Source organism: Jaculus jaculus, chromosome 5 (assembly GCF_020740685.1).
Source record: "Jaculus jaculus isolate mJacJac1 chromosome 5, mJacJac1.mat.Y.cur, whole genome shotgun sequence".
Lineage (NCBI taxonomy): Eukaryota > Metazoa > Chordata > Mammalia > Rodentia > Dipodidae > Jaculus > Jaculus jaculus.
In genome coordinates this window covers 72,141,381-72,212,548 of record NC_059106.1, presented here as the reverse complement: position 1 = coordinate 72,212,548, position 71,168 = coordinate 72,141,381, and the positions used below count along the sequence as shown (strand labels likewise).

At 46.9% G+C, this 71,168-nt stretch overlaps 1 protein-coding gene and 1 long non-coding RNA gene across 7 annotated transcripts; one reads left to right on the top strand and one right to left on the bottom strand.

Moving 5' to 3' along the window:
• Positions 1–10,586: 10,586 nt before the first annotated feature.
• On the top strand, positions 10,587–62,426 carry Azin2 (antizyme inhibitor 2). Of its 6 annotated transcripts, NM_001294178.1 has the most exon segments (11): positions 22,423–22,580; positions 22,718–22,839; positions 23,425–23,623; positions 24,982–25,155; positions 42,426–42,598; positions 43,431–43,565; positions 44,325–44,490; positions 46,015–46,177; positions 48,198–48,310; positions 59,030–59,244; positions 61,948–62,424. In NM_001294178.1, coding segments are annotated over 9 exon segments (1,383 nt in total). In that variant the 5' UTR covers positions 22,423–22,580; positions 22,718–22,839; positions 23,425–23,518; the 3' UTR covers positions 62,087–62,424.
• On the bottom strand, positions 60,748–65,669 carry LOC123460837. Its single transcript, XR_006637236.1, has 2 exons — positions 65,544–65,669; positions 60,748–62,387 (listed from the first exon to the last, which is right to left on the bottom strand). It is a non-coding gene; the product is annotated as an uncharacterized LOC123460837 (long non-coding RNA).
• Positions 65,670–71,168: the final 5,499 nt, after the last annotated feature.

Below are 71,168 nucleotides of genomic sequence, written 5' to 3'. Positions count from 1 at the left end.
AAGCCTGCTGATCTGAGTTTGATTTTCCAACACCCACCTAAGACCAGAGGCAAAGTGCCTCATGTGTCTGTGGTCCTAATGCACCTACATCAATGAGACTCAGAACCAGGAGAGTCCAAAGCTCTCCAGGCCAGCTAGGTTGGTATTCGTTTGCAGCAGCAAGAGACCCTGTCTGAAGGAAGGTGAAGGAACACAGGTGCCTGCAGGGTGTCCTCTGACCCACACATGTGCTGCGGCCACCCCCACCCAACACGCAAGTACAACCAATGATTGGTACTTGCAAAAAAGATAGATGCATCTCAGGTCATTATGCAGAACATGGAAGAGCAGTGTGTGATTCCAGATTCATCACATTCCAGACCAGACAAAATCGTGGATTCTACATAGATACATTATTGGTTAGAACAAGGGAGGAGCAACTGAAAAGGGCATGAGAGAATGTTCCAGGTGATCAAAGTGTTTTGAACCTTGGTAAAAGTATGGGTTATGTTAGAATTAAAGCTTACAGGCTAGAGGCGGCTTAGCGGTTACAGCACTTGCCTGCAAAGCCTAAGGGCCCAGGCTTGATTCCCCAGTACCCATGTAAGCCAGATGCATAAGATGGCACGTGAGTCTGGAGTTCATTTACAGTGGCTGGAGGCCCTGGCCTGCCCTTTCTCTCTCTAATAAATAAATATAATGGGCTGGAGAGATGGCATAGCAGTTAAGCGCTTGCCTGTGAAGCCTATGGACCCTGGTTTGAGGCTCGGTTCCCCAGGTCCCACGTTAGCCAGATGCACAAGGGGGAGCTCGCGTCTGGAGTTCGTTTGCAGTGGCTGGAAGCCCTGGCATGCCCATTCTCTCTCTCACTCTCTATCTGCCTCTTTCTCTCTCTGTCACTCTCAAATAATCAAATAAATAAATAAAAATCTTTAAAAACTCATCAAACCATATACCTGAGATCTGTGGATTTCATCATATGTAAATTATACTAGTGGCAGACAGCATTCACAATAGCTCCCAATGACTCTGCTTCCTGGTATGCATAGCCCTGTGTAATCCACACTCACCTTGTAGCATGTTGGCCCAGAGAATATTGCTATGGGAAAAGTGTTTCTGTGTAAAACACACTACAGTTCTGTCAGTTTGCCTGCCTGCCTGCCTGTCTGTCTCTCTCATACACACAGTCTTGGAGGAGGCCATGTCTTGAACATGCACATGTGCCATGGAACCGAAGCCTCTTATCAACAGGCATGGAAGTGAATCAGCCAATGGACCCTTCAGCCCCAGTCAAGGTCTGCTGCTGTCCTACCTGAGTCCTTGATCACAGACTCACGTGGCTCCTGGCCCTCAGAAACTATGAGATAATAAACGTCAGGCTGAGAGATGGCTCAGCAGTTGAGGTGCTTGCCTGCAAAGCTTAGTGACCAGGGTTCGATTCCTCAGTACCCACATAAAGACAGATGCACAAGGTAGCCCATGCATCTGGAGTTCATTTGCAGTGGCTGAAGGCCCTGCCATGCCCTTTCTGTCTATCTCTTTCCTCTCTCTCTCTCTCTATCCCTATCTGCTTGCAAATAAATAAATAAAAATAGAAAAAAAGAAAGAAAAATAAATGTCCCTTGGACTGGGAAGATGGCTCAGTAGTTAAAGACATTTTCATGCAAAGCCTGATGGCCTGGGTTTGAGTCTCCAGTACCCACATAAAGCCAGATACACAAAGTGATGCTTACATGTGGAGTTCATTTGCAGTGGCAAGAGGCCCTAGCATTCCCATTCTCTTGCTGAAAACAAACAAACAAACAAACATCCTTTGTTTCCAGCCACTAAGTTTTAGAGTTGTTTGTTATGCAGCCATTAATGACAACGTAATAATTTTATTTATTTATTTTTGAGGTAGGGTCTCATTCTAGCTCAGGCTGACCTGGAATTCACTGTGTAGTCTCAGGGTGGCTTCAAACTCACGGCGATCCTCCTACCTCTGCCTCCTGAGTGCTGGGATTAAAGGTGTGCACCACCACACCCGGCTCAATGTAATAATTTTCATAGATCCAGTGTGTGGGGAAAGGTGGTTGAAGGACTCCTGGCCCAGATGGTTTCTCCAGGGACACTTAAGGGCTTTCTGTAACTCAGCTGTCTGGACTTAGATGGGGAGAAAAGGGCCTGAGAGTTCTGTTTAGATCATCAGGAACTGGAGTCTCCAAAAATAGCCACAGGCCATGCCTGCCAACCACCTCCCCCCCCCCCCCCAGTAACTATGTATAAACCCTAGATGTACACCTGCTGGCCAGCGAGAACTCCAGAGGTGCACCCTAGCCCCGCCTATGTGACCTCAGCTACAGTGGCGTCCGTCCAGAGCTCAGAAGCTGGTGAGATCTGCTCTCTTTGGGACATTTTTTGTGTACCAGTGTCGTAGAGCGCCATCTGCCGAGCGCAACAGCCATTGCCCTGTTCATCAGAAGCTGCTGTCACCAGCCTGTGACCCTCAAGACTGAGCCTGTCATCAGCTCCTTCATAGAAGGAGGGGTTGGGGACACTTACCAGACCCTCAGCTGAGGTCTCCGAGCCGCCCTGCCGGCTGTGTGGGGTTCTGCTCGAGCTGCCTGTGGTCCGCCCGACCCCGGGAGGCGCTGGAGCGCACAGGGTACGCGGAAGGTGAGCGGACGGGGCGGCGCCCGCCCTCTATGCAGCTGTGCGGAGATGCCACCCAGTGATGCGGCCGCGGGCGGGGGACGGGGCACCTGGGCTCCTGTGAGTGACCCTTTGCCCACGCTCTGTAGGGAAGCCCGTTAAGCTTATGGGTTCATCAAATTGGACTTTGGTTTGTGGTTGGTGCCCTGTCTAGGGGAGCAGGTGTTAGCTTATGTCTCCTCAGAGAAAAGTTCAGGCAACAACCAGATAATCAGGAAAGTTTTTTGGTTTTTTTTTTTAATTTTGTTTTTGTTTTTGGTTTTTTGAGGTAGGGTCTCACTCTAGCTCAGGCTGACCTGGAATTCACTATGTAGTGTCAGGGTTATGCAAAGTGTTTTGTAGGTATCTTTTATTTTGTTTATTATTATTTTTACTTTAATTAATTAATTAAAAAATTTTTTTGGACTTTCGAGGTAGGGCTTCACTCTAGCTCAGACTGTCCTGGAATTTACTCTGCAGTCTCAGGGTGGCCTTGAACTCAAGGCGATCCTCCTACCTCTGCCTTCCAAGTGCTGGGATTAGAGGTGCTCACCCAACACCAAGCCCGACTATTATATTATTATTATTATTATTATTATTTTGTAGGCATCTTTTAACTTACTCTATGTGTGGATTCAACCTGACTGGACTACAGCTCTATCTATCTTGAGTCATGACTACCATGATGGCCCCCGAATCACCCCTGTTTCCTTCTTTATTTATTTTTTGTTTATTTTTATTTATTTGAGAGTGACAGACAAAGAGAGAGAGAGAGAGAGAGAGAGAGAGACTGGGCGCACCAGGGCCTCCAGCTACTGCAAATGAACTCCAGATGCATGTGTCCCTTTGTGCATCTGGCTTACATGGATCCTGGGGAATTGGGCCTTGAACTGGGGTCCTTAGGCTTCACAGGCAAGCACTTAACCATCAAACCATCTCTCCAGCCCCTGAATCACCCCTGTATTTCAGCAATCTTCATGTAGATAAAACCATTCGAGTGGTGTGTGGAGCTTTATAGCTGGACCTTGGCTCCAGGGAAGTGCCTGACTCATTGATATTTTAGCTTAAGGTCAACCCAGTACATTCCAGGTGGGATGATGTCACTTCTATCCTAACACATAAGTATGTCCCCTTTCTGACCCAAATTATGGTTGGCCAACAGGGCTTGTTGCTGCCCAGGACCATGCTTCTGTAAATCTGGCCCCCTGCCCACCACACTAAATTTACATTCTGTGTACTCCTAGATCTAGCTGCCTCTCTTTGGTCTCATGGCACCTTGGTCCTTGCATGGTGGGACTGGTTTGTTCTAGATCCTTCTGAAGAAGATATGAGTGAGTAAACCCATTTTACACCAGAGAATACTGAGACTAGAAACCTGAAGCAAACTGCCAGATCATAGAGCTTCTAGGATGTGCCATTTGTCTATAGTTCTCAAATTGAAAGGTAGGAAAGCAGCAAGCCCTGTCTTGCTTTTCTCATCTATGTCCTCTCTCTTTCTTTCTCTCTCGCCTTTCTTTTTAGATAGGGACTCATGTAACCCAGGCTAGCCTCGAACTTCAGATCCTTCATTGTGCAGGGGTTACAGGCATGTACTACCATGCCTGGTTTATGTGGTATGAGAGGTTGAACCCAGGGCCTCATTCACACAAAGCAAGCACTCTACCAACTGAGCTACATCCCTAGCCCCCATGGTTCTTTTCTTCTTCTTTTTATTTATTTATTTGAGAGCAACAGACAGACAGAGGAAGAGAGAGAGAGAGAAAGAGAATGGGCACACCAGGACCTCTAGCCACTGCAAACAAACTCTAGACACACATGCCCCCTTGTGCATCTGGCTTATGTGGGTCCTGGGGAATCGAGCCTCGAGCCAGGGTTCTTAGGCTTCACAGGCAAGTGCTTAACCATTAAGCCATCTCTCGACCCACCCCCTATGATTCTTTTCATAGGGTAACAAACTAGACATTCTCCTATCAGAGAAAAGCTACAAATCTCACCTCAGGTGTCCCAGAGCAATATGTAGAAAGACTCGCAGAAAATGCCAGAGTTATGAGAGTCTCAGAAGTTGCTGGGGTTGGAGAGAAGTGAATTGAGAGCAGGAGAGGGGCTCAAGGACTCCCTGAGCAAGGATAGATCATTAGGAATAAAAGCCCATCTAAGTCAATGCATATACATGATACTAGTACTAATACTGGGGGTTAAGCATGTCCACCTGTTTGTATTATTTTATGTGGAGTCTTAGTCAATTTGGACTGCTATAATGAATACCTTAGACTAGGTAATTTATAAATGACAAAAATTTGTTGCTCATAGTTCTGGAGGCTGGGAAGTCCAAGGTCAAGGCACTATAGGTTTGAAGTCCAGCAAGGGCTGCTCTGGGCTTTGAAGTGATGTTTCTGACCATCCCTGTAATAGTTGCCTCATAGAAGGTGCCATGTGGAACCTCTTATCCCTCAAGTCAGATACCATTTCTCGCAACCTTTATCTCTCACATCTCCATATCATGGTCTCAGTTCCAAGACCATTACTGGGGAGTCTTGTGGGTTCATGGCTTTTGGTGCTGTCTGTTGTTGAAATAGAAGAAGCTGGAGATGTGGTCACTCTCTCGTGACATGGGGTTCTCAGCCTTACAAGCACTGGTACTTATCTGCTATAATGGTGCAGTCCTGTATGCCTAGCACATGGGAGGCAAAGGCAGGAGAAATCACTGCAATTTCAAGGCAAGCCTGGCCTATAACAGTGTTCCAGACCAGTTAGAGCTACATAGTGAGACCCTATCTTAGAATAAAAGGGGGGGGGGGCTGGAGAGATGGCTTAGCAGTTAGGCGCTTGCTTGTGAAGCCTAAGGACCCTGGTTTGAGGCTCGATTCCCCAGGATCCACGTAAGCCAAATGCACAAGGTGGGCATACATCTGGAGCTCATTTGCAGTGGCTGGAGGCCCTGACACATCCATTCTCTCTCTATCTGCCCCTTTTTGTCTGTCTGTCTGTCTGTCACTCTTAAATAAATAAATAAATAAATAAATAAGGTGGGCATGGTGGCTCATGTCTTTAATCCCAGCACTTGGAGGCAGAAGTAGGAGGATCGCTGTGAGTTCAAAGGCTACCCTGAGACTACATAGTGAATTCCAGGTCAGCCTAAGCTAGAGGGAGATCCTGCCTCAATAAATAAATAAATAAAGTAACAAATAAAGGGGGACTGGAGAGATGGCTTAGCAGTTAAGGCGCTTGCTTGCAAAGCCTAAGGACCCATGTTCAACTCTCCAGACCCCATGTAAGCCAGACACACAATGTGATGCAAGCATGCCAGATCACACATATGCACAAGATGGCACTCACGTTTGATTATAGTGGCTGGAGACCCTGGTGTGTCAATTTTCTCTCTTTCTAAAAAGAACAGGGCTGGAGAGGTGGGTCAGCTGTTAAGATGCTTGTCTGCAAAGCCTAACAACCTGATTTGATTTGATTCCCCAGTATCCACATAGAGCCAGATGCACAAAGTGGCACATGTATCTGGAGTTCATTTGCAAAGACTAGAGGCTTTGGTCTGCCCATTTTTTTTCTCTCTCTCTTTTTTTTGTTTAGTTTTTTAAGGTAGGGTCTCACTCTAGCCTAAGTTAACCTGAAATTTATTATATAGTCTCAGGGTGGCCACAAACTCATGGTGATCTTCCTACCTCTGCCTCCCAAGTGTTGAGATTAAAGGTATGAGCCACCACACCTGTTTTTTTTTTTTAAATGTTTTATTTATTTGTATGTGAGAGAAAGAAGCAGATAGAAAGAGAAAGCACACGTGCAAATGAGCACGTCAGGGCCTCTAGTCACTGCAAACTAACTCCAGACACATGTGCCACCTTGTACATCTGGCTGTATGTGGGTACTGGGGAATTGAACTCTGGTCATTAGGCTTTGCAGGGAAGTGCCTTAACCACTGAGATATCTCTCCATTCCCCCTCCTTTTCTCTCTCCCTCTCTCTCTCTCTTTACAAATAAGTAAAGACATTTTTAAAAAAACAGTCAACCAACCAACTGACCAACCAACCAATAACAACAACAGCAAATGAGTATTGATGCTTGCTTGGAGATATGTACACCAATGAGTTGTGACTTTCGAGGGTCTCTTTAAGCAGACCTCCTTGTGTAAACCTGTTCTATAGGTCTCCAAAGGTCCCAGAAGACAGTAAAATATGGTGATTTTGAGGCAGGAAAATCAGGAAAGGAAGGGGACATGAGAAAGGATAGTCCCTCTCCAGTTCTAATTTGTGTCCCTTGTTGACTGACACACAGAATTTTGATCTAATTTAGACTACCTGCAAAAAGAACTGTATAAGGAAGGATCCCTTTGATCAGTGTTTTATCTCTGCTAGCACTCTGTTTTCCACTGTGAGCCTACACAGGGTATTTAATAGGTCTCTTCAAGGACTGAATTCCTTGGGGAAGGAAAATCAGTATGGCAGCACATTCTTCCCCTAATAGCTAAACTTATTTGCAGATTAAGTAGCTTCAAACCCCTAAATCACATAGCTGCCGCTGCTGTTGAGATACTTCACTGAGTTCCTTTCCTGATGCCCATGATGATTCTCTTCAAATATATCTTGTTTTCTTTTGTAAAAAATATTTTTATTTGAGAGAGAGAGAGACAGAGGCCGAGAGTGTGAGTATGAGCCACTGCAAACAAACGTGCTACTCTCTGTATTTGGCTTCATGTGGGAACTGGGAAGTCTAACCTGGGCTGTCAGCTTTATAAGCAAGCTTCTTTTTTAAAAATTATTTTATTTTATTTATTTATTTGAGAGCGACAGACACAGAGAGGAAGACAGGTAGAGGGAGAGAGAGAGAATGGGCGCGCCAGGGCTTCCAGCCTCTGCAAACGAACTCCAGATGCATGCGCCCCCTTGTGCATCTGGCTAACGTGGGACCTGGGGAACCGAGCCTCGAACCGGGGTCCTTAGGCTCCACAGGCAAGCGCTTAACCGCTATGCCATCTCTCTAGCCCATAAGCAAGCTTCTTTAACCACTAAGCCATCTCTCCAGCTCCATCTTGTCTCCTTTTAAATTTTTTTTTGCACGTGTATGTGAGTATAGGAGCACCAGGGCCTCTTGCTACTGTAAACAAAGTGCCAGACACTTGCACCACTTTTTACATCCAGTTTATATGGGTGCCTTGGGAATTGAATTTGGGCCAACAGGTTTGTCAAGCAAGCACCTTTAACTGCTGAGCTATCTTCCAAGCAAGACTCTACCTCAAAAAACAAAACAAAACAAAGCACAACAACACACACACACACACACACACACACGTATGTATGTATCTGATATCTAAAGAACAAAGGATCTGGAAAGGTTTATACTAAGTGAGATAACCCAGACCCAGAAAGCCAAGCGTTGCATGTTCTTTCTCATATGTGGATCCTAGCTACAAATGACTGGACTTCTGTGTAAGTAGGAAGAAAACTCAGTAGCAAAGGCCAGTAAGCTAGAAAATAGATATAAAGGGAAGAGAAAGGAAAGGAGGGGATACTTAATAGGATGGTATTGTACATATGTAAGTAGAATAGACTAATGGGTGAAAAGGCCCAATTGAAGTCAGGGGAAGAGACTGAGTAAAGGAAAGGTGGAGGGAAGGCTAATCAAAATCTAAGAGGATATAAATAAATCATATGGAATCCTACTTTTTTGGACAATGGAACACTCAGGAGCCATGATTGTTGCTAGAAAATTTTCAGTGCCAGGGATGGGATACATTCCAGTGAATTGTTGGCCAGGGAGGTCCCTGATGCCCCCAAAACATAGGCCATTGCCGAGGCCAGGCGTGGTGGTACATGCCTTTAATCCCACCACTTGGCAAAGGTAGGAAGATTGCCATGAGTTCAAAGCCACCCTGAGACTACATAGTGAATTCCAGGTCAGCCTGGGCTAGAGCGGGACACTATTTCAAAAGACAAAACAAAACAAACAACAACAAAATAAAAACTTGGGCTGGGGGCTGGAGAGATGGCTTAGCGGTGAAGCGCTTGCCTGTGAAGCCTAAGGACCCCGGTTCGAGGCTCGGTTCCCCAGGTCCCACGTTAGCCAGATGCACAAGGGGGCGCACGCGTCTGGAGTTCGTTTGCAGAGGCTGGAAGCCCTGGCGCGCCCATTCTCTCTCTCTCCCTCTATCTGTCTTTCTCTCTGTGTCTGTCACTCTCAAATAAATAAAATTAAAAAAAAAAAAAAACTTGGGCTGGGAAAATGCTCAGTGGTTAAAGGCACTTGCTTGCAAAGCCTAATGGCCTGGGTTCAATTCCCAAGTAGCAAGGTAAAGCCATGTAAAGTGACACATGTGTCTGTACTTTGCAGCAGCAAGAGACCTTGGCAGGCCTATAGTTTCTCTCTCTGTGTGTCTGTTTTTGTCAGTCTGTCTTTCTCTCACACACAAATAAATATTAAACAAAAAGCTTTGTAATAATTAACAGTAAGATTTCCATGGTGAGATGTACTATATGATGTAACAACCTATTATGCTATAAAGAGAAAAAAAAAAGAGCTAGGATGTAGCTGAATAGTAGAGTACTTGCCTAATGTTCACTAATTCCTGGGTTCCAGCCCTAGGTTCTCAGCCACATTAAAAAAATAATAATAATAATAAAGCTGAGCGTGGTGGTGCACGCCTTTAATCTCAGCACTTGGGAGGCAGAGGTAGGAGGAGCGCCATGAGTTCGAGGCCACCCTGAGATTACATAGTGAATCCCAGGTCAGCCAGGGCTAGAGTGAAACCCTACCTTGGGGTGGGGGAGGGGGGAAAAGAAAGAAAAGGAAAAAAAAAAAGTAAAGCACAGTGTGGTGGTGCATGCCTTTAATCCTAGCACTGAGGAGGCAGAAGTAGGAGGATTGCTGTGAGTTCAAGGCCACCCTGAGACTACATAGTGTATTCTAGGTCAGCCTGGGCTGGAGTGAGACCCTACTTGCCTACGAAGCCTAATGACCCATGTTTGACTCTCCAGATGCCCCACAAAACAGCTGCACAAGGTGACGCAAACACGCAAGGTTGCACATTTGCACAAGATGGAGCAGATGTCAGGAGTTTGATTGCAGTGGCTGGAGGCCATGGCCATTCTCATTCTCTCTCATTAAAAGAAAAAAGACCTGGAAAGGATTATACTAAGTGAGGTAACTCAGGCCCAGAAAGCCAAGCGCCACATGTTCTCTCTCATATGTGGATCCTAGCTACAGATGACTGGGCTTCTGCGTGAGAATGAAAATACTTAGTAGCAGAGGCCAGTAAGTTAAAAAGGAGACATAAAGGGAAGAGAAAGGAAGGGAGGAGGGTACTGAATAGGTTGATATTGTATATATGTAAGTACAATGATTGAGATGGGGAGGTAATATGATGGAGAATGGAATTTCAAAGGGGAAAGTAGGGGGGGAAAGGGAGGGAATTACCATGGGATTTTTTTTTATAATCATGGAAAATGCTAATAAAAATTAAAAAATAAATAACTAAATAACTAACTAACTAAATAAATAAAATAAAAATAAAGAAAAAAAGCAAACAAAACAAAACCAAAAAAGTAAAAACTTACAAAACCTCCAGGTGCTTCTTGCTGTGCTCCTCTGCGATGGAAGGGGTATGGAGCTTCCTCAAGTGAAGATACTTGTCTGTCATCGCACTCATGAGAAATCACTTCTCCATGGCCCCACTTAAGGCTGTCACAGCAGGTACTTTGTTCTAACGTGTGAATCTGGGGGGGGGGGGGGGTTGGCAAAATCACTCCATCCATAGCACGAGGTCACCTCTTTCCTGACCTAATCAACCCCGTGAGCATGTGGTCTCATAACCCTCATTTTACAGATGAGGAAAAGGAGGCCCAGGCTAAAGGCGGAGCTACAATTCAAAAGATCTGACTCTGTCCGTGTGCCATGCTGCCTCTGTGACCGAAAGGACCCAGCAGCGTCACTGGCAGGGCTCCGAGCTTCAGAGACAGAAGCTTCCTCCTGCGGGCATGCCACTGCCCCAGGCCTGAGTCTGTCTCCTAACTACCATGGGTGAGTTGCTCAGTGCCCTGGAGGCCCGTGGACGAGGGGCCCGTGTGTGGGCCAGCCAACATGCGGGGTGGGGGGAGCAGAGAACCTTGAGGTGCAGACCTGGCTGCCTGGGCCCACTCTAACTTGGGATGCGTGAACAGCAATTTGGAAACGGGCCCTGCTTGGGTCAGGCTTCTGCGACTCTGCTCAGCGCAAGAAACTGTGTCCCTGTGACGTCCCACAGAAGGAATGCTACTTCCGAGACCCCCTTGCACGGGACTGACCCACCTTCTGCGCCTCTGGGTGGCTGGGGGTTGCTCGGCTCAGGTCCCCAAACCTGTAGCTTCTCCCATCCTGCCCTGGTGTTCCTGTCTCTGACATGACGCAGGACTTTATTGGATCTGTGCACCCTGGCTCAGGGACAAATACTAATAGGTATGTCTTGGAATGCATTTTCTTTTTTATTATTTACTTACTTATTTATGAAGGAGGGGGGAATGGGCATGCCAGGACCTTCAGCCACTGCAAAACAGACTCCAGACACATGTGCCACCATGTGTATTTTTCTATCGTGGGTCCTGGGGAATTGAACCTGGGTCCTTAGGCTTCACAGGCAAGCACCTTAGCTGCTAAGCCATCCCTCCAGCCTTTGGGATGCATTTTCTAATCGTGTGCCTTGTACTGGACCGGCGGTTTTACATGCTTATGAGCTACTTTCACCAATTCTAGGAAGCATTTACTTAAAAATTCTTTATGAAAGAGAGTGAGATTGAATGGGCATGCCAGAGCCTGTTGCCACCACAAGATGCATGCACCTTTTTTTGCATGCACTTTGTGCATCTGGCTACATGTGGGTACTGGGGTATGGAACCCAGGTGGTCAGGCTTTGAAAACAAGCACCTTTAACTACTGAGTTATTTCTCCAGCCTGGAAGTAGGCACTTCTATGAGACCCATTTTACAGATGACCGAAGTGAGGCTGTCATAGGATAAGTCATTTTACCGAGGTCACACAGCCAGAAATGGGTGTTCCTTGGGTCTACAGTCAGTGCAGCCATCCTAATGGGCTGGCTCCGCCCCCACACCTCACTGCCAGAGAGGGGCCAAGAACCTCCAGGCTATGCCTCAGTTTCTTTTTTAAAAATATTTTATTTATTTGAGAAAGCGAAAGAGGCGGGGGTGGGGGAGGTGGCGCACCAGGGCCTCCAGCCACTCCAGACGTATGCGCCCCCTTGTGCATCTGGCTTATGTGGGTCCTGGAGAATCGAACTGGGATCCTTTGGCTTTGCAGGCAATGCCTTAACTGCTAAGCCATCTCTCCAGCCCCTCATTTTCTTTGTTTTAGCATGTGTCCATTTGCATGTGTTATATGTGCATGTTTGTGTATTGTAGAGTGTGGGCTCATGTGTGTGCAGATGCATGTACCTGCATGTGCATGTGTAGGCTATTAGTTGGTGTTGAGAATCCTCCTCGATTTCTCTCCCCTTTATTTATTTTCTTTAGGTAGGGTCTCACTCTAGCCCAGACTGACCTGGAACTCACTCTGTATTCTCAGACTGGCCTTGAACTTATCCTTGGCCTCTTGAGTACTGGGATTTAAGGCGTGCACAATCATGTCCAGCAAGCATTTAAAAATATTTTATTTCTTTATTTATTTGAGACACAGAGAGTCAGAAAGAGGCAGACAGGGAGTATGGGTATACCTGGACCTTCTGCTACGCAAATGAACTCCAGGTGCATGTGCCACTTTGTGCATCTGCTTTTTATGTGGGTGCTGGGGAACTGAGCCCAGGCCATCAGGCTTTGCAAGCAAGTGCCTCTAACCACGGAACCATCGCTCCACCCCTCCACTTTATTTTTTATTTTTATTTTTTGGGTTTTTTTTTTGAGGTAGGGGCTCACTCTAGCTCAGGCTGATCTGGAATTTACTATGTAGTCTCAGGGTGGCCTCAAACTCACAGCGATCCTTCTACTTCTGCCTCCTGAGTGCTGGGATTAAAAGCGTGCACCAACATGCCTGGTCACTTTATCCTTTTTTAAAAAATTTTTTGTCTATTTTTATTTATTTATTTGAGAGTGACAGAGAGAGAGAGAGAGGCAGAGAGAGAGAGAGAATGGGCGCGCCAGGCCCTCCAGCCACTGCAAACGAACTCCAGACACATGCGCCCCCTTGTGCATCTGACTAATGTGGGTCCTGGGGAATCGAGCCTCGAGCCAGGGTCCTTAGGCTTCACAGGCAAGCGCTTAACTGCTAAGCCATCTCTCCAGCCCCACTTTATTTTTTGAGACAGGGTCTCTCACACAATTTAGAGCTCACTGATTTGGCTAGACTAGTAAACTGTAGGGATTCTTCTCCTGTCTCCCGTCCCTGTGTCCTCAGTACTGGGATTATAGACATAAACTACCACATTCTTTTACGTGGGTGCTGGGAATCCAAACTCAGGTCCTTATTTTAGTAGTATATTATCTACTGAGCCATCTTCCCAGAGCCCTGATGCTTCCTTTGAAATGTACACAGTGTGACCTCTTTGCCAAGCATGCACTGCTCCTTTGAGCCAGGGCTTTGCAAAATGTGGTTGCTGGATCAGCAGCAGCAACAAAACCTGGAAACTTGTCAGAGATGCACATTCTCAGGCCCCCAGATGTACTGAATCAGAATCTCTGGGGTGAGGCCCAGTGCCCTATGGCTTCACGAGTCCCCCAGATGGCTCTGATACCTGACCAAGTCTGAGAACCACTGGAGAAGCAGGTGAGAGCTACAGTCAAAGGGCCTTTCACCCCGCTCCCCACTGGCTCTGAAGACAGTAGCTGCAGAAAAGACCATTTTCTTCTGAGTGGCTTTATTTTTATTTTTATTTTTTTATGTGGTGGTTGCTTTCTCAGCACATTTGTTAGAAGGTCTGGCTTGAAGAAAAGTGTATGACTTTCTTAATTGCCACACAGTATTTTAAAAAATATTTTATTTATTTATTTGAGAGAAAGAGGCAGAGAGAAAGAGAGAATGGGCATGCCAGGGCCTCTGCCCACTGCAAACGAACTCCAGATGCACGTGCCCCTTGTGCTTCCGGCTTACGTGGGTCCTGGAGAATTGAACTGGGGTCCTTAGGCTTCGCAGACAAATGCCTTAACCGCTAAGCCATTTCCCCAGCCCGCCACACAGTATTATTATTTTCTTCACATGTGTGTGTAGCCCTAAAAAGAATGAAAATAAACGCAAAGCTTTCGTTCAGCATCTGCGCACCTTGACTGTGAAGGGGAGGGTTGTGAGCATAATCCTGTAATCAGTAAATTTACCTGAGCTTTGTCTTTTCTGTGCTGGCACAGACGGGCACTCTGCCTGCCCACCCGCCCCTGTGTTATGAGACATAGACACGTCACTAGTGACTAGAATGCAGTGTCCTTGGGGCTGGGCCCCTCGGCTCTGCTCCAGCATACCCTAGGCTACTCCATTTGAAATTCCTCACCGATGTTCAGCCTCACATTTGAGTCCAGGTCCTGCCTCTTGCCTTTTGTGTCACCTTGGACCGATCACTTGGCTTCTCTGGGCTTCAGATTCCTTCACAGGGGAATGACAGTAGGAATTCCCACCTTGCTGGCTTGTGAAGAAGGAGAAAGCGTGTGTCGTGTAGCGGTGCCGCTTACACGCTGTGTGACCTTGAATGAGTTAGTTCACCTTCCTCCTGTAGCAGTTACCTTCTTTTTTTTTTTTGGTTTTTTGAGGTAGGGTCTCATGTTAGTCCAGGCTGACCTGGAACTCACTATATAGTCTCAGGGTGGCCTTGAACTCACAGCGATCCACCTACCTCTGCCCCTCCCCCTCCCCCCAGTGCTGGGATTAAAGGCATGCGCCACCACACCCGGCTTGCAGTTACCTTCTTGTTGCTGAAACAAAACACCTGACCAACGGCAGTTTATGGAAGGAAGGGATTTATTTTCCAGTTTACAGTTTTGAGGGGAAGTTTCATCTTGGTAGGTAAGCCAAGAACACCCATTTCCATGTCACATCTCCATGTCAGCAAGAGGAAGCAGAGTGTGGCACACAGGGCTGGACTGTAACACCTCAGTGACACGCCTCCTCCAGCAAGGCTCCACCTCCCCAAAGCTCCTCCAACTAGGGCATTAAGCGTGAGGCTTAATCACAAACACATGAAGCTATGGGGGACATTTTACATTCAAACCACCACAACTATCTTGTGACATGGAGTCACTGGTGTTGCACAAGGTTACATTGTAGCAGGTTAAAGGTAGAAGACTGTTAAGAATTACATTATCAATTTATTGCTGCACATGGTAAGTGAGCACTTTAGGAATGTGAGTTATTTTAACAGCACACAGCACACACAGCTGGGACATAACAGATGCTCAATAAACAGTGGCTAATGCTATTACTGGTTTTCACCCTTAACCTGTGGACAGCTCCAACCTCAAAAAGTCCTTTTTTGAGCCTGCTTTTCTGTTTCAGGCTTCTTGTGACTTCAGGATCTCTCAGAGAGTTTGTAGCACTGACTCTGGATTTGCACCCTTTCTGCCAGTCCATGTGGTGTCTGACCTTGAGTTCTGGCTAGGCTTCGGCCACCCTGCTGTTTGTTCTTGGTCTGGTCTCAGCATTCTTTGCCTTGGCTTTATGCCCTGTGATGGGTTTTCTTCACTGTCAAATTGACTGGATTTAGAATCACCTAGGATACACACCTCTGGGCATATCTTTGAGGAGATTTAAGGAGAAATTTAATGAGAAAGGAAGGCGAACCTAGAATGGGAGTAGCACCGTCCCGAGGGCTGGAGGCCTGTGCTGAGTACAAAGAGAAAAAGGAAGAATCCAGATGAGCACCAGACTTCTTTCTCTGCTTCCTGGTCCACCTAGATATGAGGCATCCTTGCCACATGTTTCTGTCGCCATGAGCTCCACCAGGCTTTCCCTGCTGCGATGGGCTCAGCCCTCTCAAATCATGAGCCCATATACATCTCTTTCTCGGGTATTTTGTCACGGTAGTGAGAAAAGTAATTGATGTATGTCCTCTCCTCAGGGTATAGCTCACTGTCATTAAGTCAGACAGTCCAGAGTAAAGTTCATGCTCCCTAGCTGGAACAGGAGAGCATCCAACTCACCTCACCTGTAAAGTGGGGCTAATACGATACATTTCTTGCAGGTTGTCTAAAGTGAAATGCAATCCTGTGTAAATGTTCCCCTTGGTGCTCAGCAAATTGTTTCTTTCTTTGTTTTTGGTTTTTCGAGGTAGGGTCTCACTCTAGCCCAGGCCGACCTGGAATTCACTATGGAGTCTTAGGGTGGCTTCAAACTCATGGTGATCCTCCTACCTCTGCCTGCCGAGTGCTGGGATTAAAGGCGTGCACCACCGTGCCCAGCTTCAGCAAATATTTGTTTCTCTGTCTACTTCTTCCTTTAGAATATATCATTCTGAATTGGGCATACTGATATTTTATTTATTATTTTCTTATTTACAAGCAAAGAGATGGAGGGAATGGGTGCACTATGGCCTCTAGCTGCTGTAAATAAACTCCAGATGCATATATCTCTTTGTGCATCTGGCTTCATGTGTGTACTGGGAAATCAAATCAGGTTGTTAGGCTTGGCAGGCCAGTGCCTTAGCCATTGAGTCATCTCTCCAGCCCCTGGCATATTGATATTTAAATGGAGGAAAATAATCTACCTTACTTGTGGCAGATTTGTCACTATGGCATGTCCGATTTCCATGTTTCCCTTAGTAATCTCCACTTTTGTCAGAGATGGAACAGTAGTGTGCACAAATAGTGTACCTCCCTCGCCGCTAGAGCTCACTATGCATTTGCCTCCTGGCTAAATGTTCGGTGCTGAGATGGGTTTAATTATGTCTCCTCAAAAAAGATACAATTGGGCTGGAGGAATGGCTTAGTGGTGATGGTGCTTGCCTGCAAAGCCAAAGGACCCAGGTTTGATCCCCCAGGGCCCACGTTAGTCAGATGCACAAGGGGGTGCATGCGTCTGGAGTTCGTTTGCAGTGGCTGGAGGCCCTGGTGCATCCATTCTCTTTCTCTCTGTTACTCACTCTCTCTGCCTCTTTCTCTCTGTCAAATAACTAAATAAATAAAAATGAAATATTAAAAAAGAAATGGCTCCATATAGCACATGTACCTAGAGATCACACTCTTTCTCTTAGATAAATAAATAAAACTGAATATTTAAAGTGAAATCTCTTAAATTTGAAAAAAAAAAAGATATAATTGGCCAGGCGTGGTGGCACACGCCTGTAATCCCAGCACTTAGGAGGCAGGGGTAGGAGAATCACTGTCATTTCAAGGCTGCCCTGAAGCTGCATAGTGAATTCCAGGTCAGCCTGTGCTAGAGTGAGACCCTACCTCGGAAAACCAAAACAAACAAACAAACAAACAAAATGATATGGTTGGGCTGGAAAGATGGCTCAATGGTTGAAGGTGCTTGCTTGCAACACCTGACTGACCTGGTTTGATTCCCCAGTGTCCATGTAAGGCCACATGCACTAAGTGCACATGTATCTGGTGTTTGTTTGCAGTTGTAGGAGGCCCTGGCATGCCCATACTTACTCTCTTTCTGTCTGCCTCTTTCTCTCTTTCAAATAAATGCATAAATAATACAATGAAGGGCTGGGGAAATGACTTAGTGGAGAAAGGGCTATGTGCGTACTTGAGTCTGGATCCACAGACCCCACCTAGAGCTAGAAGCTGTAATGTGAGTGTGTATGGTCCTACCGTGCCTACAATGAGAGGGGAGGCAGAGATTCTAGAGAATCTCCCCAGAGTTCTCAGGACAGCTGGCCTGGCAAACGCAGTGGTGAACAGTGGGAGACCCTGCCTCAAACAGGTGGAAGATGAGGACTGACACCTGAAGTTGTCCTCTGACCTCCAGCTGCACGCCTCGGCACACATGAGCCTTCAGTGACACGCATGAACATACAACACACACACACACACACACACATGGACATGTTAGTCCTAATACCCAGTACCATAGTTTGTGATCTTGCTTGGGGGACTTCACAGAGGTCAGCAAGCTAAACTGAGGTCATTAAGGTGGCCCCAATTCAATCCAATTGTCCTCATTTAAAGAAGGGAATTGGGCCTTAGAGAGCCAGATACATCCAGCGGGAGACTGATGTGAAAAATCACAAGGAGAAAATAGTCAGCTGACTGGAATGAGGGAATGAGAGACTCAGCAGCCAAGGAAAGGCAAGGATGCCTACAAACACCAGAAGCTGAGATACAGGGAACGGTTCTCTCTGGAGCCATGAGAAAGAGCCCGGCCCTGCCAGTGCCTTATTGCAGACTTCTCCAGCCTCCAGAGCCGCGAGACAACACATTTCTGTTGTTTTACACCACCAGCTGCTGGTACAGTGTTCTGACAGCCCCAGGAAATTAACACAAGCAGAATTTTGGGAAGCTTGAATAAATAAATATTTCACAAAGTCTCCAGTTCTCAGAGGCTTTGCAAAGCAATCGGGGATGGTCAGAGGATATTGTCAGGAGAGACAGCAGGCGAGAAGCCTCAGGGCACGCTGGATGGCTGCAGGATGACAGGGTCACTTTGGTTGAGCTGAGGACAGAATTCTCAGCCACTGGTTGTCATTCAAACATAGAGGTTGAAAGATAAAGGTAAGGACAGACATAAATTAAGGGCTAGGATAGATTTTTTTGTTTGTTTATTGTTTTTCAAGGTAGGGTCTCTCTCTAGCCTAGGCTGACTTAGAATTTACTCTGTAGCCCCAGGCTGGCCTTAAACTCATGGTTATCCCCCTACCCAGCCTCTCAAGTGCTGGGGACTAAAGGCATGTGCCCGTGAGGATGGGACTCAGGGCCTTGCATATGCCAAGAAAGCACTGTGCCACTGAGCTGTGCACCCCTTCCAGCTGACTTGGTTTTAAATCTGGGATGTAATGCTACTAGTGTCATTCTGGGAGAGTTACTGACCTTCTATGAGCTTGATTCCTCATCTATAAAAATAGGAACAATCAGCTCCCAGGACATGGGATTGTCGTGGTGATTCAATGATGTAATGAAGCTGATTAAAAAAAAAAAAAAGATGAAGCCATAGCCTATGCACATCCAAGATGAAGATTTTTTCTGCTCTATTTTTTTTTCAAGGTAGGGTCTCATCTAGGCCAGGCTGACCTGAAATTTACTATGTAGTCTTAGAGTGGCCTGGAACTACATCTGCCTCCCGAGTGCTGGAATTAAAGGTATGCGCCACCCATCAGGCTTGCTCTGGTTGTTTTTTTTTTTTTTTTAGGGAGGATCTCACTCTAGCCTAGGCTGACCTGGAACTCACTCTGTAGCTCCAGGCTGGCCTCAAACTCACAAGGGATCCTTCTACCTCTGTCCCTCAAGTGCTGGAATCAAAGGCTTGTGTCACCATGCCTGGCTGATTATTATTCTTGACAGATGATACATGGGCTGACTGGATTCTCATTTGTTCATTCTAAGACACGCCACTGTGGGTCTAGTACATACTAGACTATGACAAAAGCTGGAGTGGTGGACTCAGACCACATGGCATTCAACATACAGCCAGCTCAAAGAATGATTTAAAAGTAGAGCCTCAGTCTGGAGAGATGGCTTAGTGGTTAAAGCACTTACCTGAGAAGCCCAAGGACCCAGGTTTGAGTCCCTAGGACCTACATAAGCCATATGCATAAAGTGGCATGTGTCTGGAGTTCGTTTACAGTGGGTAGAGTCCCTGGCACACCCATTCTTTCTCTATCTGCCTCTCCCTCTCTCTCTCATAAATAAATAAATAAAATATTTAAAAAAAAAACACAGAAACTCAGCTGGGCATGGTGGCCCACACCTCTAATCCCAGCACTTGGAAGGCAGAGGTAGGAGGACTGCCATGAGTTCGAGGCCAGCCTGAGAATACATAGTGAGTTCCAGGCCAGCCTGGGCTAGAGTGAGACTCTACCTCAAAAACAAACAAACAAACAAACAAACAAACAGAGCTTAATCTTTTGAGGATTGTGCCATAGTTTTCTTGGTCTTCCCCCCTTCTAGTCAGCAGATGTTTATTCTCAGAAAGGACAAGGATGCTTGTTTTCATACTATGGTACAAATGACTGTTAATCTCTCAAAGCAGGAACCTGTAAATGATGCTCCTATAAAGCTGCCTCCCACCCTGAAGGGCTGTTCCTATGTGTAGAAAGCATGAACCTTCAAGGCAGAAGGTCCAGAGAAATCAAGCTAAATCCTCTTGGCTCACAGAGAGAAATGAGGTCAGGAAGAAGTGAGCTATGCGTGACAGAAGACTCACCAAGGACACTCATCTGCTGCGTGGCTGGGTGAGGAGCAGAAAGTGGCTCTCCCTGACTACTGTATTTGTGTACCGTGTTCTGACTGCATTGCTCCCTGTGTCCTGGAGAAATACCGAAGCAGGACAAGAAATGCCTCTGGTCTTCAAAAAGCCTACAGCGTGAAAAAGATTAAGTGGAAAGGACATGGGGGAGGGGAGACAAAAGAAGTAGGGGAGGGGATTATGATCAAAATACATTATGTATGAAAGTTGTCAGTACAAGTTTTTCTTTTTCTTGTTTTGGTTTTTTGAGGTCTCACTCTAGCTCAGGCTGACCTGGAATTCCCTATGTAGTCTCAGGGCGGCCTCGAACTCACAGTGATCCTCTTACCTCTGCCCTTTTTGTTTTTTCTTCAAGGCAGGGTCTGACTCTACTCCAGGCTGACCTGGCACTCACTCCCAGGCTGGCCTTGAACTCACAGGGATCTTCCTACCTCTGCCTCCTGAGTGCTGGGATTAAAGTCATGTGTCACCACATATGGCTCAAAGTTGTTTATTTTTAAAACCTACAGTCAGGAAGGGGGCATGAGCATTTATAGTAGATCCAGCTCTTAGTCTCACTGATTTGAAATACAACCTTCATTGTGTAGTAAGTTCTCTAATGCTTTCAAGACTGTTCTATCCTTGTGCCTTCTTGATCCATTATTCTCTTCCTCCCTCTCCCTTTCTCTTTCTGTTTACCTTCCTTCCTTTCTTCCTTTCTTCTCTTCCTCCCTCCCTCCCTTCCTTCTTTCTTTCCTGGTTTTCCAAGAGGAAAGGGTCTTGCTCTAGCCCAGGCTGACCTGGAACTCACTATATAGTCTCAGGCTGCCCTCAAATTCACAGTGGTCCTCCTACTTTAGCATCCCAAATGCTGGGATTAAAGGCGTGCGCCACCACACCTGGCTTTACCATGCTATTTTATTTCTGGCATTTTCAAACACAATTTGCTTTTGTTGGTCCCCACCTCCTATCCCCTCTCTCTCTTCCCTCCACACCCCCCATGTTTTTCTTCCTTCTGTTTACATGTCACAACACCATGCCATTCCCCCCCGAGGTAGGGTCTCTCTCTAGCTCAGGCTGACCGGAAACCGAGCACGACCTTGAACGTCTTACTCTCTTGTTCCTTCCTCTGGAGTGCTGGGATGACAAGAATGCACATCATACCTGTTTTCTGCAGTGCTGGGGATTGAACCAGAGGTTTCCTATAAGCTAGTCAAGCACTCTACCAACAGAACTGCAACCCCGCCCCAGATGAACTTCTTTATTTTAGAGAGAGAGAGAAAGAGAGAGACAGAGAGCTAGCGAGAGAGAGAGAATGAACTGGCCCACCAGGGCCTCAGCCACTTTATGGAACTCCAGGTGCTTGCGCCACCTAGTGGGCATGTGCGGTCTTGCACTTGCCTCACCTTTGTCTGGCTTATTGGGATCTGGAGAGCCGAACATGGGTCCTTAGGCTTTGCAGTCAAACCGCTGAACCGCTAAGCCATCTCTCCAGTCTCCAGATAAATTTCTGAATTAGCTTCTATATAGCCAGCTGTTGAATCTTCTTGAGTATTCTTGTGTGCCAGGGCCTAAGAACTCTGAGGATCCATGCTCTTAAGTCCTTGTCCTTGGGGCTCACAAACCAGCTGAGACATTTCACCAGACAAGATATGGAAAGGAACAACAGAAATCCCAGCATCGGGTGGCAAGAGTCAAACCTGAGTGAGGAGTCCAGATGGACGCTAGTGCTGGGAGTTCCATCGTCCCTCAGGCCATGGAAGGCTCGGCGGAGAGGGGAGACTGCACTAGACTTTGGTGAATGGGCAGGAATTTGACAGGATGGAAGAAAAATGACGAGTTGAGGAAGACAGAAAGCTTCTTGGAGAAGACACTTTCCACCTGAGGGCCCAAAGTTGGCCCAGATTCTGAGGGCGAAGGAGGGAAACATCCCCCAGAGCCAGGAACGCCACAAAAAAAAAAAAAAGCCTCTCTGAATACATTTGAACTGGGGTTTGAGTTGGAGTCAGAGGTAATGAAATAGAATCTTATTTAAAAAATAATACAGGGAAATAGTATTTGACTAGAGTTTCAAGGGAGAAGAGAGTATTTCACCGGGCTATGAGGGAGGCGCTATTCACTTCAACCAGAAAAGTCGGAAAAGCTTTTCTCAAGGGCCACTCTCTCCAACACCTAAGGTTCCAAAAAAAAAAAAAATCTACAGGAAGGATCCCACGGTCTAGGACTCGAAGGTGGATGCCGCGTGGGTTCCGATTTCCCTGCATGGGTACCCCCCTCCCGCCCCCGTTGCCCCCGAGACCCTTCAGCCAGGAAGACAGCTGGGCTCAGGTTTGCGGAGCCGGACCCCATCAGAGCTGAATGCTTTATGTCCGAATCGTCCAATGGGCTGGCGGTACCCGGTTGCCAGGGCTACGGAGCAAGCGGAGGTGGGGCGGGGCTTCCGGGGGCGGGGCTCGGGCGGGGCTTATATAAGCGAGAGACGGGCGGAAGGCGGGGCGTGGGGGTCGGAGGCTGCGGGGCGCAGGCCGCGGGGCCGGGCCGGGGGCAGCGAGCGAGCGAGCGGGCGGGCGGAGGCGCGGAGGATCCCATTCACTCGCTGGGGAGACCTATGGGCCGAAGCCGTGTAAATGCGTTTTAAGGCGAGTGCAGGGATGTGGGTTTGTTGGGGGGACGTCCCCATCACCCGGGGTGTGTGTGTATGGCGGGGAAGCGGGCGTCCTCGGCTACCCTGCTGACCTGCTCCGGGGTCCCGGGTACCCTCTTTGCTTCTTCTCAGCAGGGGCCTCGGCTCCGCAACTGCCACTCCTCCTCGGGGTGTTGCACAAGTTTCGAGGTCACCGGCGATCCCCCCTAGCAGCGCGCCTGGCTCTGGCCCCCCGCGAAGGAGGACGGGGCTTGGTAAGCGGGCTTGGGGAAGGGTACGTGGGACTTCCTCACGGGACTGTCCACGCGTCACGCGGACCACAGCCTTGTCTTTGGGGTTTCCCTGGGGCAGTCTGTGGACCCCAGTCACTATGTGGCGCTCTACCCTACCCCATGCACGTGTAAAATTCTAGCCGCACCAGCCGTTTACAGACGGGGAAACTGAGGCTGCGAGAGTACCCTAAGTCACACTTTAGCGAAGCTCCTTTGATTTGGCTACCAGAGCACTCCCCGGTGGACGTGGTTAGGACTGGGGGCATGCTGGTGACTTCCCCACCCAAGTTACTCAGATCTGCCCCTGTGCCCTTTCGTTTCCATCCAACCCAAAGTTTCAGAACTGGAAAGGAGTTACAAATAAATCCATTTTACAGACGGGGCCAACTGAGGCTCTGGCAGGCACATCACCCTTCCCAATGAGGCTCAGCTCCCCAAGCTTGTTCGGGGGTTGGAGCACGACCGGACAAAGAACCTTGACCTGGGGAGGTGAAGGTGACGGGTGCAGCAGTACCTGTCCCCAGCTGTCCTTTCCATCGCTTTCCCCCTCTCCCCCCCGCCCCCCAGTGTGTTGCATACTTTCTAAGGCGGTGGCCCAAGCAGCCAGCGGCTCCAAGGCAGTGAGTGGCTCCATCCAGCCTGTGGGCTCTTCCTGCTCGGCATGGCTGGCTACCTGAGTGAATCGGACTTTGTGATGGTGGAGGAGGGTTTCAGCACCCGCGACCTGCTGGAGGAGCTCACTCTGGGGACCTCACAGGTCACCACGGTGAGGGGCTGGGAATGGGGGCGGTGGGTCCCCTGTCCCCTGTCCCCTGCTCTGGAACAAGGCCCTCATTCTCTCACTTTCTTAGTACTTGCAACAGCCCACCTGGTTGTATCTCCATTTCCTAGTCTTTCCATCAAATCTGCCCCTCCACTGTTCCCCGCTTTGAGGAAGCAGCACCCCTGGCATTTCTTCCTCCCTCTCCCTTACCACATCCAGGCATCACCCGGCTCTGTGAGGTATGTCTCCTTAGCTTCCAGGGAGCTCACAGCCAATCTCACTTTGCAGTTCCATCCAGATCTCTGTCAGGCTGGATGATCTATTTTGTCCCACCTCCTGCAACTGCATTATAGCCCCCCTCAAAATTAGAATTCCATGACAGCTCCCCATTGCCACAGGATCATGTCACCCCCACAGCCCCATTTTGGGCTTTATATTCCATAGTCTGCTTTGCTCCATCCAGCTGAACTGCTGTGTTCATAGGTCCCAATGATGCAATGTGTCTATTTTCCATTCCTTTGTTGGGCTGTGCCCTCTGCAAGGAACGTCCTAGCCTCTCACCCCTGGACCCATTTCTAGTGTTGCTCTTTCCTGACTGCCCCAGGCAGGTTTTGTAATTCCTTTCTCCTTGACTACCAATAACACATTTTTGTAGAAACTCCCATGTAGTAGTTATTGAAGGTATTTTTAATCTCTTGAGGGTTCTTTTTCTAACTGATCCAAGCCTCTCCTGGTCTTCTTTGTCTCTTAATAGCATATCTGTGCTTCAAGTGAACATCAGTAAAAAATGTTGCATGGAAAGGAAACTGAGTCCCAGGGAAGGTTGAAGTAATATGGTCTTATCCCACAGCCTCATCACAGCCTATCTGTGATGACGTGAAGTAGGCGTGGCTTGCAGGACTAGTTGGATGAGGACCCACAGATGAAGGGCAGTGGGCCACAGCCTCTGCCTTTGAGGGACTGACCCTTTCCTGAAGCAGACAGATGTACATACAGTTCTGCTTTGGAAGGGAGTTCCCCGTGCAGTGGCAGCATTAAAAGCTGAGGGGTTTGGGGGAGGCATTTGCTCTGAAGAAAGGTACATTTGTATCTACTTGAAAGGAAACTGGGATTTTGCCAAGACCAGCAGAGGGCATAGTGGAGGTGGGAGGAGCCATCAGATGGTTGGCTTGGGGGAGGGGGGGCGGGGAGCGTGTGACCTGAGCTGGTCACACAGTCTTGAATTCCAGGCCTTCTGTCCTGGAGGCAGGATAGCGTGAGGGCCAGATTTGGTAGCTCTAGGCAGGTCCTCGGAGGGACTGTGGCCAGCGTGCCCTGGAGGGAGCTGGGTGGAGTCTCTCATCCCTTCTCTTGCTATACAGGGTGAGGTCGCCGCCTTCTTCGTGGCTGACCTGGGTGCTGTAGTGAGGAAGCATTTCTGCTTTCTGAAGTGCCTGCCCAGAGTCCGGCCCTTTTACGCTGTCAAGTGTAACCGCAGCCTGGGAGTGCTGAAGGTCCTGGCGGAGCTGGGGCTGGGCTTCAGCTGTGCCAGCAAGGTGAGCCCCTCTGCCCTCACCACGCACGCCGCCTTGAAGCCCACCGAGTGTGGCCCTGCTGGTGCTAGTGGACCCTGGGGAACATGACTCACTCACCTGTGCTAGGCAGCTGCCTTCTGGGGAGGCCACCCACTCAGGAGGAGGAGGCTCCAGGGAGGTGGGAGGAAGAAGCAAGCATGGAATTTGTCAGCCCTGAAGTTCCAAATTGGACCTTGTTTGTCTTTGGAGTAGATGGGCTACTTTTTTTTTTTTTTTTTAATGGGTGGGGGAGTGCTTCTTTTTTATTTTTATTATTTACTTTAATTTTTTAGGTAGTTTGGGCTCGCCTCAAATTCATTGTGTAGCTGAGGCTGGCCTTGAACTGATTCTTCTACCTGTCTCTCCCAAGCTTGGGTTTTAGATGCTTGCTATTTTTCTCTTTGGAAAAAAATAAAAAAAAATCCAGGTTAGGGGTGTGGCTCAGTTGGTAGAGTGCTTGCCTAATATCTTTGAGACTTTGGGTTCAACCTCAGGACCTCATAAAACCACATGTGGTGGTAACATAACTGTAATCTCCGTTCAAGGTCGTCCTTGGCTCCACAGCAAATTCAAGGCCAGTCTGGGCTATAAGAGACCCTTTCTCAAAACAAACCATATTTCTGTTTTTACTATTTCTTGTGTCTTTTATTTAAAAATTCTAAAAATGGTAGAAAATTTAAAATGTCTTGACCTAGAGCTATCTGGAGTTCTAATTTAAACAAAACAAAGGCTGGAGAGATGGCTCAGTGGTTAAAGGCACTTGCTTATAAAGCCTGACACCTGATGGCCCAGGTTCAATTCCCCAGTGCCCTCATAAAGCCAGATGCACAAAGTGGCACATGTGTCTGGTGCTCATTTGCAGTGGCAGGAGGCCCTGATGCACCTATACTCACTCTATTTCTCTCAAATAAATATATTTAAAAACAAAACAAAAACACTCATACTGTTGGTTTTATTTTATTTAATTCCTTTATAATCTTGATGTGCATATTTCTTTATTTAATTTCTTTGAGAGAGATAGAGAAAGAGAGAGAGAGAATGGGCACACCAGGGCCTCCAGCCACTGCAAATGAACTCCAGACGCATGCGCCACCTTGTGTATCTGGCTTACATGGGTCCTGGGGAATTGAACCAGGGTCCTTTGGCTTTTTCAGGCAAACACCTTAACCACTAAGCCATCTCTCCAGTCCTTTATGTGCATTTTCTTAACTAATCTTTTTGGAGTTTTGTTGCTGTTGTTGCCTAATCTGTGTTTTTATAACACATTTTTATTTATAAGCAGAGAGAGCGAATAGAGAGAAGCCAGGTGTGGTGGTGCATGCCTATAACTCTAGCACTCAAAAGGCAGAGGTAGGAAGATCATCACGAGATCGAAGCTACCTGAGATTAGGTCAGTCTGGGCTAGAGCAAGACCCTACCTCAAAAAACAAAACAAACAGTAGAGATAGGGAGAGAGAGTCAGGGAGGAATTGGTACACCAGGGTCTCTTGCTGCTGCAAATAAACTCCAGATGCCTGCTTTTCTTTGTGTATGTGTCTTTACGTGGGTATTGGGGAACTGAACTTGGGACATCAGGCTTTGCAAGCAAGTGCCTTTGTCTGTTGAATCATCACTTCAGCCCCTATTCTTTCTTTTTAATTTATTTTAATTTTTATTTATTTATTTGAGAGAAGGAGGCAGAGAGAAAGGGAGAGAATGGGTGTGCCAGGGCTTCCAGCCACTGCAAACAAACTCCAGAAGTGTGTGCTACCTTGTGCATCTGGCTTATGTTGGTCTAGGCATTTGAACCAGGGTCCTTTGGCTTTTTATTTTTAGGCTAAGCCATCTCTCCAGTCCTTTTTTTTTTTTTTTTTTTTTAAGAAAGAGGCTGATAGAGAAAGAGAGAATGGGCACGCCAGGGGTCAGGGCCTCTAGCCACTGCAAAGAAACTCCAGACACATGTGCCACCTTGTACATCTGGCTTATGTGGATCCTGGGGAATTGAACCTGGCTCCTTTAGCTTTGTAGTCAAGCACCTTAACTGCTAAGCCATCTCTCTAGCCCCTGTTCTGTCTTTCTGGCAGCAGCTTGGCTGGGTTGCACTGGTAACACATCACTGGGCAAGATAGACTGCCATTCTTGAGTAGGGTGTGTAGTTCATCTGCTTTCATTCTGCTCTTACTAGATAAACAACCTTTAAGCTTGAGCATATCTCATTTATTTATTTATTCAGCAACTATTTATTGTGGGACCAAATACCATTCTAGGTGGGAATTTTGCTATGAGCAAAACAAAGTCAAACCAAATCCAAACAGCCCTTTCTTCATGGAACTTGCTTTCTAAAAAGTAAATAAAATCAAAGCTGGGCGTGGTGGCGCACGCCTTTAATCCCAGCACTCGGGAGGCAGAGGTAGGAGGATTGCCATGAGTTCAAGGCCACCCTGAGACTCCACAGTGAATTCCAGGTCAGTATGGGCCAGTGTGAGACCCTACCTCAAAAAACCAAAAAAAAAAAATACATATATATATATACATATATATATATATATATATGTATGTATGTATGTATGTATGTATGTATGTGATACCATAAGGCCTGGCTCAGTTGGCAAAGTGCTTGCCATGCAAGTATGATGCTGGCTGGCTTGTCTGTCATGTACCTGTCATCTATTCCCTTCACCTATTCCCTATCATCTATCACCCATCTATCTATCATCCATCCATCCATTTCTCAGTCAGTCATCTACTTGCCTATTTACTATGTATCTCTGGTGTGTGTTCATGTATAGGTGTGCATGTGCCATGGTGTGCTTGTGATAGTCTCAGAACAACTATTAGGTGTCACTCCTCACATTCACCTCATTTTTAAAAAATTTTATTTATTTATTATATTTTCATTAACAACTTCCATGATTGTAAACAATATCCCATGGTAATGTCTTTCCTCCCCTAGCTCCCCCTTTGAAACTTTACTCTCTATCATATCCCCTTCCCCTCTCAATCCGTCTCTCTTTTACTTTGATGTCATGATTTTTTCCTCCTATTGTGATGGTCTTGTGTAGGTAGTGTCAGGCACTGTGAGGTCATGGATATCCAGGCCATTTTGTGTCTGGGGGAGCCCCTTTTAAGGAGTCCTACCCTTCCTTTGGCTCTTATATTCTTTCTGCCACCTCTTCCGTAATGGACCCTGAGCCTTGGAAAGTGTGATAGAGATACTGCAGTGCTGAGCACTCCTCTGTCACTTCTTCCCAGCACCATGATGCCTTCTGAGTCATCCCAAGGTCACTGCCATCTGAAAAGAGGAGGCTCTCTACCAAAAGTGAGAGTAGCATTAATATATGGGTTTGAATATTAAGAGAAGTGCTTACTGGGCAGTTTGATGAGCATAGTATATACATTTAGCCAGACAGCAGCAGATGTTATACCTCTAGGGCTCATGACTACCTCTGTTTTAGGTTTTCAGTATCAGGGATGTATTCCCTCCCATGGAGCGGGCCTCCAGTCCAATTATAGGGCAGATGGTTTCCACCATGACAGATGTGCCACTGTTGTACCCGTTGGCTCATTTGGCCTGGCTGGCCAAATATAAGGCTTGCAATGTCCACTGTTGCAGCTCATCCTTTTTTAAAGCTGTGTGTTTTATTCTGTATTATTTATTTGCAAGCAGAGGAAGAGAGAGAGACAGAATGGATACACTAGGACCCCTTGCCACTGCAAATGAAACTCTAGACACATACACCACTTTGTGAATCTGGCTTTATGTGGGTACTGGGCTTTTGAACCTGGGATGTTAGGCTTTGCAAGAAAATGCCTTTAACTGCTGAGCCATCTTTCCAGCCCTGCTGTCACTTTTTAAAAATTTTATTTATTTATTATTTGACAGAGAAAGAGGGAGAGAGGGAGAGATAATGGGCATGCTAGGGCCTCCAGCTACTGCAAACAAACTCCAGATGCATGTGCCCCCTTGTGCATCTGGATATTGTGGGTCCTGGGGAATCAAACCTGGGCCCTTTGGCTTTACAAGCAAACACCTTAACTGTTAAGCCATCCCTCCAGCCCCCGCCATCACTGTTTTGATAGTGATGGTAGTTCTGTGGAGAATCCCTTTTCAACCCTGATTGGCAATGTGACTACATGTTGCCAGGAGAGTCCTAAAAAGGATTCTTGGAGGAGAATCCTAGCCTAGGCAGGACCCCCAGGCTGGAGTGAGTCCAGGGGAAGAGGGGTGGCATGTCAGAAGAGCATGTTAACCTTTGTCAGGGACTGAATGTCACAGCTCCTTTGTTCTGTGTGGTTGATGCGTCTCTTCCTCGTGCCTTGTTTTGTGTACTTTGTTTCATGCATTTCTTCATGGAGCCCTGTGAGATACATAGGAGAGACCCTGCAGATCCAAGATATTGCCTTCCCTGAGCCCCCTGTAGCATGGTGGGACTCCCCATGAGGGTGAGCAGGGACACAGTTCTTTGGTCTCCCTGGGCTGGAGTGGAGGAGAATCAGCAAACTGCACTGACTTTGTTTGGCATGTGTGTGGTGTGCATGGTGTACTATGTGTGTTTGTATGGGTGTGAGCACACGTATACACGTGTGTGCTCATGGAGGCTGGAGGTTAACATTGGGTGTCTTCCTTTGTATTTTATTGATACAGGGTCTCTCACTTGGGCCCAGATTTTGCCAATCCAGCAACTTGTCCCAGGGATCTGCACCTCCCAAGCACCTGAGATTCCCAGTGGCCCTCACACTGACCCAGCGTTTATGTGGGTCGTGCTGACCCATATGCCAGTCCTCATCTCCCCAGCCCTGGAATCCCACCGACTCAAATCCTTTGCTTCTGGAAACCCAGAGGTCAGCTGCTTGACCCTTTAGCCTACAAAGGACAGAGCTGTGAGGGACAAAGGCATAGAAAGACGTTGATGATGGGAATGTGAGAAGCATCTACTATTTGCTGAGCATATCTGCTGTGCCAGGCTCTTTGCCAGGCATTTTCAGCACATGATCTCATTCGATTCTCACAACAGACTTGTGAGGTCATTGACTTACCGGGATCTGACACCAGCCTTGAGAAGACATATAAGGAAATGAGTCACAGAGATTGGGTGACTTGCCTGGGGTCATGCCCTGGGAAGTGACAGTTTAAGCCTAGCAATATACTCTCAGCCTCTATTGGTGGTGTCTTTCCCAAGGTCCTTGGAGTGGGTTGGCAGGACTGGCATGTGACCAGTGATGAATGTCTTCTTGTTTTGGTGGGATCACATAGATTCTTTGGTGCATCACACAGAAATGGCTCCTGGACTTAAAATGCATGCTGGGAGAGCTCTTTACCACTGAGGAATATCAATAGTCCCTTGGCTTGCAAGGGCTTTTTTTTTTTTTTTTTTTGAGGTAGGGTTTCACTCTAGCCCAGGCTGACCTGGAATTCACTATGTAGTCTTAGGGTGGCCTCGAACTCATGGTGATCTTCCTACCTCTGCCTCCAGAGTGCTGGGATTAAAGGTGTGTGCCACTACGCCTGGAAAGTTTTTTTTTTTTTCTTTTAAGGCCAAGGCTGCACTCTTCTGGTTCGTTATAGTGGGTAGCTGTGTATGTGACTGTAGTGGGATTGACTAAGGACCTGGTATGAGCCCGGGCTGGATGTACAGGTACTCACTGGACAGACTGCTAGGCCAGGGGCATGGGTCCTCGCTCACACAGCAGCTCTGGTCTGCTCTCCCCAAGGAGCTTGTATCATTACTCCTGTCTCCATACCTTGCCCTTTTGTGGTTGGCTGTCTTCCCTTCCTTTATTCTTTTGCATGTGAAGTATGTGTGTGTTGCATGTATATGTACAGATGCACCCTCAGGCACACAGAGGCCAGAGGAGGATGTCAGGGGTCCTTATTCTGTCACTCATCCACGTGTTTACTTAGACAGTCTCTCTCTGAACACAGAGCTGTGTTTTCTGGTCTCTGCGCCCTGCAGGACTGGGGTTACAGATCTGATGGCATGCCTAGCTGTTTGTGTGGGTTCTGGGAAGTGGAACTTAGGTGTCTCAGGCCCTCACGCTTGTGGCAAGCACATAACCACTGAGCCATCTCCCTGGCTATCTTCCTTTCTTTAAAAGCCTTGCCTGGATAACACATCCTCCTCCAGCCCACTCCCTTGCTGCCTCCTCGTAGCTGAACTCAGTAGAGTTATTTGTCTTTGCCCATCTGTGCTTGGCTACTGCTTCCAGGCCTCCAATTTCACCGTCCCAAAGAACTGTCTTCACCTTATTTTTTTTAGACTGGGTGGACTTAGAGCACACTGACTCTACTAAAATAAGGGCCATGAAGCCATTGGGGTTATGCTGTCTCCACCTCCCCAGCACTAGCATTACAGAGACACGCCACCTCCCTGGCTTTCATGTGGATGCTGGGGTTCCAGACTCAGGTCCTCATGCTTGCACAGCAAGCATTTTACCCACTGAGCCACCTCCTCAGCCCACTGTTAAATAACTTAAAAAAAAAAAAAAACACCAAAGAACCAAGAACCAAGTTATCCAGTGATCCCAAAGATCCAGTATATACTTTGTTATTAATTTTAATTTTTTATTGACAGCTTCCGTAATTAGACAACAAACCATGATAATTCCCTCCCCCTACTTTCCCTTTGCAACTCCATTCTCCTTCATATCCCCTTCCCTCTCTGTCTTAATTTTAATTAAAATATTTTTATTTATTTATTTGTAAGCAAAGATAGATAGAAAGGGGGGAGGGAAGAAAATGGGCACACTAGGGCCTCCAGCTGCTGCAAATGAACTCCAGATGTATGTACCACCTTGTACATGTGGCTTTATGTGGGTACTGGTGAATCAAACTCTGGTCATTAGCATTTGCAGACAAGTGCCCTAACTGTTGAACAATCTCTCCAGCCCTAATTTTAACTTTTTTTTTTTTTTGAGACAGAGTCTTACTCTAGCCCAGGCTGGCCTGGAACTTAAAGAAATCCCCTTACCTCAGTCTCTTGAGTGCTGGGATTACATGCCCCTGGCTCCCAATGAGCATTTTATTTTTAATTTTTTTAATTTTAATTTTCTTTGAAGTAGGGTCTCACTCTAGCCCAGGCTGACCTGGAATTCAATATGTAGTCTCAGGGAAGCCTTGAACTCACAGCGATCTTCTTTCCTCTGCCTCCCGAGTGCTGAGATTGAAGGTGTACACCACTATGTCTGGCAAGCATTTTATGTTAAAATATTTTATTTATTTTTTATTTATTTGACAGAGAAAGAGGGAGGGGGAAGAAAGAGAGAGAGAGAATGAATGAATGAATGAGAATGGGCAGGCCAGGGCCTCCAGCCACTTCAAACAAACTCCAAATGCGTGCTCCCCCTTGTGCATCTGGCTAATGTGGGTCCTGGGGAATCAAACCTGGGTCCTTTAGCTTTGCAGGCAGATGCCTTAACTGCTAAGCCATCTTTCCAGCCAAAGCATTTTATTTTAAACAATTGTGAAGGCTGGGCATAGTATTTTAGTAATCTCAGAACTCAGGAGGCTGAGGCAAGAAGATTGCTTTGAGTTAAGGCCAGCCTGGGCTATATAGTGAGGCCTTGTCTCAAAACAGTAACAAAACACAAAATCCCCAAGCTCTTCCCCAACCAATAATTGTGAATATTCAGGTAATATATTGATTCATTCATCCAAAGGGAAAGTCGGGTGTGAGCTTTATGTCTGCATTACTGATCACCATTAGGGGTTTGGTGGGTAGTGCATGTGAAAATGCACAAGTGATCCACAGACAGTCGGCACATTATCTTGTCACTTTGTAATGAAATATAGAGATACTCACGTTGTTTCATAGCTTTAAGTTAAACAGGCTTTGGAAATCTTTCCTTGTTGAATCATTTGGACCTGACTCTCCTTACTATTCAACATTTTCAACAACTCCATTTTATTTATTTATTTATTTTTGAGCAAGAGAGAGAGAGAGAGAGAGAGAGAGAGAGAGAGAGAGAGAGAGTGTTGAGTGAGAAAGAGGCAGATAGAGAGAGAATGGGTGCTCCAGGGTCTCCAGCAGCTGCTGCTGAACTCTAGATGCATGCACCACCTTGTGCACTGGCTTACATAGGTCCTGGGGAGTCAAACCTGGGTCCTTTGGCTTTGCAGGTAAGTGCCTTAACTGCTAAGCTGTCTCTCCAGCCCGTCTCATATATATATAAATTAAAGTTATTTAACAGTGGGCTGAGGAGGTGGCTCAATGGGTAAAATGCTTGCTGTGCAAGCATGAGGACCTGAGTCTGGAACCCCAGCATCCACATGAAAGCCAGGGAGGTGGCGTGTCTCTGTAATGCTAGTGCTGGGGAGGTGGAGACAGCATAACCCCAATGGCTTCATGGCCCTTATTTTAGTAGAGTCAGTGTGCTCTAAGCCCACCCAGTCTGAAAAAACAAGGTGAAGCACAACCGAGGAGACACCCAGTGACCTCAGGTCTTCACATGTGTGTGCACATGGACAGGTGTACCCTTACACATGTGCACTTGCATACACACACATGTACACAAAAAATATGATTCATCAGTAACATAAACTCCTAGCTTTAAAGACTTCCAAAGCACAGAGAGGGAACTCTGCTCCAGACCTACCCACACCCTCCCAGGCACTCGTGGTGGCTGGGCAGGTCTTGATCATGGCCCTACCCTCATCCCTCTGCTGCGATCCTGCAATCCTCTGTATTCTGCCTTAAGCACTCTCTTCTCTTAGGGAATTTTATTTCCTCCTCTCTTTTTAAACTCTGTCCATTCACCATTGCCTCCCATGTTTGAGTCTCCAATGCAGACACATCTACATTTAGCCAGCTGGCTTGACTTACGCTCACTCTCAGCCTGGGGCCCTCCTCCCCACATCCATTATCCCATCTGCCAGCCTGCCTCCTGAGCACATCTTCCCCCCTTTCTCCAGTGGCTCTGGCATCCTTCCCAGGGTGCTTGTGACAGACATGTCCCAGTCTCCCCTAATCCCCTCAGGCCCTTCCGCAAGTGGCCAGAATAGACATTTAGATTTTGTACTTAAAATACAGACCTGTCCCTCCCCCTGCCTCTTTCAAATAAATCAAAATAAAATATTTTTAACTGTTTTAAAAAAATAAAGGGCTGGAGAGATGACTTAGTGGTTAAGGCAATTGCCTGCAAGGCCAAAGGACCTAGGTTCGATTCCCCAGGACCCATGTAAGCCAGATGCACAAGATACACAGATACACGTGTCTGGAGGTCATTTCCAGCAGCTGGGCCCTGATGCACCCATTCTTTCTCTCTCTCTCTCTCTGCCTCTTTCAAATAAATAAAAATAAAATATTTTTAAAAGTGTTTAAAAAATACAGACCTGTCTATTTCCCTCCTCTTCTCTCCTCCCTCCCCATCTCCATCCTTGCCTTCATTTTGGAGACAAGATCATGTTATAGCCTAAGCTGGCCTTTCTGTTTGTTTGTTTGTTTTTTCGAGGTAGGGTCTTGCTCTAGCCCAGGCTGACCTGGAATTCACTTTATAGTCTCAGGGTGGCCTCGAACTCATGATGATTCTCTTACCTTTGTCTCCCAAGTGCTGGGATTAAAGACGTGTGCCACCACACCCGGCACTAAGTTGGCTTTGAATTGACAACCCTTCTGCCTCAGCTTCCATAATGCTGGTGTTACAGATGTGCATTGCCCACACCTGGCTGTCATTTCTCCTCTTAAAACAGCTGTAGCTCTTTCTATCATACGCAGAGAATGGTATAATTCCACATGCAGCCTCTTGGTTCCTCGGTGGCTCTGTGCACCTCTGCTTTCTCTTTCCCTTCATCTCCTTAAAGCCCTCACCATGCCCAGGTCACCCTGGCATTCCCCGTCCTTGGTTCTACCAAGCACCTTCTGGCAAGCCATTCCCTCTGCTGGAAACAATCTTCCCTCTTGGCCTGCCTGAGGTCAGAGGGCTCTGCTTACACCCTGACCCTCAAAGAGGCTGTCTGGTATGTGTCCACACCCAGGTCTGCCGGCCCCTCACTCTCTTTCTCTAGCATGCTGTGCTTTTTCATTACACCTTTCCACCACTGCCCATTCACCCATTATGGTGTCCATTGGTCACTGCCTTTCTTCCCAGCAGCCTGAAAGCTTCATTCACCACTCATTTTCATCAACACCTGTCCCAGAGCCTGGCAACTCAGCAGATGGTCAGGAGGTACCTGTCAGTGCAGGCCGAAGGCTGGCAGCTAAGGCCTCACTGTTTCATTTTAAGCTGTATGACTTTGAATTAGTCATATAACCTCTCTGAGCCTCTATTTCCCTCCCTATAAGACTGTTATGAAAATTAAATGAGACTGCATATAAAACTAATATAATGGCTGACCTATCCCAGAGTGATAACATTTATTATTTAAATTTTTTTTTCATATTTATTTTGACTTATTTATTTATTTATTTATTTTTGGTTTTCTGAGATAGGATCTCACTCTAATTCAGACTGACCTGGAATTCACTCTGTAGTCTCAGGGTGGCCTCGGACTCATGGAGAGCCTCCTGCCTCTGCCTCCCAAGTAATGGGATTAAAGGCACATACCACCACACCTAGCTATTTATTTATTTATTTTAAAATATTTTTATTTATTTATTTATTTATTTTTGGTTTTTTGAGGTAAGGTCTCACTTGAGCTCAGGCTGACCTGGAATTAACTATGTAGTCTCAGGGTGGCCTCAAACTCATGGTGATCCTCCTACTTCTGCCTCCCAAATGCTGGGATTAAAGGCGTGTGCTATCACACCCAGCCATTTTTATTTGTTTGTTTATTTGAGAGAGAGAGAGAGAGAGAAAGGCAAATAGAAAATGGGCACACCAGGGCCTCCAGCTGCTGCAAAAAAACTCCAGATGCATGTGCCACCTTGTATATCAGATTACATGGATCCTGGGGAGTCTAACCTGGGTCCTTTGGGTTTGTAGGCAAGTGCCTTAACCACCAAGCCATTTCTCAGCCCTATTTAAATATTTTTCTAAAATTTAACTTAATTTAATTTTAGAGAGACACATAGAGAGAGAATTGACATGCTGGGACCTCAGCCACTGTAACTGAACTCTAGATACTTGTGCCACCTAGTGGGCATGCATGTGAAACCTTGTACTTGCTTCACCTTTTCAAAAAATATGTATTTAATTTATTTATTTATTTGAGAGAGAAAAAGACGTAGAGAGAGAATGGGCATGCCAAGGCCTCCAGCCACTGCAAATGCACTCCAGACACATGTGCCACCTTGTGCATCTGGCTTACGTGGGTTCTGGGGAATTGAACCGGGGTCCTTTGACCTTGCAGGCAAACACCTTAACTGCTAAGCCATCTTCTCCAGCCCTTGCCTCAACGTTGTGCATCTAGCTAATGTGGGATCTGGAGAGTTGAATATTGGTCCTTAGGCTTTGCAGGCAAGTGCCTTAACTGCTAAACCCTCTCTCCAGCCCCTATTTAAGTATTTCTCATTTTTTTTTCAAAAATTTTTATGTTTATTTGTATTTATTTATTTGAGAGTGACAGACAGAGAGAGAAAAAGGCAGTTAGAGAGAGAGAATGAGCGTGCCAGGGCATCCAGCCTCTGCAAACGAACTCCAGACGTGTGTACCCTCTTGTGCATCTGGCTAATGTGGGTCCTGGGGAATCAAGCCTCGAACCAGGGTCCTTAGGCTTCACAGGCAAGTGCTTAACTGCTAAGCCATCTCTCCAGCCCTATTTAAATATTTCTAATCACTACCCTACCCACTGGCCTCCTTGAGCTCTGCCTGGAGGAGCATGGCCTAGAGCTTGAGTTTATCCGTTGTTCTCTTGTGGGGGATGTTGGCCCTTGGACCTCAGAATCTGTTCTCCTCCCTCTCCGCCCAGACTCAGGCTATCTGTCCAGGCAAAGCTCCCCAGAGCAATCCTCATTTCTCACCTGGGTTCCTGCCTACTCAGGGGCCTGGGCACATGGGGCCTGGCTTGCAAAGTCTGGCTTATGCCAAGCACCCTATATTGCTCTTGACCTTGTCAGCCTTGGGGCTAGGCACTCCTTGGAGAGGGCCTTGTAGCTTTACAGTAGAGTAAGCCTACGTTTGTCTCACCTGTGGCTCCCGTGGGACTGTTCCCCTGGTGAGAGGAAGCTGCCCAAAGAGGATTGGTAGAGTCCTTCCAAGAATCATGAGGTGACCTAAACATGCTGAGGAAGATTTTCCTCTGATCCTTGTCTCATAATACACTGAGTGATAACTGCTGTCTTAGATCATGGCTTTCTGACATCTCCCACTCAAAGAGGACCCCCAGTGGGTGCCTCATGTGAGGTGAATTCAACATACATAGTCTTGTCATTGGACACTAGGTGCTAGAGCATACACCAGTGTTCAGTGTTATGTCCTGCAAGCCACATCCTGAAGGGCCCTTCAGGAGTTCTCACTGGGCCAGAAGGACACTGGCTGAGACCAGAAAATCACTGCTGCTAGGGTTGAGCCTTCCTTGGCCTCCTGGGAGCTTGCTTTTGAGAAGCAGCAAGCCTATTGAATCAGGCTTTTGTGTGTGTGTGTGTTTTGTCTAGGACATGTTAAAATATTTTTTGTAGAATAGACCTGAATGGACTCCTGTAAGTACTGAATGACACAGTGACTCTAAGACAGGGTCAGCAGTGGTTAATCCAGCCCACTCCCCCTGATTTCATAAAACTTTATCAGCTCACAGCCATGTTCATTTATGCATCCTCTGTGGCTGTTTGTTGCCACAGTAACAGTTGGGTAGTTGTGACAAAGACCGAATGGCTTACAAAACCTAAAAGAGTGATTTAGGACTTTTATAAAAAATGTTGCCAAACACCCAGTGTGGTGGCACATGCCTTTAATCCCATCACTTGGGAGGCAGAGGTATGAGGAGTTTGAGGCCAGCCTGAGACTACCTAGTGAATTCCAGGTCTCGAGTGAGACCCTACCTTAAGAAACAAAAGCAACAACAAACTTTTGCCTGGCATTTGATAGAAAACATCTCATTTAGGCCTTGAATTTGTCAAGTGCTCAGTGAACACGGCTGCTCTCGCCACCTCACGCCATCGTGACCAGCCGTGTCATGACTGCAGCAATCACAGAAGCCATGTTCAGCAAAGCTGAGAAGAGCTGGGTGTGGGTAGAGCACGTGCTTAGCAGGTACAAGGTCCTGGCTTCCATCCTCAGTGCTGCAAAAATCCAAACCAGTAATCAAAACCAAATAACAAGGAGGTGAGGTAAAGGTGGCCTCGAGGAAAGGCTGAGTGGACTTTCCCGGCACAGTGCACTGCACAGCACAAACCTTTGGCCTGGGTGATTGGTGTCCAGTCCCCTGTACCCACATAAAGCTAGATGCACAAAGTGGCACCTGTGTCTGGAGTTCGTTTGCACTGGATAGCAGCCCTGGAATGTGCACACATAGACCCACCAAGGTCTCTTGTCACTGCAAACAAATGCCCATCCTGTTTTACGTGGGTGGCTGGGGGTTAAGCCAGGCTGACAGGCTTTGTAAGAAAGTGACTTTAACTGCTTAACCATCTCCCCAGTCTCTCTCTTTCTTTTTTTCTGTGGTAAGAACACCTATAATCTTGTCTCTTAGTAATTTCAAAGCGTCCAGTACATGGATATTCACCATGGTCACCTTGATGCCCAATATATCTCTGTTTTAAAAATTATTATTTTAAAGCTGGGCATGGTGGCACATGCCTTTAATCCCAACACTTGGGAGGCAGAGGTAGGAGGATCGCCGTGACTTTGAGGCCACCCTGAGACTACATAGTGAATTCCAGGTCAGCCTGAGCTAGAGTGAGACCCTACCTTGAAAACAAACACAAAAAAATATTTTATTTTATTTTAATTATTGACAACTTCAATAATTATAGACAATAAACCATGATAATTCCCTTCCCCCTCACTTTCCCCTTCACAACTCCACTATCCATCATAGCCCCTCCCCCACTCAATCAGTCTCTCTCTTTAAAAAAATATTTTATTTTTAAATTTTTTATTTGAGACACAGAGAGAGAGGGAGAGAGAGAAAAAAGAGAGAGAATGGGTGCACCAGAGCCTCTAGCCACTGAAAATGAACTCAGATGCATGTGCCACCTTGTGCGTCTGGCTCACGTGGGACCTGGAGAATTGAACCTGGGTCCTTAGGCTTTGCAGGCAAACACCTTAACCACTAAGCCAGCTCTCCAACTCCAGTCTCTCTTTTATTTTGATGTCATCATCTTTTCCTCCTATTATAATGGTCTTGTGTAGATCGTGCGAGACACTGCAAGGTCATGGATAGCCAAGCCATTTTGTCTGGAGGAGTGTATTATAAGGCGCCCTACCCATCCTTTGGCTCTTATTCTTTCTGCCACCTCTTCCGCAATGGACCCTGAGCCTTGGAAGGTGTGATAGAGATATTTTAGTGTGAACACTCTTCCATCACTTCTTCTCAGCACCAGGGCGCCTTTTGGGTCATCTTAGAGGTCACCGCCAACTGAAAAAAGAAGCTTCTCTAACCAAAAGTGAGAGTAGCATAATAAATGGGTCTGAACATTAAGAGAAGTGCTTACTGGGCAGTTTGGTGAGCATAACATATGCATTTAGCCAGACACCAGCAGGTATTACATCCCTAGGGCTCATGACTTCCCTGTCATAGGTTTTCAGTATCAGGCATGAAGATCTCTTGAACTTCCTCCTAAGTGGGACTGTGACTCCTTTGACCACATCACTCCGGAGCTCCCTTCCTCCTCAGTCTCTGGCAGCTCCCAGTTTACTCTCTACTTCTTTTGAGTTTGACTTGTAGACTCCACCTAGGAGTTCCTGGACTGTTTTTCTCCCCATGCTTGATTTATTTCACTTAACATAATTTCCTCTGACTTCTGTGTCACAAATGACAAGATTTCCTTCTTTTTAAAGGTTAAGCAGTATTACATTATGTATAGTACTGTGTTTCTTTATCCATCAACAAAAAGGTTGATTTCATGCTGTCGCTATTGTGAATAATGCTGCAATGAGCGTGGGAGTGTGGCTACCACTTTGACATACACATTGTAATTCCTTTGGATATCTACCTAGTGATTCCTGGATCACATTAGTTCTGTTAATTATTATTATTTTTTTAACTAAACAACATCTCATGTAGCCCAGGCAGGCTTTAAATTCACTAGGTAGTCAACACTGTTTTTGAATTCAAGATCTTTCTGTCTCCATCTCCCAAGTGCTAGGATTACAGGTATATGCCACCATACCTGGCTTCTGTTTATTTTATTTATTTATTTTTTTTTTTTTTTGAGGTATGGTTTTGCTCTAGCCCAGACCTACCTGGAATTCACCATGTAGTCTCAGGGTAGCCTCAAACTCATGGCAATCCTCCCACCTCTGCCTACTAAATGGTGTTTTTTTGTTTTTTGAGGTAGGGTCTTACACTGGCCCAGGCTGACCTGGAATTCACTATGTAGTCTCAGGGTGGCCTCTAACTCACAGTAATCCTCCTACCTCTGCCTCCAGAGTGCTGGGATTAAAGGTGTGTGCCACCATGCCCAGCTTTTTTATGTGAGAGAATTGGTGGGTCTGGGCCTCCATCCATTGCCATTGAGCTCCAGATGTGTGTGTCATCTTGTGTGCATGTGTGACCTTGTGTGCTTGTGTGACCTTGTGTGTTTGGCTTATGGGGGACCTGGAGAATTGAACATGGGTCCTTAGGCTTCACAGGCAAGTGCCTTAACCTCTAAGCCATCACTCCAGCTCCTGGCTTCTGTTTTTATTTTTTATTGAGAAGTTTAATATATAAACACATTGAAAATTGGTCATATTGCCATCATGTCTTTACTTTTTGTTGTTGTTGTTGTTGTTTTCTCAAGGTAGGGTCTCACTCTAGCCCAGACTGACCTGGGATTCACTATGGAGTCTCAGGGTGGCCTCGAACTCACGCGATCCTCCCACCTCTGCCTCCTGAGTGCTGGGATTTAAGGCGTGCACCACCACGCCCGGCTATGTCTTTACTTTTATGTCCCCTCTCCCCACTCCCATATTTTTCTAAGAAATATTCTTTGAACATTCAAGTCTGCCAGAAAAATGTGTCAGAAGCCTGTTGTCAGTGCTACCATGACTCTGTAGTGTCTTGGAAAATGTACCCTTTCCTAATGACACGTAATTGTTAGAATAAATATATTGATTTTGTTAGGATGAGATGCTTTACTGCCAGGAAGTTACTTTAAATGTGCAAATTTATCCTTTGATGCGAATAAGGCCCCCCACCCCCAGGATTTGGGTGCCATCAGAGACTGATGAGTCAGCATAAAGTCCTGATTGTTGTGTATCTGCTGGTTTTGCATGTATATTAGTCAGGGTTCTCTAGAGGACCAGAACTGATAGAATGAATTGTATTAAAGGGGGAATTGATTGGATTAGCTCACCAGTCCAACAATAGCAGTCTGCAGTCCTGAGAGTCAAGCAGCTCAGTCCATGGGGCTGGAGGCCTCAGCAATTCCAACCCAGTGCTGAAGACCTGGAGGCTTCCTGGAGAGCTGCTGGTCTCAGCCCATGTTGAAAGGCTGAGGAAGCTTGGTTCCAATGCCCATAAAGGATAGATGCAGGGCAGTGCTAGTGAAGGCATTCACCAGCATGCAGTACAAGCAGAGCAGCGGGGCAGGAGGAAGGGACGCCTCTCTCTCCCAGCTTCCTGACATAAAGCCCCCTCCTGGAGGCCTGCCCACTGCAGGGGGGGGGAAGGGCTCACTCTGGGGAAAGGACTTCCTCCTTCAGTCAGTCCTTCCTGGAAGCAACCAGGGAGAGCCAGTCAAGAGGAATGTCTGTGAATTCCTAATCAGATCAAGTGACAACAGAACTTAACCACCACGGCATGTGTACATGTATGTGCTTTACATGCATATCCATACGTGTGTGGTGTGTGTATGCCCACGTGCATGTGGCGATCAGTGGTTGGCATTGGCCATCTTCTTCAGTTGCTCTCTACCTTATTTTCTTTGAGGCAGGGTCTTTCACGGAACCCAGAGCTTACCAACTCAGCTATACTAGCTAGTCGGTAAACCCCAGGGGGTCTTGCCTCCCCAGCACTGGGATCACAGATGTGCACCTCCACATTCTGCATTTTCACATGGGTTCTGGGGATCTGAACTCAGGCCCTTCTGCTTGTGCACAGCAAGTGCTCTCTCAACTCACTGAGCCACCTCTGCAACCCCTGTCACTGCTGTCTCAAAGGGCTGGCCCACTTATTTGCATGTGTCCCTGCGTAGCAATGATTTTGCCCCTCACCTGTGCCCTGGAGCCTCTTCACCACCCCCTTTGGAACCCTACAGGCAGAGATGGAATTGGTCCAGCATATTGGTGTCCCTGCCAGTAAGATCATCTGTGCCAACCCCTGTAAGCAAATCGCACAGATCAAGTACGCTGCCAAGCATGGGGTACGGCTGCTGAGCTTCGACAACACGGTGGAGCTGGAAAAAGTGGTCAAGAGCCACCCCAGTGCCAAGTAAGCCAAGCACCTCCCACATGGGGGGAGGGTGGGGAGGTGGGGGGAAGGCCTGACCTTGGATCCGCCTCGGTTGAGGTTGAGGTTGGACTCCTGGCCTGCACTCGGACCGGGGCCTGACCAGAATCAAAAGTGAAGTCATTAAAGCTCAATGGTTTATGAAGGTCAAAGCTGCTGCTTGAGAAAGGAGGTGATGTTTGAAATGGACCTTGAGGAAGGACTAGAATTAGGGGAGGGCATACGTAGTGAACAGCAGAAGTAAATGTGTAGGTGTCAGAAATAGCGTGGAGCATTTGAGGGATGAGCAGAAATGTGGCATGGCTAGAACGTGCCGTGTGCAACGTTGGAAGGGCACAGTGGTCATGGGGCAGGGGTCTGATGCAAATGGATTCTGGAAGGAGTCAGGGATGGACATTTTGCCCTGGCTGTGGCTCTTAGAGGTATTTGACACCCTGGGGATACAGGAAAGGGCCTAGAAGGAAGGGCAGGGTGGGTAGAGGCCATTCTGGTTCATCCAAAGCAGCACCCTTTATGTTTTGGGGTTCTCCTTAGGAATTTGAAAAGCAGCCCCCTTCTTACATGACAAGTCCACAGAGCACCTCATGTGCAGATGATCTGCCCAGAGAAAGTTGATGCAGGCTGGACTGGTCAGGAGCCTCAGGGACAGGTCCTGGGATACTTAGATACTAGGATGTGGGAAGGCAAGGCAGAGTGGGAGACTGTGTGCTTGATGGTCCCTGGATCACATGGTTCCCAGCCCTTGATTCAAAGGAAACAATTGGGTGGGGGCAGGCGGAGCTCACCCAGCACGGGGTGCCTCATGTCTCCTCAGGATGGTTCTGTGTATCGCCACCCATGACTCCCACTCCCTGAACCACCTGAGCCTGAAGTTCGGAGCATCTCTGGAATCCTGCAGACACCTGCTTGAAAATGCCAAGAAGAGCCATGTGGAGGTGGTGGGTGTGAGGTGTGCACAGAAGCTGCCCCCCCCCATCCCACCTACGCCAGGCCTGCTGTGTCCTTCCCAGGGATTAGCCGTTCTGTGTGAGATTCCCCAGGGCCTCTGATGACCCTGGGCCAGGAATTGTGCCACTGGAGAATTTCCTCTCTGGAAGGAGAGCTGATAGGTGTTCCTTTCCCTGGCCCTACTGTTCCCACAAGGTCTTGTCCCAGGCAGTTCTTTCCAGGAACCTGACCATGAGTGGGTTTTCCCACCTGTAGGCCAAGAAGGTTGTACCGCCATGCCCTGGAGCTCTCTCGTTTTGCAGGGGTTGGGACTAGTGATGGCTCATTCTATAGTTTCATTTATTCTGCACTTTAGGCTCTGGGCAGAGTCCCTCAGGAGTTATCGCACACCATATAGGCATGGGCTCTCCTTGCACCAGTTGATCATTGTACTCTGTAGATGGTGAAACTGAAACAAGGCAGGTAGGGTAACTTGCCCAGGCACAGGCTGACTGACAGGCACATTCATGTCAAGGTACCTCAGGGCCTTAGCTCTCAACCCGGAAGGCTCCTCTCTAGGGCAGATGGGAGAAGCAGCAAATGTCTCCTGTCCGCTCCCCACTTGCCACATTGCCCTTTGCAGCCCACTTAATATCTCAGGTCTCAGTCACCACAGCTAGGACGTGGACACACTGATCCCATCTGCCCGAAGTCCCTCCTGGCTAGGGGTGAGGTGGTGATGTCTGGGTGCTTCATGTAAGCTGAGGCTGTCCTTTCTCAGTTTTCACATTGGCAGTGGCTGTCCTGACCCTCAGGCCTATGCTCAGTCCATCGCGGATGCCCGGCTTGTGTTTCAAATGGGTGCCGAGCTGGGCCACACAATGCACATTCTGGACCTTGGTGGTGGCTTTCCTGCCTCAGAGGAAGCCAAAGTGAGATTCGAAGAGGTAACTGTGCATCTGGGAGTGCTTTCCTGGGCTCTTTGGGTGGGTGGAGGATGAGGGAGGGCTATAGTGAACATAAGGTGTCCACTTTGCACAGGGCCTGTGTGTCCCACACTGGGTTTGGTGCTTTGTGGATTAGCTCACTACTTACTAACCCTGTGCAATGGATAAGAATTGGGCTCATAGGGCTTACATCACTTTCTGAATCCACTGCCCCCGCCCACACTTGTTTGACTCTAGCCCATGTATTTAGCCAGCCTATCTGAGGCTAAGCCAAGACATTTGCATATCATAAGCTCTTTTAGGGTTGAGCATGCCTGATTCATTCCCCCGTGGGGGCTGATGAAGAAACCTGGTTTGACCGCAGGGGAAGAAAAAACAATCTTTTGTCTGCCCCCAGTCCGTGAGTCTCGCTCATTTGTGAGATGAAAGCAAGAGAACATATGATAGCAATCCCCACTCTAACCACTAGGGGTCGTTTCTCCTTAGCAATAGAACATTTCTGACTCTGCAAATACATAAAAATATTTTAAAAAGGAATCCATTGAGTAAAACATACTATAAGAACACACGCCACATGGTGGGCAACATGGCACATGACTCTATCACAAGCATCTGGGAGGTGGAGACAGGAGGATGAGGAGTTCACCACCAATTTTGGCCACATAGTGAGTTTGAGGACAGCTTGGGCTACATGAGACCGTCTCAAAAACCCAAAACTCAGAGTTAGACATAACGGCTCACACCTTCAATCCCAGCACTTGGGAGGCAGAGGTAGGATGGACAGGGAGTTTGAGGGTAGCCTGGGTCTACAGAGTGAATTTCAGGTCAGCGAGAGCTAGAGTGAGACCCTGCCTCAAAAAGCAAAAATCAAACAAACAACAAACCCTCCCCCCCAAACTCCTCCTCTCCTCTCAAAATAACAAGCACACAAGTCAGTTATGTTTACAATTTAAAAATAGTGCTTATATCAAAATAAGTAGCTCCAGCACTCAGGAGGCAGAGGTAGGAGGATCGCTCTGAGTTAGAGACCACCCTGAGACTACATAGTAAATTCCAGATCAGCCTGGGATAGAGTGACACCTTACCTCGAAAAAACAAAAAGCAAACAACAACAACAAAGAGAAACTACTCTAAAGAGTTCATGGTCATTTGGCTCATCTGGAATTAGGGCGACCTTTATCTCTTCCCTTCTCTGCATGCTTTGACTTTCTGTAATGTAATGTGTTATTTATTTAACAAGCTGGTTGTTTATGAAAGAAGGATCCCCCTCAGGGCACCTGGAACCTAAGCACCAAGCATTGCTAAAAGTTCCCTGTCTGCATGGGAAACTGAGGCCTTATGCCAGCCCTCCATCCTGCTACCTTCCCGGCTAGCTGTCTTCCAGTTACCAGCCAGGGCCCTCGCAGCTGCCAAGTTCTTTCTGAAATCAAAGCAGCTTTCAAGACATAGACTTGGAACTGTAGCAAGTGTTCGGCATAAGCTCACACTTGAAGCCCACGACTCTCCTCCGCTCTTGCCTGCCAGATTGCTTCTGTGATCAACTCAGCCTTGGACCTCTACTTCCCCGAGGGCTGTGGTGTGGACATTCTAGCTGAGCTGGGACGCTACTACGTGACCTCCGCCTTCACTGTGGCAGTCAGCATCGTCGCCAAGAAGGAGGTGCTTCCGGACCAGCCAAGCAGGGAGGGTAGGTGTCAGGTGGGCAGCAGAGCGCTGCTGTGCCCCTGAAGCTGGGGGCAGTGGGCAGTGGCTGAGTGAGCAGGGGTCGGGGATTCTGGAGAATGGAAGCTGGCTCCGAGGGAGAGTTACAGTCTATATTCCCCTCACTCCTAAGACAGACACTTAGTTCTTTTCGTCCTTGGTGTGCTCATACTTTATGCAGAATGAGGTCAGCACCGCCTTAAGGTGACTTGATGCTTTATTGAGCCCATGGGCAACAGAGCCAAAAGGAATATAATTGAATTGCTTAATAGCTAATAAGAGATGAAGCTTGCATTTGACCTGTCTCTATCTCCTCTCCAAAGTGCAGGCTCATCCTCTTTCGTAACATCATAAAAGTAATTAGTGACAACTTACACTTCCTCTGTTTTAAAAATTGTTTTTCCTTATTTTGATTTATTTATTTGAGAGGGACAGAGAGAAAAAGAGGCAGAGAGAGAGAGAGAAAGGGTGTACCAGGGCCTCCAGCCACTACAAATGAACTCTAGACGCGTGTGCCCCCTTGTGCATCTGGCTAACATGGGTCCTGGGGAATCCAGCCTCGAACCAGGATCCTTAGACTTCACAGGTAAGCGCTTAACCACTAAGCCATCTCTCCAGTCCTCTTTCTTTCTTTCTCTGTTTCTTATTTTTTTTTTTTAGAGGTAGGGTCTCACTCTAGCTCAGGCTGACCTGGAATTCACTATGTAGTCTCAGGGTGGTCTCAAACTCACAGTGATCCTTCTACCTGTCTCCCGAGTGCTGGGATTAAAGGCCTGCACCACCATGCATTTCCTCTTTTTAATATTTTTACTTATTTATTTATTTGAGAGACAGAGACAGAAAGAAAGAGGCAGACAGAAAGAATGAGTAAGGGTGTGCCAAGGCCTTTTGCCACTGCAAATGAACCCCAGATGCATGTGCCACTCAGTGCATCTGGCTTTGTGTGGGTACTGGGGAGTTGAACCCAGGTCATCAGGTTTTATAACAAAGTGCCTTTAACCACTGAGCCATCTGCCTGGCCCCACAATTTATAGTTCTTTTTTAAAATTTTTATTTATTTATTTGAGAGCGACAGACAGAGAGAGAAACAGGCAGATAGAGAGAGAGAGAGAATGGGTGTGTCAGGGCCTCCAGCCACTGCGAACAAACTCCAGATGCGTGTGCCCCCTTGTACATCTGGTTAACATGGGTCCTGGGGAATTGAGCCTTGAACCCGGGTCTTTAGGCTTCACAGGCAAGTGCTTAACTGCTAAGCCACTTCTCCAGCCCAATTTATAATTCTTTAAGCCTGCTTTGGAGAGGGCCAAACAAAGACAGAGAGGTTAAGCCTCCAGCTCAAGGTCATATGGCTGATGATGGGCAGCGTTGCAATTCAAGTTCAGGGCGGCTGACTGGGCGCTCTTTGGGCACGCTGGCAGCATCTCCTTGCCCTCCCAGAGCCCTGTGAGTGACGGGTGTCAGGGAATCTGATCATGGCCTTGGCCCCTGCTCCAGGCCCCTCAACAGGAGACCCTCAGAGCGGTTGTTCTTCCCTAGAGAGTGTTTTAGGGTGGGGGGCTTCGTGCAGCTTGACTGCTCTTGTGTATATGCATGCACACATTCTCTGGCCTCCTGATAGAACAGGGAGATGACTGTACTGAGGGGAGCCAGGACACCTGGCTTCTCATTCCTGGTCACCCACTGTCCTGTCCCGTGTGCCTCTGAGCACTTGGTTTAGCCCCCTAGATCTTGAGTTCAGGCTGGCTGCTCTTCTGCCTTTGCCAAGGCACCGAGGGGTTCAGATCCAGGCAGGGGAGTGGGTTCCGGCAGGGTGGTTGGGCTGCAAGGGAGAGTGTTCCCAACACAGAACTGAACCATTGTCACCAAGCAGGATGACTGTGGGTTGACAGGGCAGACTTTCGGCTTGACAGCCCTTTTATCCTTATGGAGCCCATTGTCACGCCAGCTTCTGCTCCAAGCCCCTCACATTCTGTTTCTGCTGCCTCTGACCCCTCTCCTCCCCGCAGAAGAAAGTGGTTCCACCCCCAAGACCATCGAGTACCACCTTGATGAGGGCGTGTATGGGATCTTCAATTCCGTCCTGTTTGACAATACCTGCCCCACCCCCACCCTGCAGAAGGTGAGCCTGTTTTCATTGTGTGGGTGTGTTCTGATAGTGTCTCCTATGTTTTTATCTAATTTTTATGTACAAGGTGTTGGGTGTGCTCAGCAAACACTTGACCATTGAGCTAGATCCCAAACCCTTAATTTTTAAAAAGTAAAGCATGGGGTGTGTGTGTGTGGGGGGGGTGTAGCTCAGTTTTAGAGCACTTGTGTAGCATGGCTCTGGATTCAATCCCCAGCACTGAAGAAAAAGCAAAAATTAGACAAGGGCCTGAGAGCATGGTGCAGACCTACAATCTCAGAAGGCTGAGGCAGGAGGATCATGAGTTCAAGACCAGCTGAGACCCTGTCTTAAAAATAATCAAGGCTAGCTGGGCATGGTGGCATATGCCTTTAATCCCAGCACTCAGGAAGCAGAGGAAGGAGGTTTTCTGTGAGCTCAAGGCCATCCTGAGACTACATAAAGAATTCCATGTCAGCCTGGGCTACAGTGAGACCCTACCTTGAAGAACAAACAAACAAAAAAGGCACAAAAATAACCAAGGGTGAAGGTCATCATTTAGTCTCACTACACAGAGATGCACTTTTCAAACATTATGTTCCTTTTCATTCATTTTTTTGTAGTAATTTTGAAATATTTTATTTATTTAAGAGAGGGAGGGAGGGGGAGAAAGAGGGAGAGGAGGAGGCAGAGAATCTCTTTTCATTTATTTAGAAGTATTTTTTTTCTACATTATTAAAGTTTTTTTCTATAAAATCTAGTACTGTTTTATAACCTGATTTTCTATTTATTATTTGTTTGTTTGTTTAGGCAAACCCAACAGACAGGCCCATTTTATTTTTTAATGTGGTGAGGAGAGAATTGGCACACCAGGGCCTCCAGCAACTGCAATAGAATGCCAGATATGTGTGCTCTCTTGTGTGCATGTGTGACATTGCATGCTTACATCACTATGTGTCTGGCTTATGTGGGACCTGGAGAGTTCAACATGAGTTCTTAGGCTTCGTAGGCAAGTGCCTTAACCACTAAACCACCTCTCCAGCCATGCTTTTCCATTTATATGGGGTGTAGCTATTTCTCTGTCATTAATCTTTGACAAGATAGTCTTTGAAGACCCTACAGGATGGCTTCTTGTTTTGAGCAAGAGTCTATCCTGACAGGCATCTCTGATTACCTCTCTGAGGAAGTTACTAGAAGGAAAAGATATGCAATGGGTTTTTCATATTAACAAGAATAAAGCATTCCTAGCCCTCCAGTGAGTGGATATCCTTGAGAAGGGAAAGAAAGTGATGCATACTTTAGTATTTTCATACCTTGCCTCCTCCTGAGAGCTCTTTCTGCCTTCCATCCAGTGTCCCTAAGAAACAGTAGATTATATTAGACAGAATCATTGGCTCCAGACTTATTATTGGACTATACTTGGCTAATTTTTGTTTGTAGTTTTTCTTTTTAAATACTTGTTTGTTTATTTATTTGAGAGAACAGGTAGGGAGACAAGGAGAGAGACACAGAAAGTATGGGTACACCAAGGCCTCTTGCCACTGAAAATGAACTCCAGACACATGTGCCACTTGTGCATCTGGCTTTACATGGGTGTTGGAGAATTGACCTTGGGCTGGCAGGCTTTGCAAATAAGTGCCTTTAAGTGTTAAGCCATCTCTCTTGTATTTTTTTTTTCAATTCAACAGATTTAAAAATATTTTTAATACTTTATGTATTTATTTGCAAGTAGACAGAGAGAGAGAGAGAGAGAGAGAGAGAGAGCGAGCGAGCACAAGCACATCAGAGCCTCTGGCTACTGCAAACAAACTCCAGATGCATGCAACACTCTGTGCATCTGGCTTTACATGGGTACTAGGGAATTGAACCTTGATCGTTAGGTTTTGCAGGCAAGCACCTTAACAGCTGAGCAATTTCAGCATTCAGCACTTTTTTTTTTTTTTTTTTTTTGGCTTTTTGAGGTAGGGTCTCACTCTAGCCCAGGCTGACCTGGAATTCACTATGGAGTCTCAGGGTGGCCTCGAACTCACGGCAATCCTTCTACCTCTGCCTCCCGAGTGCTGGGATTAGAGGCGTGCGCCACCACACCCGACCCTCAACACATTTTTGAATCCCCTCAGTATACAAGGCACTATGCTAAAGCTTGCAGATGCTTGTAGGTGAGAATTATTTGTGTCTTGGAAATTTGTACTTTCTACATCAACTCTTCTTTTTTAAATTTTTTTTGTTTATTTTTATTTATTTGAGAGTGACAGAGGGAGAAAGAGGGAGAGAAAGAGAGAGAGAGAGAGAATGGGTGCACCAGGGCTTCCAGCCATTGCAAACAAACTCCAGATGTGTGCACCCCCTTGTGCATCTGGCTAACGTGGGTCCTGGGGAATTGAGCCTTGAACCGGGGTCCTTAGGTTTCACAGGCAAGCACTTAACTGCTAAGCCATCTCTCCAGCCCTCAACTCTTCTTTTACCATATGATACAGTGCTTTATATCCCGTATGCACTGGTGGTGGCTGAAACCATTATGTACTCATGATAGTGGGTGTTTAGCTAAGTATCTAATATAGTATTACTCTCTTAATTTTTATAATAATCCTGTAAGGTAGATATTATCTATCTCATTTTACAATGAGAAAGCTGAGCTTAGAGAGGTGAAGTCACCTACTTACTGAGGTACAATGCTTTTTAACTGTACACTGAGAGCCCCTGGGGATAGGGCTCATGTCTTATTCATCTTTGATTATCTGCCTGGAGTCAGAGAAAAAGCTCTTAAATCTCCTGTAAGATGACTACTTTCCTGTGAATTCAGTGTATCATCGGCTAGTTAAGCGTTGCTGAGTTTTTGATTCATATCCAGGCTTTCACAAATACTCCCTCTGCTTGGAATGTGCTCTGCTAATCTTACTGCCTGGTCAGCTCATTTTACATGATGAAGGTTGGAAATGCATTTAAAAATGATTTTCTGCTGATGCGTCCCTGAAATATTACTAGGCAGAAAGACATGAACATTTTCAAGCTTTGCCATACGTGGTCCCAGGTCAATTCTCCAATATCCTGGACTATTAGATGCAGTTACTGCGTGGACCCTTCGCGCAGCAAGCTCCGAGGGTTTGCAGGCTGTGCTCCCTTCTTGTTGGCTGATTTATCTGTAGGACGTGCTTCAGATCACCGTCAGTTTTGTTTCATTGATTTACTTCCTGTGGCATCAACGCTTTCTTTCCCTTGTGCATGTGTAACGTTCTATGTGTGATGTATGTGCATCTGTGTGCCTCGTGGCATTCTGGGTGCTCACCTGTGGCAGGTGCTCTTGCCTGTGGCAGCCAGAGGGGAACATTGCTTCCATTGCTCCTCCACCATTGTTACCTAAGCAGAGTCTCTTACTGATCCTAGAACTTGCTATTTTTTCGTGAGCCCTGGTGATTCTTTGGTCTCACCCCCCCCCCACAAGGGCCTGGGTTTGTAGATAAGTGTGGCCACGCCTAGCTGTTTATGTGGGTCCTGGGGGTCAAACTCTAGCAGCCTCTCAGGCTTCCTTAGGAACCTCATGCTTGTACAGGAAATGTTCTCGCAGGAAGTGCTCTTAACCGCTGAACCATCAATCTGGCTCTTTCCTTCTTTCCTCCCTCCCTCTTTCTTTCTTTCTTTCTTTCTTTCTTTCTTTCTTTCTTTCTTTCTTTCTTTCTTTCTTTCTTTCTTTCTTTCTCTTTCTTTCTTTCTTTCTTTTGATCCCCTGTTCTCCTAATTTGTGAGGTCTTGAAGTTTTCCATTTTAATAGATGTATGGCAGTATTTGATAGTTGTTTCAATGAAGACATGAGATGTGGATCATCTCCTCCTACCTAGCTCATTTGACACCTGTGTGCATTCTGTGGCGACATGTCTGTTAATGATTTGGAATCCTCTTACTGTGTCTGTTTTGTGTGTATGTCCCTTCGTATACATCTGGAGGTCAGAGGATGGCCTTGGGGTACTGGTCCTTGCTTGCCACTTTGTTTGAGACCGAGTCCCTACTGTTATTTGTGGCTGCTTTGAGTGCCAGACTTAGCTGGCCTGCTAGCTTCAGGTTCTCTTGACTCTACCTCCCATTGCTGAGGGTGCCTTGGGGCTACACATGCACCCTGTACTACTAGTGTCTGGGTTTATGTGCATTCTGTAGATCTGAACTCTGGTAGTTAGGCGTGGGTAGCAAACACTTTTAACCATTGGGTTCAATCCCGAGCAAAACACACACACACAACCAGAAAGCTAGGCATGGTAGCACATGCCTATTATCCCAGTACTTGGAAGATAGAGGAAGGAGGATCAGGAGTCTACATCTGAGGGCATTCTGGTCTACATGAGATGCTGTCTCAAAAAGTAAAATGAGCCGGGCATGGTGGTGCACACCTTTAATCCCAGCATTTGGGAGGCAGAGGTAGGTGGATTGCTGTGAATTCGAGGACACCCTGAGACTACATAGTAAGTTCCAGGTCAGCCTTGACTAGAGTGAGATCCTATCTCAAAAAACCAAAAAAAAAAAAAAAAAAAAAAAAAAAAATTAAAATGACATAAAATAATTCAATCAAACAGATAAGCACATTTTCAAAGGGATTAAATTAGAACTCCTAGAAATGAAAACTATGAACATTGAGATTATGGCCAGGGTAAGTAAGCAAATAAGAAAACCAGGAAAACATTAGAGAATAGGAAGCGAGATGAAGGCATCATATCAACAGCACAAAGGAACAAAGACTTGTCAACAGGATGGCTAAGGGAGTGGCAGGTAGAGTGTGAAGACAGAATGTCCAGTCCTAGTTTCAGGAAGGGCTTATGTCAGGATATAGAAACAATGCCAGGAATTTTTAGCACAGGGAAATTTTAATATAGGAGCTGTTAATTTAGAAATTAGCTAATTATCAAAAGGGTTAAACATAACACCACCTCTGGTCCTAAGGGACATGAACAAGGAGGGAACACAGGGACTTGGAGGATGACTTCTCTCTCCCAGGCTGATAGGGAAACCTCCGAGGAACAATTGTGATATGGTAGGAGCATGTGGCCTACGTGTGGCAGAGATGCATCAGAGGGTGCCCTCTGCAAGTGAATCGCAGGAGCAGCTTCCTACTGACTACAGGAGAAACATGCTGCAGATGTAGGCCAGGCCAAGGCCCAACTGGGAGGGACACTGAGTCAAATGCTGCAGAGGCTCACATGTTGAGCATTACACAGAAATAGTAAGCCGAGAGAAGAGAGTCTCTTTCTTCTCATCTGTCCTTGTGGTGTTCCTAGAAACTTGTCCTGAGCAAGCCTGATATTCAGCTAGCTGAGAAAGAAGAAATGTGCACAGGGGCAAGTTCCAGTATCACAAAGCAGTGCAAAAAGGGGTGGATTTAGATATGAGAGGCAAAAGAATAACTGGTAGAAACTTAACAGAGAGAATAGACTAGATGCTGGGCGTGGTGGCACATGCCTTCAATCCCAGCACTTGCGAGGCAGAGGTAGGAGAGCCGCCATGCATTCAAGGCCACCTTGAGACTACATAGTGAATTCTAGGTCAGCCTGGGCTAGAGCAAGACCCTAACTCAAAAAGCTAAAGAGAGAGAGAGAGAAAGTAGGCAAGAAGAATGCCTTTTCTCATATCCAGGAAATCCAACAAATTCCAAGTTACCTAAAAATGAATCCTACCAAAATGATAGGCTAATGTAGCTGATTAGCATAATCAGAAAGAAGATTTTTTTTTTTTTTTGTTTTTGGTTTTTCGAGGTAGGGTCTCACTCTGGTCCAGGCTGACCTGGAATTAACTCTGTCATCTCAGGGTGGCCTTGAACTCATGGCAATCCTCCTACCTCTGCCTCCCGAGTGCTGGGATTAAAGGCGTGCGCCACCACACCCGGCTAGAAAGAAGATTTTTAAAACTAGTGAGGGACAGGCGTGGTGGCACACAACTTTAATCCCAGCACTCAGGAGGCTGAGGTAGGAGGATCACTGTGAGTTCGAGGCTAGCCTGAGATATAACTAAGTGAGAGGGCTGGGGAGATGGCTCAAAAGTCAAAGCAAAGTGTTGACTGTGGCCCAGTACCCACGTTAATTTGCATTGGCAGGAGGCCTTGACACACCCATTCTTTGTCTCTTCTAATTATATACTTGAGCAAATGTCTGGATGCAGGAGATGCCCAACTCTTGTGGTGGTTTCATAACCACATGGGACTACGTGGCTTTCAGTGCCCAGGAATTCTCATTTCTCTCTTACTGTGATAACATAAGTCATAGAAAGATCCAGCCACTGTAGGAGAGAATGAGATTTGTGTTTCAGTTGCATTTTGAGGAAATTTCCTGAAGGTGACCATAGATGACTTATATTTTCACCCCAGTGGTTAGGTCTTGGCACCATAGTCCCAACTACCTACAAGGAAAATTATACTTTAAAAAAAAAATCCAGATGGTCATGTGGCCCCCTAAAAATTGAAGACTGTAATTTCCAGTGTAGGTAACTAGAAGCCTGTGCCCATCCCACCCACAGACAGATAAAAGACACTTGGTAGCAATAGAATGTCAATAGGGTGCAGAGTGAGTAAATTGGTATTCTAAACTCTTGAATTGTTGGGATGGAAGGTCATACACGTTAAAATGTAAGTGTCTAGGGTGACCACTGAAGCAGTAGAAGTAGACGATACAACTGCTGATGCAGAGGGCAAGTGAGAGTTTGGTTTGGGGCTGGGAGATGGCTTAGTGGTTCAGGCGCTTGCCTGTGGAGCCTAACAATCCATGTTCCAATCTCTCGCCAGATCCCACTTAAGCCAAACAAAGGTGAGGCAAGCACAAGGTCACACATGCCCACTAGGTGGCGCAAGCATCTAGAGTTGGATCTCAGTGGCTGAGGCCCTGGTGTGCCAATTTTCTCTCTCTCAAATTAAAGACAACAAGTTTGGTTTTTACCTGACCAGTGATATGTCAGTGGTCTTTACTCAGCCACGACCAACTACAGAGGACACTCTGCAAACTGCAGCTAAACAAAAGACATTCCTCCTCCCCCAACTACTTTTTTGTTTGCATATATTTGTAGCATGAGTGGTATGTGGTGTGTGTACAAATGCGGATGCTCCCGTGTGTGCGCATGTGGAGGCCAGAAGAGGACGTCAGGTGTCCTCCCCTGTCAGTGCTCCAACTGGCTGCCTTAGAAAGACTCTCTCACTGAGCCCAGAGCTCACCATTTCTTGCTTAGACTGGTTGACCAGCAAGCCCCAGTGATTATTATTATTATTTTTGGCACTCTCTCAGCACTGGGGTTACAGGCATGAGTAGGCACACCCAGCTTTTTAATTAAAAAAAAAAAATTTTTTTTTTTTTGGTTTTTTGAGGTAGGGTCTCACTCTAGCTCAGGCTGACCTGGAATTTACTATGTGGTCTCAGGGTGGCCTTGAACTCACAGTGATCCTCCTACCTCTGCCTCCTGAGTGCTGGGATTAAAGGCGTGCACCACTACGCCTGGCTTAATTTAGTTTTAACTTTTTTAGAGAGAGTGAGAGCTAGAGCGAGTGTGTGTGTGTGTGTGTGTGTGTGTGTGTGAGAGAGAGAGGGGGGGGGTGGTGGGAGAGAGAGAATGAGAATTGGCACACCAGGGACACTGCAGCCACTGTAATAGAACTCCAGATGCTTGCACCACCTAGTGGGCATGTGCGACCTGGTGCTTGCCTCACCTTTGTGCATCTTATGTGGGATCTGAAGAGTCAAATATGGGTCCTTAGCCTTTGTTGGCAAGTGCCTTAACTGCTAAGCCATCTCTCCAGCCCAGCACCCAGCTTTGAAAATTTATTTAATTTAATTTATTTGAGAGAGAGACAGAGAGAGGCAGAATGAATGGGCATTCCTGAGCCTCTAGCCACTGCAAATAAACTCCAGATACATGTGCCACCTTGTGCATTTGGTTTTACTTGGGTATTGGGGATTGAACTCAGGTCTTTAGGTTTTGCAGGCAAGTACCTTAACATCTGAGCCATCCAACCTGGTACACCTGGCTTTTTTATGTTGGGTGCTGGGGAATCAACCTTAGGTCTTTTTAAAAATAAAATTATTTATTTATTTATTTTTGAGAGGGAGAAAAAGGGGGAGAGAGAGAGAGAGAGAGACAGAGAGAGAGAGAGAGAGAGAGAATGGGTACACCAGGGCCTTTCAGCTGCTGTGAACAAACTCCAGCTGTGTGCGCCCCCTTGTGCCCATGTGTGACATTGCACATTTATGTGACTTTTGCGTCTGGCTATAGTGGGACATGGAGATTTGAACAAGCATTCTTAGGCTTTGCAGGCAAGCACCTTAACCACTAAGCCATCTCTTCAGCCATAATTTAAAATTTTTTATTTATTTGAGAGAGAGCATGGGCATCAGGGCCTCTAGCAACTGCAAATGCATGCCAAACACATACACTACTTTGTACATCTGGTTTATGTGGGCCCTAGGGTATTCAAACTGGGTCCTTTGGTTCTGCAGGCAAACACCTTAACTGCTAAGCCATCTCTACAATCCCAAACTCAGGTCTTTTAAAAAACTTTTTTTTTTTGAGAATTTTAGTGCATGAGCATACTGTAATTTGGTCATATTCCTGGCCTATTGCCCTCTGTTGTTCCCTTTCCTAACTCCTGTTCCATCAAAGCCCCTCCTCTTTCCAAGAAATCCTTCTGTTTTGACGTCTCATTGTTTTTGTCCTCCTCCACCCTCTATGTCAAAATGTTGGGGCTGGATAGATGGCATAAAGGTTAAGGTGCTTGCCTGTAAGGTCTATGGACCCAAGTTCAATTTCCCAGTACCCATGTAAGCCAGATTCACATGGCAGGATACCTGGAGTACATTTGCAGTAGCTAGAGGTCCTGGGGCACCTCTTCTCTCCAGACTCTCTCAAATAAATAAAGTTTTAAGAGATGATGGGCTCAGGTCAGTGCAGGTCACCACTGTGAAATCATGAACTCATCAGTCATCTTATGTCCAGATGGCAGTGTCCCTAAGAACTCCTTTCCTGTGGCTCTTATACTCTTTCCACCTCCCTTTTCCACAATGTTCCCTGAGCCTTGGAGGGCACAACAGAAAGGTTGTGGTTAGTATTGAGCTCTGAACAGTCTCTTCTTTTCAGCTTTGTTGAGTTTGGGGTCTCCTCAGCCAAACTCTGGTCTTCCTGCTAGCGTGGCAAGTTCTCTTATCTGCGAGGCCCTCTTCCAGGACCTTCCCCAGCTGTTTTGATCCTCACGTAGAGCATCTCCTCACTGTATTTTTCAGAAGTTTGGATTGCTGCTTTCCAGGTCTACTTGGGGGAGGGATAGAGAAACTTTTCTGGAAAGACTATGAATGCTCTGTCTCTAAAGGAACTTATTTTTAAATTCAAAGACCTGAATAACATTCCTTACATATGAATATTTGCTCTTTTCATACCATCCTTGCTTCCTTCTCTTCCCATCTGGTACCATTTAAGCTCTTATTTAGAAGAGTTTTGTCCATTTATGCTTTTTAGATTTTTTTTTTGTAGTACTGGGGCCCTGCTCAAGCTAAGCAAGTGGTCTGTCCCACTGTACATCCCCAGCCCTATGCTTCTATTTAATATTCAAGAACTGCCGACCTATTGTGGCTATAGTAGAATGAATATATATATGTAAAATGTTATTGGTTTTTCGAGATAGGGTCTCTCTCTAGCCCAGGCTGACCTAGAGCTCACTGTGTAGTCTCAGGGTGGCCTTGAATTTACAGCGATCCTCCTACCTCTGCTTTCTGAGTGCTGGGATTAAAGACATGCACCACCACACTCAGCAGGTGTATTTTGCACGTGTGTGTGATGTTTGGTTATGCAGCTGTGTGTGTAGATGTGCATGTCTCATGCTACCGGGTATGGAGACCAGAGGAAGTCATCGGGTTCCTTCTGTTACCCCTCATCTTTCTGTCCTTGAGGTGGACTCTTCCTCAACCTAGAGCTGCCCATCAGTGAGCCTCAGTGACTCCTCCATCCTTTATACCTCCCAATCTCCATCACATTCACCCTACCCACTGCCCACCGAGGGTCACAGACATATGACCTTGTGCAGCTTTTTTCTTTTTTTCTACATAGGGTCTTGCTTTCTGCCTTGGCTGACCTAGAATTCACTGAGTAGTCTCAGGCTGGCCTCGAACTCAGGGTGATCCTCCTACCTCTGCCTCCTGAGTGCTGGATTAAAGGCGTGTGCTACCATGCTTTCACTGTTTTGTTTTGTTTTTGTTTTCCGAGGTAGGGTCTCACTCTGTTCCAGGCTGACCTGGAATTAACTCTGTAGTCTCAGGGTGGCCTCGAATTCACGGCGATCCTTCTACCTCTGCCTCCCCAGTGCTGGGATTAAAGGCGTGCACCACCACGCCCGGCTTGACTGTTTGTTTTTTTTTAATGTGCATGTGTATGAGTGTTCATGTGTATGCAGGTGCACAAGTGTGCATACATGTGGAGTCCAGAGGATGACTTTGGATGTCATTCCTTGGAACCTTGTCTACTCACCAGTATGCAAGACTAGTTAGCTAGTGAGCTCTGGGGATCCTCTTTACCTCTGCTTCCTCAGCACTGGGATTATAGGTATGCTCCACCATGCCACATTTTTATGCGGGTACTGGGATTCAATTCAGGCCCTCATGCTTCTAAGGCAAGAACTTTGCCCACTGAGATGTCTGCCAGCCCCATGCAAGGGACTGAAGGGAGTGCTATGAGTGTGGTAGGCCTGGGGGGGGGGGTCGCTGAAGTGACCATCCCTCTCTTCTACAGAAACCATGCTCGGAGCAACCCCTATACAGCAGCAGCCTGTGGGGTCCAGCGGCTGATGGCTGTGACTGCGTGGCTGAGGGCCTGTGGCTGCCGCAACTACACGTAGGGGACTGGCTAGTCTTTGACAACATGGGCGCCTACACCATGGGCACAGAGTCCCTCCTCAGGGGGACCAAGGCCTGCCGCATCACTTATGCTATGTCCCGGGTAGCCTGGTAAGGGGGCCCTGCTGTGAAATGGGGTGAGGGGAGCCAAGCAGAAGCAATGAGCAACCTGAGATCTGAAAAGTGGCTTTCATGCAATCCAGTTTAACAAAGAGCTCTGGCCACCGAGTCTGAGGTGAAGCCTGTGCCAGGAACCCGCATGTGGCCATGAATGGGGCTGAGCTGACCTCGGGACATACAGCCCCATGGATGACCCTGTGCGGTGGGCTTCCAAGCCTGCTCTCCGGGTGGTGGGAGTCAGCAGACAAGAGGTAGAAGGAACACAGTTTGGATATGTGTACAAGGCACCAGCAGAGGCTGGTTGTGGCTGGGGGGAGGCAAGGCAGATCTGGGAAGACCGTGGAGTGAAGAATGTGAGAGGGGTGGGAGGCAAGGATGGGTTTGAGACAGGGGCATGGCCTGTCTGGTTAGCATTTTGGAAACAGCACTTGAGCTGTGAGGTAGGTGGAGGAGGCTATGGGCGTGTGCTGGAAGCAGTGGTCAGCTTCTGGTAGCTCTGACCTGAGGAAGACTTGCCTGCCCACCAAGCCTCAGACTTTGCATGCAGGAACAGGGCATGCCACCAGTGCTGCTTGTTTCCCATGAAGCAAGATGGAGAATGAGTCATGCCTGTGAAGCCCGACGTCAGCTCTCACAGCAGGCATCGCACACACTTCACTTCACTCCACAACACTGTGGGATCAGTGTCATCACCAGGTGGGGAGGGTCACACACTGCTGGTTGGTGGGAGATGGCACCTTTGGGGGCTGGGACAGGACCATTAGGGCAGAGCAGTTGGAAAAGGCTTTTTATTCTGAATACTCAGGACTGAGTGGGGCTTGTGTTTGGAGGACCCCCCAGGAACACCCCCAAACTCAGGACTGATGGCATTGAGAGAATTGCATTACATTCATCCATTCAACAAGCATTTGTTATTTCTACCTTGGTTGGGCACATGATAGATTCATATTGCGATTTTGCCTTTGGGGTGTTATAACAAAGCCTAAAATTGAACTTAAGAAATAACACTGAGAATGTGGCTCAGTTGGTAGCATGTGTGCCTAGCACACATGGAGCCCTGGACTTTACCCTCAGCACAGCATAAACCTGGCACAGTGGTGTCCACCTGTAATCCCAGCACTTGGGAGGTGAAGATAGGAGGATCAGAAATTCAAGTTCATTTGTGGCAGCACAGCAAGTTCAAGGTCAGCCTGGTCTACATGAGACCCTATCTAAAACTAAAGAGACACACAAACAAAACAAAACACCAAAAAACACAGACTTCCTTACCTGTCATCAACAAATGCAGGGCGATGAGGCTGCAGAGTGTCACCTGCAGTCATTATGAGAACAAAAACAGTGGCGTGGTGGCGCACGCCTTTAATCCCAGCACTCGGGAGGCAGAGGGAGGAGGATTGCTGTGAGTTTGAGGCCACCCTGAGACTCCATAGTGAATTCCAGGTCATCCTGGGCTAGAGTGAGACCCTACCTCGAAGAACAAAACAAAAACAGTGATATATTGATGTGGACATGTCAGGAAACCGCCCTTATCAAAGGGTCTTCCATCATGTTCTGCTTTAATGCCTGCTTGTATCAATTCCAAGGGATACAAAAGCCTGTAAGGCAGTGATAGCCCAAAGTGCAGACCTGAACCAACAGACTAGGGCTCAGATCTTGGGCCCCAGGGAAGGGAGGGACAGTGGGTTGCAAAGGGGCTGTTAGGGCAACTTCTCAGGAGTCAGCCAGGCCCTGGAGGCCCAGGATGGCCAAGAGGATGGTCAAGAAGTGAGGTAGTTTGAAAGGATTCTATCATAGAATTGCAAGTAGTTCTGTTCACTGGTAAGCAAGAGTATGTGGGGAAGACTGGGTTTAGGACCTTGGAGTCCCAGACTTGGACTTGGCCTTGAAGGCAGTGGGAGAGCCATGGGGCAGTGGCTAAGAAACAGGGCCAATCTATGTTTAAGGAAAGGAGACCAAATTTCAGCCAGAGAACACTAAGCCCAGAGCCTCCCATGAAGAAGGGGCTAGCTTCCCACCCACTACCGACTTGCTGAGTATAACTAAACAAAGAGGGAGGCCTTCCTACCAGGGAATGGAATCTGCTTGAAATATGGAAAGAGTGAAGGGAAGAACTGGATTAACGAAGGAGTGTCTTCTGTGTAAGTAGATCCCAGCAGAAGTAAAGGGCAAGCTGGCATGGCTCCTCTAGACTTCTTGGCAAGTGACCCTTGCACATTTCCCCCACCCAGGGTGGGAACAGAGGAGAAGAACCAGTCTATAGGACTTTGGGAGCAGGAGATGGGTAATTTTTAAGCCTTAAACCTGGGGAATGGAGAATACAAGCTAGGCTCAGTTCTAGTCCTTCCTGCCTGCTAACGATGGAGTGCTGGGCCAGTTGAGTCTTTCTGAGCCTCAGTTTTTTCCTACAGGAAAAGAGGGATGGTAAGATCTCCTGCTTTGGGGAAGATGTATGTAGATAATGGGGCTAAAGTGCCTGGCACAATGTCTGATACACAGAATGCCTCAATATATGTGTGTGCCTTTCCCTTGCTAGGCAGGGGAAGCAGCAACCTAGACAAGGGTCACAGGCCTCTCTTGTCACTGCCCTTGGCTGGTCTTAGGGTTCAGGTGAAAGCCCTGTGCCTTAGGGGCCATCGGAAGCCCCAGACCTTATCTTCTTGCTGGCTGACTTCAGCGAATGTCTCTTTTCCTCAGGGAAGCACTTCGAGGGAAGCTGCTGTCTGCAGAAGATGACCAGGATGTCGAGGGCGTGTGCAAGCCTCTGTCCTGTGGCTGGGAGATCACAGACACCTTGTGTGTGGGCCCTGTCTTCACTCCGGCAAGCATCATGTGAGAAGGCCTGTCCCCTCCCTGCCGGAGAACCCCAGCGGGGCTGTGGAGATGCCTCGGGAAGAGGTGAGGGATGCAGAAAGCTGGCACCTTCCAGCCAGGACTCTGGTGCTCCCTCTGCCGCCCCCACCCTGCACCTGTAGTGTTTCTGCCCTGTAACTAGGACCAGTCTTACACTCGCTGTAGTTCAAGTATGCAACATAAATCCCGTCCCTTCCAGTTGTGTCTGCTTCCTCTGCAGTGCAAGGGGTCTGGTCAGTCAAGTGTGGGAGTGTTCTCGGGGTCGCCCTGGGTTTCCTTCCAACCTTTGTAAATAAGAAACAAATAAATATTTAGATTTTTTTTAATACTCCAGTGGATCAACACTTCTATTCAACAAAGAAGCTTAAGGAGAGACTGGCCTGCCCTACATGAGAGAGTCTGTTCTTTACTTCATGCCCAAGCCCCAGCATCTTCCAGGGGTGCCCACCTTCTCTGACTCATCTCTGTCTTCTTCACAGGCCCTCATGCCAGGACAGCCATCATGAGGCAGGGTGAGCTGTCAGGTTGAGGTGGGGGTCAGAGTGGTTTCTTTATTGTTCTCATGACTGGCTGTGGCCTCCATGTGACCCATCATCCACCCCAAGGCCTGGCACAGAGAAGGAGAAGCTGAGTGTCTGATATAGCTATGGAAGGGTAGAGTAAAGGGGAGGGGTTGTTTTGGTTTTATGATACTAAGCCTCCCACACAGAGCCTTTCCAGGCCAACAGCTTTGCCACAGAGCTACAATCCCAGCCTTATTTTTTCTCCCCTAGGAGTTTTTTTTTTATTTTTTAATTTATGAGAGAGAGAGAGAGAGAAAGAGAAAGAGAGAGAGAACATAAACATGCATGTCAGGATCTCTTGCCACTGCAAATGGAACTACAAATTCATGTGCTACTTTGTGTGTCTGACTTTATATGGATACTAGGGAATTAAACCTAGGATGATAAATTTTGCAAGCCAGTGCCTTTAACTCTGAGCCATCTCCCCAGCCCTCACCCTGGGAGATTTTGAGTAGACTCTACCTTCCCTTTCCTTGCAGGTTGGCAAGGCACGCAGTATTGCAAACACATCCGAGTTCAGGCAAAACTGTTAGAGGAAGGCTGGCCACAGAGTATTACTGTGTTTAGTACTGACAGTGTGGCTGTGTCCTCGGACTGCTGGTTCATTACCATGGTGAAGACTCTTCACGATGCCAGGACCTTCAGCTGTGTTTGTGTAGTATGTGAGCTGCTAAGCAAAGAGTTCAGATCTTAGAGCCCCAGCTGCTGAAGGGCATCTTAAAGATTTTTCTTCTTAAAAGAAATGGAGATGGGGCTGGGAAGACGGCTCAGCGGTTTAAGATGCTTGCTTGCAAAACCTAATGACCCGGGTTCAATTTCCAAGCCACCCATGTAAGCAAGACACAAAAAGTGGCATAAGCATCTGGAATTAGTTTGCAGTGGCAATAATTGCTGGCACACTCACACATGCATATGTAAACAAAAAAATTTTTTTTTTGGTTTTCTGAGGTAGGGTCTCACTCTAGCTCAGGCTGACCTGGAATTCACTATGTAGTCTCAGGGTGGCCTTGAACTCACAGCGATCCTCCTACCTCTGCCTCCTGGGTGCTGGGATTAAAGGCATGTGCCACCATGCCTGGCTCTAACAATTTTTTTTTAATGGAGATATGATCAAATGCTAGAAAACTCATTCCTTTAACACATACAAGAACAGTCTTTTGTGTTTTGCCAGCATTGTGAAGCCAACCACAACCATCAACTCAAGGACACTGTTCACCCCCAAAAGGAAACTCACACCCATGAACACTCACTCTCCACTTTCCATCCCTCCCATTCCCAGAAGCACCAACCTATACTTCCCTCTATGATTTGCCTTTTCTGAACATTCAGTGCAATGGTGTGTTTATCTTCATAGGGCTTTTCTTTCGGGTAAGCCTGGCTCAGCTAGTCCCAGGGCCTGCGCGTGGCCTTGACGTCTTGGCTAATTAGGCAAATGTGTTCAGAGTAATCTGTGTGTTTACCAAAAGCAAGGGTATCTCCCTTTTCAAGGCTGAGCTTGGCTTTTGTACTTTGACAATGACTAGGCTGAAAGCTCAGGCCATCGAGAGACTGGAGACAATCACAAGGGTCCATTGCCCCTCTAGTTGCCACCCAGTGCCTTGCTTTGCAGCTTCTCCCATGCTACTCTCGATGCCCTGTGGATCCATTCTGAGACTTCCACATCAGATATCTGAGCAGGTCTGGACCCACTCACACTTCTTTTGGGGAAGGAGAGGGGAAAGGCAAACACAAGCTTTTCTTCTGGAATGGGTATAGGCTGCCAAAGACAGCAGTGGCCCTGTGGAGCTCAATTCTTTTCAGTTATTTGTTTCTTATTTCTATCTCTTTTTCTGAAGAGAATAAAAGAATGCGGAGAATGGTTAAGGGGCATTGGGCCAGTGTGAGGGAATTTAACCAGCGGTCTCCTGGGAAGACTCTTAGAGGTCAAAGTAGTCCTTGTAAGAACATGAATTCCACCTTGACCATCTTCTGCTGAAAACCCTTCCACCGATTCCCATTGAGATGCCAATAAAAGAAACTGCCCGAGACCCCTGTTCAGAGCTCTCTGATCTCAGCTCATGCTACCCTTCTCATATTCCAGCCCCTTTGTAACTTTGTTTTTTTTCTTTTTTTTTTTCTGCCCTTTGTAACTTTGGAATAAATTACTCTTAGAGCATACCCACCTCTTCTAAAGCATCAAGTGGGGTCATTTGGTCACTTTGAGGCTCCTGAATAGCCTTAGCTTGTGCAGTGGCCATTGGGATGAGCTAGGGTCCTGCAAATAACCTGTTACACTTGGGAAAATCCAGCTTGAAATAGAGAGCCACCTTGCCCCATTCCAGGGAACATAAAGGAATACAGAAAGCCTTAATGGCTTAAAAAAATTATTTTGAGAGAGAGATATAGATAGATAAATAGAGAATATGGATGAGTGCACCAGAACCTCTTGCCACTGCAAACAAACTCGACTATACACTACTTTGTGTGTCTGGCTTTCTGTGTACTGGGGAATCAAACCTGGGCCGCCATGCTTTGCAAGGAAGCACCTTTAACCGCTGAGCCATCTCCCCAGCCCCTTAATAGCTCTTTCTCGGCGAACTTGGGGTAGGATTATCTTACAATATAATATAGACCATCTAGTTAAATTTGAATTCATACATTTGTACATGCATGTGCCACGTTAATAATTAGGGTATCTTTCCGAACTCCAGCTTCAGGTGTCCTACATTTTAGTTGCTAGGTCTGACAAACCTATCCTGGCTAGTCCCTGTACCCGGACGTCTTCCATGCAGGTTCCCCATCTGTCAAATGTGGGTGTTTCCGTGAGGTTTGCCTGAGGGACCCCGCGCCCTCCCTGGGGGTCCGACAGCTCGGAGGAGCGGTCGAGAAATTTCTCACGGAGTGAATGTGAGAAATCTCCTTTTCCGGAACACAAGGAAGCACCGTCCTGGGTTGGAAACCACGCTCTCTCCTGGCCCGCGGAACCCGGGGCGCGAGGACTGCCGCCGTCGGAGCGCCCGAGCCCCACCGAGTTCCGTCCCGTGACGTCACATCCGGGCCCGAGACCCTCCTCGGCTTCGAGGCGCGTGCTCTTGCGCCCTCTGCCTGTCGGGAGGAGGAACCGACCCTGTCAAACGAAATCCATCCCCACGCGACCCTGGGGTCGAGAGACTCCGCTCGGGCCCGCCCAGCTTCGGCCGGTGGAAAACTGGGACGCGAGCCGCTCGGGAAGGGGGTGAGCTGGTGTGCGCCGGGGCGAGAGGCCCAGGGGCAGTACCGGAAGTGGGCTTCTGGCCCCTCAGCTACAGATGCTTCCACTTAAGTAGGAGACTCCTCGGGTAAACGAGCCTCAAAGTAGTGCGGCTGCGAGGAGACCTCTTGTGCCGGGTGGCCTCTGGAACCGTGCAGCTCATACCAGCGCGAAGACCTCTGCTGAGTTCGCGCAGAAAACCAGGGCCTTTCAACGACTTCTTCGTTTGCATGCCAAGATGGTTGACATTTTAAAATGGTCAAGAGTGGCTACTGTGCTGGAGAGGTGGCTTAGCGGTTAAGGTGCTTGCCAGTATAAGCCTAAGGACCCAGGTTTGATTCCCCAAAACCCATGTAATGCCAGCTGCACGATGTGGTGCATGCATCTGGAGTTTATTTGCGGTGGCTGGAGGCCCTGGCCTGCGCATTCTCTCTATCCTCTCTCTCATAAATAAATATTAAAAAGTTTTTTTAAATGAGTACTCTGCCCTGTCCCCACCTTTCACTTGCACTATTTCATTTTATCCACACAAGCCTGTGGAGTAAATATTATGACAGGGATTTCCACCCTGCACTGCCAATGTTGGAATTCTAGATCACGATTTCTGCATCTGTACAATGGGACAATAGTAACTACCTTATATTTGTAAATTAACATGTTTATTTTTTCTGAGATAGGGTTTTGCTGTGGCCCAGGACTACTTGGAATTCATTATGCAGTCTCAGGGAGGCCTCGAACTCATGGCAGTCCTCCTAACTCTGCCTCCTAAAGTGCTGAGATTAAAGGCGTGTGCCACCATGCCTGGCTCATATTTATTTACTTTAATATTAATTTTATTTTATGTTAATTATAACAGGTTATTCTCTTTTATTCCCTCACCCCAGCTCTCATTACCTTGGAGAACCCCTCCCCCCAGTAAGTTATGGTATGCACCATGGGGTCTAGAGGGCCTCAGTCAGTCCCTATGGGGTAACTGGAGACTGTGCCTCAGGATATTCCTACCGGCTATTTCCTCAATTAACATATTTAAACGCTCAGCAAGGGCTGGACAGATGGCTTAACGGTTAAGGTATTTGCCTGCAAAGCCTAGGGACCTAGGTTTAGTTCCCCAGTGCCATATTAGCCAGATGCACAATGGGGTGCATGTGTCTGGAGTTTGTTTACAATGGCTGGAGGGCCTAGAAGCGCCCATTCTCTCTCTCTCTCTCAAATAAGTCAAGACAGAAAAAAAAAAACAAACACAAAACAGTCTCTGGCAAATGGTAGCCATCAGTAACTACCTTTACATTTACAAATGAGATTGAGGCTTAAATATGAAGTCACTTGTCTAAGAAGACAATAACTAGAGTGGTGGGAAACATCTTTGCCCAGTCTGAGAGACTTCTCAAATCCCTGTACTCCCCCAGTTTCTTCCTATGCTTATAGGAAGCCTGCAGTACCCACAATTGTCTGTGTAGCAGCATGTGTATTTTCCTAGTAGCACCCTGTCACCAAATGGGTTGATCTGTCACCAAATGGGCTAATCTCTGGGCATTTTAATAATTCTAAGGGAGTTGATGAGGTTCTATAACTTGCTCCCCAGACTAGGGCCCTAAGTTTCTGGGAGACATGAGAATGGACGGCTCCCAGATGCATTTCTTGATAAAACCTCATAGATCATGAGAAATTCTGAATATGTTAATTTGAGGTATGTAAGTGAATTGTGATTTGATGTGGGGAGGGTCTGTGTTAGAGAAGGAGACCAGTATGATTAGTCACAAACATACCTGCCTGCGCAGTCTAGGGCAGACTTGCTAAGAAACGGTGAGTCTGGGCAGCTGGAAGGGAACAGTTCAGACCATGGGAATGGCATGTGCAAGGGAATAGTGATATGATAACTCAGAATTCCTCCTTGGGAATTTGAGTACAGAATGGATGATGGTTGGGGAAGAATTATGCTCTGGATGTATAAGTTAACAGAATTTCAGAGAAGGAAAGAGATGATTCCATCTTTTTTAATAATTTTTTTTATTGAAAACTTCCATAATTATAGACAATACACCATGGAAATTTTCTCCCTCCTACATTCCCCTTTGCAACTCCAATCTCCATCATATCCCCTCCCCGTCGTCTCAATCAGTCTCTCTTTTATTGATTGATTTGTTTGTTTGTTTGTTTGTTTTTTTGAGGTAGGGTCTCACTGTAGCCCAGGCTATCCTGGAATTCACTATGTAGTCTCAGGATAGCCTTGAACTCACGCAATCCTCTTACCTCTCCCTCCCAAGTGCTGGGACTAAAGGTGTGCGCCACCACACCTAGCTTCTCTTTTATTTTTTATGTCATCATTCTTTCCTCCTATTATGATGGTCTTGTGTAGGTAACGTCAGGCACTGCGAGGTCATGGATATTCAGATCATTTTGTGCCTGGAGGAGCATGTTGTAAGGAGTCCTACCCTTCTTTTGGCTCTTACATTCTTTCTGCCACCTCTTCCACAATGGATCCTGAGCCTTGGAAGGTGCGATAGAGATGTTTCAGTGCTGATCATTCCCTGTCACTTTTTCTCAGCACTATGGTGAGTCATCCCAAGGTCCCTGCCATCTGAAAAGAAAAGCTTCTCTAACTAAAAGTGAGAGTAGCATTAATATATGGGTATGAACATTAAGAGAAGTGCTTATTGGGAAGTTTGATGAGCATAGTATGTACATTTAGTCAGACACCAGCAGATGTTACACCCCTAGGGCTCATAATAACCCCCCGCCCCCCGTTGTCTTCATCTTTTAAAAATATTATTTATTTGCAAGCAGAGAGAGAGATAGAAGAGAGACAGACCAAAAGAATGGGTGTGCCAGGGCCTCTAGCCAATGTAAACAGACTCCAGATGTATGCACCACTTTGTGCATCTGGCTTTAGGTGAGTACTAGGGAATTGAACTCTGGTCGTTAGGCTTTGTAGGCAAGTGCTTTAACCACTGAGCAATCTCTGCAGTCCTGATATCATCTTTGTATGTTTGAAGGTGAAGTAGGAGGTAATGAAAAGGCAGTCTCTAAGATTTCCCTTAATTATCTCACACTCCAGTATAGTTCTCTGAGGATGGACAGGGCTGACTGATTCCATCCTAGTGAATAGATCATGTTAGAAGTAATGATATTAGAGGCTGGAGATATGGTCTAGTGGTTAAGGCACTTGCCTGCCAAAGCCTAAGGACCCAGGTTCAATTCCCACATAAACCAGATGCACATGTTGGCACTTGTATCTGAAGTTCATTTGCAGTGGCTAGAGGCCCTGGCACACCCATTCTCTCTCTCTCTCATAAATAAAAATAAAATATTAAAAAAGAAGTGATATCACTTTTGAGATTAAATAAGACTGGCTTCTGTCTTGGGTGCCATCTCTTGCTCTGACAGATGACATTGGCTGTGTTGTAAGCTGCTCTGTGGATAGGTCTGTGTTCAGAAACTAAAGATTCTGATAAATGGCCAGAATCAAGTCTTCCAACAGTCCTACAAGTTAACTTGGAAGTAGTCTTTCCACTAGGCAGGTCTGGGATGACCACAGTGTGGGCTAACACCTGACTGACACCATGTGAGAAGCCATACCTCTAACCCACAGAAACAAGAGGTCTTAAGTTTTGCCCAATTTTGAGGGAAAATTTAAAACCATAGTTATATTTATCAAGAGAAGGATTGGAGGACACTTGCTGTAGGCAGAGATGGGAGTGTGTGAGGAGCAGTAGATGAATTTGGGACACGTTTGGGTAAAGAATGGAGACATTTGGCAATGGAATTGGGTATGGGAATGAAGGAGAAGGCAGAGGGGAGAATGATGTCAGCGTTGAGTAATGTAGGGGATGGTGTTTGGGAGAGCTTCAGCATGCAGGTCACCTGGGATGAGATTAAAAGGGAGCCCCTTGAGAATTCTGGCAACAAGAAAAATCAACAAAGCGACCTCAGGGCAGGGCAGAGAAAACAACCACTGTGGTGGAGGAGGGGAATGTAAAATTGCAGAAAAGAAAATGGAACAAGTATGTGCTGGAAAGAAATCTCTTTCCTGAGTTAGATTTGCTTATCAAAGTGAGTGACATATGACAACTCCACTCTTCACTGAGACATTACTTAGCAAGTTATCTACCAACTGTCTTTACTGTGTGACAGGCACTGTTTTGGGCACTCTGGTACTGGGCACACAGAAGTGACCACCAAAGTCCCCATCTTCAGGGTATTATAATTTGGTTGCAGGGATAGAAACAAAAAGTTTTCTTTTTCAGTGTTTAGATGCCACTTGTAATGTTAACTGTTTTAATTTTTAAGGATTTTGGAATACATAGAAATGGTCCTTCCAACATTGTCTTGTGTGATTTCCTTCAATGATTTTGTCCTCTACCTACCTCTGTCCCTCACTACAATGGTCATGTCTTAGAACTTATCAGGAATCCAATCCTCCAAGCAACACTACTGTATTTCCAGATATTCTCTTACAATATGACTCAACCAGTCCTTCAACACCAGAAACTGTACTCTATGAACCCTGGGCTTTGCACACATTCTCCCCACATTAATGTGCTTCCAGTTTTTTTTCTCAATTTTTATTAACATCTTCCATGATCATAAAAATATCCCATGGTAATGCCTTCCCTTCCCCCACTTTCCCCTTTGAAACCCCGTTCTCCATCATATCCCCTCCCCACCTCAATCAGTCTCTCTTTTATTTTGATGCCATGATCTTTTCCTCCTCTTATGATGGTCTTGTGTAGGTAGTGTCAGGCACTGTGAGGTCATGGATATCCAGGCCATTTTGTGTCTGGAGGAGCACGTTGTAAGACTCTTACAGTCTTTCTACCACCTCTTCCACATTAGACCCTGAGCCTGGGAAGGTGTGATTGAGATGTTATTCAGTACTCCAGTCACTTCTTTCCAGCACTGTGATACCTTCTGAGTCGTCCCAAGGTCACTGCCATCTGAAAAGAGAAGATTCTCTACCTAAAGTGTGCTTCCAGTTTTTTAAGTCAGACTAGCCTTAAGTGGTGCTGCAGCAACAAACAGCCCCAAATTCCAGCTGCTTACATTGTAACACGGTAATGGTTAATTTCTTGTTTACACCACTTAAACACTGTGTATCTTTAAAGGGCTCTGTTTATTGCAGTTCCTTAAAGACCCAGGCTGAGTGAAAAGTCACCACCTCAAATAATGCTGGTCACCGTGACAGATGTAGACCTTCAGGGCTGAGCAAGACTGGTTAAAAAGTCTCACATTTTGAAAGTAGGGGGGATCCCATACTCAGATTCAAGCCAGGATGA

Bases quoted from the DNA above. Each gene is read 5' to 3' on its own strand.
- Azin2 (XM_045148595.1), top strand. From the start codon at position 23,519: ATGGCTGGCTACCTGAGTGAATCGGACTTTGTGATGGTGGAGGAGGGT. The intron at 25,156-42,425 runs GTGAGCCCCTCT...GGAACCCTACAG, and splicing joins GCTTCAGCTGTGCCAGCAAG to GCAGAGATGGAATTGGTCCA. The intron at 42,599-43,430 runs GTAAGCCAAGCA...ATGTCTCCTCAG, and splicing joins AAGAGCCACCCCAGTGCCAA to GATGGTTCTGTGTATCGCCA.